We start from the raw sequence: 60948 nt of genomic DNA on the forward strand, positions 1-60948 counted from the left end.
TATTTCTAGTTGGCTAGTCAGGGTAAATCCAGCCTACGGGCCGCACAACCTTGTCATGAGGGGGTAATTCATAACATACAGATATCCACAGGGAACATTTTCAGTTATTATTATTACGTATTTACAGTTTTACAGAAATAGGGAATATACTTATGCATAATAGAAGTATTTTGAATAGTAAACTACGATACTGTAATGTTAAGCAACATGGAAAGGGGGGGTGAATTTTATTACTTATGCCGTACTTACATATTTAGTTATACATGTTTATGTGAAAACAGATCCCATGATTGCCACACACTAGTAATAGCATATTTCGTCTTACTGAGTGTTGGCTTACCCTAGTGTTGAATCATTTTTCAGGTGATCCATGTAGGCGAGCAGATCAGGCTCGCAGATAGAAGGGCTTCAGTAGTGCCCTGTCAGACAGTGAGTATATTTTTGGGGATGATTGTGTGTACCCTAGCTAGTTGAGGGTATTTTGGGAAAATAGTGATATGTGTATATTTTGGGAAACATGTAGGACTTTGGTATTGTATGGTATTGGTTTTTTATTATGTATATAATACATATGGATATGTTTATTTAGTTTCTGCTTCTTGCTGCTTAGGTTTATGGTTGGGTTTTCCCCAGTATGGTATCAGAGCATGTAGAATGTTATTTAAAAAAAAAAAAAACAGTTTATTAAGTAGGTCGTTACACGTAATATGTATGGCAATAAAAGTTTGGAAGAGGAAACATGCCTCGTGGTGATTCCAAAAAAAAATTAATTAATTAATTAATAATAATTATTAATGAAATAGTATAATATAATATAATATAATATAATAATAATAATAATATTATTATTATTATTATTATTATTATTATTATTATTATTATTATTATTATTATTATTATTATTATTATTATCCTTCTTGAAGCCTCTAGTTTCAGGAAGGAAATCAAAATTTCCTGAGACCCCCCTTCTCGCCAAACTCTCTTTGTAACGACCTGCTATTTAACTGGGGGGGGGGGGGGTTTATACTATAACATTTAAAATGCTCTGATACCATACTAGATTAAACTCAATCATCAACCTAAGCAGCGAGAAGCAGAAATCAAATAAACATAATCATATATAACTATATACAATACCATAGTGCTAAAGTGTTTCCAAAAATATACATATATGTTTGTCTTCCAGAATATCCTCAACTGGCTAGGGCTATACAAAAATAATCTAAAAGAATACTCATACTACTGTCAGGGCAATACTGAGGCCCCTCTATCTGCGAGCCTGATCTACTCGCCTACCTGGATCACCTGAAAAATGTTAAAGTAATTGGGATGAGTTGACGCTCAGTAAGACGAAATATGCTATTACTAGTGTGTGAAAAATGAGTTACAATACTGTGAAAATCTATTACCATATAATTATGTATCAATGAATCTGTAAAGTACAATACCAGTAATATAAATCTTCATCTTTTACCTGTTGCTTAACATTTCTGTACTTTAGGTTTCTACTCAAAATACTGCTAATATATATATATATATATATATATATATATATATTCTATTTCTGTAAACCTGTATAAACATAGTAATAACTGTAAACTTCCCTGTGGATAACTGTGTGTCATGATTTAATCCCTCATGATAGGGTTGTGCGGCCCATAGGTGGGATCTACCCTCACTAACCAACCAGGAATAAATCACTATACTCCATTAGTCTGATCAGCCCTCCTCAACCCATATCTGATGGGGAGCCTGTCCTCTCGTTAGCTCTATATGAATGACTGTTTTACCACATATTATTTGAATATGTGGTTGCACTCTATATACTGTATTTAGCTACGATACCGTGCTTAGTAAACTGTAACGGTCCAACAACGTCAGATACTACACAATACATCTTTATATACCATTATCTGTTTTACCATGATTCTGTAATAACTGTATTAACCATGACACTGTAGAAAACTGTACCTATATCAACTGTATTTCTATAATTAACTGTAAATTTGTATGTCATGGTACTGTAAAACTGTATAATCATGGTATTTCTATAATTGCTGTAAAATATATCCACTATCTATATATTCTGTAAAACATAACTCAGGAAAATACTGTAAAACATATTTCTGTACTATATCTATATTTTCAAGCCACATAGTAATTTTAAAACATATTAATCATACTTGATAAATTGTATAAATCTCTACTGTGAATAATACTATGGTAGAACATTTATAATTTTATACTGAAATCATACTCAAATAACCTAGCATAGCTTATTTCCCTTACCTGTTTTTTGATAAAAACCCCTAACTGAGACGGGTCCTACACCCGTAGGATTCTCCACTCAACACCCTGAAAACCATATATCCCATAACAAAACATCACTATTCCTATGTCAATAGCATTTCCTACAACTGTTGGAAAGCCAAATTTCAACAAAAGGCCTTACCCTGATTATGGGGAAAAATTCAACTTGATTCCACTAACGATTCATCCCAGCAGACTTGAAGAGAACTCTACCAGGAACGTCGTGGTGGCCTCAGATCATCAATCCGATGATTGATGGGGCCGAAATAGAAGAAAATTGGAAGGGAAACTGTAGGGGAGGAAGAGAGGGTTTCTCGGTTGAAAATTTCTGCGTAAAATCCAAGTTTAGCACTATTTATGCTGCGAAATTTTTCGACGAGTCACATCACCTCATCAATGAGTCCTGTAGAAAGTTCGTCGATAAACCTGCATCCTCGTTGATGAATTTCAGACTTCTCAAAAATCCTCTCTCGGTATCTTCTCGTCGACGAGACGGGACCTTGTTGACGAGATCCTGAAGAACCCTCGTCAACGAAACCCCTGCCTCCTTCTGTTACTGTTTCCATTTACCTCCATCTTTATTATTTGGGTCGTTACACACACTCTCTCTCTGTAACGTCCCCCTTTCGGGCATTGTCACTTTCCTTATGGGCCTTGCGCCCGTGGCAACAACGGGTACCTATTAGAGCACTCATTAAGATTGAGGCGTTACGTGTCGTTGTTCCTTAATTCAGCAAGCCCCCAGGCGGAGAGTTTTACTTCGCCACAGTCATTCATAAGGGAGAGTTCCTGGGGATCAGGGTAACTAGCCCTTTGCTTTGATACCAAATTGTAACAACCTGCTGAATTTCCATATATATTTATATAATAGAAACATAATCCACCTGAACCCGTGGGTACCAAGGATATAACAAAAATACAAAATGGAAGCCTATGCAGCACGAAACATAAAATCACAATATCATAAACACAAAACCATCTATCTTAATACCAGAGTTACTACATCCATTGTTATTATATTTACAGCCCAAAAGGAGACCTAGGATTATTCCCACAACAATCATTTGACCCTATCACAAAAATACATACCCTTCAGAAAGGGCAGGTCAACCGTATCTACCTCAACAGAGCTTTATCCGCTCTCCTATCAGGGGCTCCTGAAAAATTCATATAATTCGGGGTGAGACACCTCTCAGTAAGGGAAATAAACTAACACTAGTTTGTGACAACATGAGCATTTCTGTGGTATACATATAATCATAAACATAACCAGTAAAACTGTATATATATCATTTCTGGGAAAAACATGTATAATCAAAACATGGCAGAACATAATGGTTTCCATAGCATAATTCATCTAATATAAATAATAATACAAAAACAACTCTGGTAAGTTAGCTGGATGTTGTCATGTATTACCCCCACATGACTAGGTTGTGTGGCCCGAAGGCGAGACCTGACAATGGTTGGTCGACCACTGCCAAGTCAAAAGTATAGTCTGTAAATCCATTGGGTCTGCTAGACCTAGTCCGTACACCAGGGGCGCTCACACTTCTTAAAACCACATCGACTATCCAATCTCTCACCACTCCGTACAGCGGCGTTAACACAAATATCATGATAAATCATGAACACATAGCATCGGTACCATGTAAGTGTTAGCCTAGACCAAGCCAACTAGGTTCTGATAACATATAGCATATACTGAAACTGTGATACATTGATATTTCATACCATTAATTATTAAATCAATCATATCATTTTGCATATATACGTATATCATGAAAATCATCGGCTCGTATGCCGGTATTTCATATTTTACCATAGCTCGGCCCATATGCCAGCAAATCATATCCATAACTCAGCTTGTACGCTGGAAAATCATATTCATAGCTTGGTCCGTATGCCGACAAATCATATACATAGCACGGCCCGTACGCCGGTAAAACATATCCTTAGCTCAGCCCGTACGCTGGCAAATCATATACATAGCATGGTCCGTACATCGGCAAATCATATTCATAGCTCGGTCCGTACGCCGGCAAATCATATAAAAATCTTGGCCCGTACGCCGGTTTTTCATTATAAAAATCCATATCTTTATCATATTCCCAGAAAACAGTATTTCATTATAATTTCTACTCATGCCACACGAAATAGGTTTCATACATATTAAAACATATCATCTTTTACAGCAGTATTTCCCAAACATAACGCATATATAAATATATTTATTTTACTGAAATCAGATGTTGTAATAATGTACATACATTTTCATAAAATAACTAGCTTAGTTTATCTCCTTACCTAATCCTGAAAAGCCCCTAAAAAAATCTATCCTGCACCCGCAGGGTTCCTCGTTCAACACCCTGAAAATGACATTCCTAAGAACTAAACTTTAGTATTTCTATGCGTACGATGCTTTCTACAATTGTCAAAAAGTCAAATATTGAGTAGAAAGCCTTACCCTGAATTTGGAATAAATTCCAAACTCGTCCCACTAATGATCTGCTTCTGCAGACTTGCAGAGAACTTTCACAGGAGCGTCGTGGTGGCTTTAGATCGTCAAACTGGCAGAAAATCGGTCCGAGATCTTAGAGAGAAGGTAAGAGGGGCGTAGAGGAGAGAGAGAGAAGTGATTTGCGTAGGTTTTCCGGCTAAAAATGAAAATTTCCCCTACTTATACATTGGCCTTCGTTGATGAGCCACGTCACTTCTTCGATGAGGTCATGAAGAAGACTCGTCGATGAACCCTCTCCTCATTGACGAAATTCAAAATCCCCCAAACCCCTGCTCGGTATTTTCTCGTCAACAAAACGTACACTTGTCAACGAGCCCAATTGTAACTTCGTCAACGAGCCCAATTGTAACCCTTTCCAATTTCTATTTCCTCCCTCTCAAATATTATTTAAATATTATAATTATTCGGGTCACTACATTCTCCCATCCTTATAAAATTTCGTCCTTGAAATTTATTGTTCATACAACTCATCATTCCTTAAAACAAAGTGGTCTACTTATTTTATTACTTACCCTCACTTATGGCGGAGGAATATCGTGGTTATATTCTGAGTCCTGGGAGATTACATATACAAAAGAAAAATTCTCCCAAAACTAAAGTGCTACACTAATGAAACTATTACATGTACCTATAAAAGAAATATTACCTAACTACTTAAGCTTCTTGAAATAGTTGTGGATACTTCTGCTTCATTTACTCCTCGGACTCCCAAGAAACCTCTTCTACTGCATGATTCCTCCACAAAACTTTTACTAGAGGAATCTCTTTGTTACGTAACTCCTGCACTTTCCTATCCAGAATCTGTACTGGTACCTCCTCATACACAAGTGAATCACCGAGTTCTAATTCAGCATAGCTGATAATATGAGAAGGGTCTAGGACGTACTTCCTCAACATAGACACGTGGAATACGTCGTGAATTTTGGATAACAAAGGTGGAAAAGCTAGCATGTAGGCCACCGGCCCCACTTTCTCTAGAACCTCAAATGGAGCGATGAACCTAGGACTAAGTTTACCCTTTTTCCTGAGCCTCATAACTCCTTTCAACGGAGCTATCTTCAGAAATACATGATCATCAACATCAAACTCCAATTCCCTGCGGTGGTTATCTGCATAACTTTATTGTTGGCTTTGAGCTACACTGATTCTGTCTCTGATAAGCCGAACCTTGTCACATGCTTGCTGAACAAGCTCTGGTCCCACCACTCGCCGCTCACCCACTTCATCCTAAAATAAAGGAGAACGACATCTCCTACCATACAGTGCTTCAAATGGAGCCATGGCAATGCTGGCTTGATAACTGTTATTATACGCGAACTCTACCAGCAGTATGAACTAAGTCCAACTACCCCCAAAATCTAATACACATGCTCAGAGCATTTCTTCTAGTATCTGAATCATCCTCTCAGTTTGCCCGTCTGACTGAGGATGGAATGTCGTGCTAAACAATAGTTGAGACCCTAGAGCTTCCTACAAGCTTCTCCAGAACTGTGACATAAAATGCGGGTCTCAATCTGACACAATAGATACTGGCACTCCGTGAAAACGGACTATCTCCTTAACATAAATCTCTGCTAAATGGCTAAAGGAATACCTGATCTTGATAGGGAGGAAATGGGTTGTCTTAGTCAACCGGTCAATAATCACCCAAATCGCATTCTGGCCATGTGATGTCAACGGCAGCCCTGAGACAAAATCTATGGATATATGATCCCACTTCCACTCTTGGATAAATAGCGGTTGCAACTGGCCCGTTGGCCTATGGTGCTCAGCTTCTACCTGCTGGCACATCAAGCACTAGGCTACATACTCGGCAATCTCTCTCTTCATACCACTCCACCAATAAAACTCTCGCAGATCCCTGTACATTTTTGTACTTCCAGGGTGAACTATATACAAGGATCTGTGAGCCTTCTCCAAAGTAGTCTTCTTGATCCCAACATCAGCAGGAACACATAGTCTGAAACGGAACCATAAAACCCCGTCTTTTGAAATGCAGAATTCCTCTCCCTGACAAGTCTGCACTCTATCTATCACCTCTTCTAATTGTGGGTCTTCTTTCTGAGCAGCTTTCATCTTATCCTGTAAAGTAGACTGCACCACTAAACTAGAAATACTTACCTGAGGATCACTTTCAACTAATTTGATGTCGAGACTCTCCAGATCCATCATAATCGGATACTAGATCTCCATAGTCACCAATACTGATTCCCCAAATTTCCTACTCAACGTATCAGCTACGACGTTTGCTTTCCTCAAGTGATAGTTGATGGTACAATCAAAATCCTCAATTAGCTCTAACCACCTTCTCTGCCTCATATTCAGTTCCTTATATATGAAAAAGTATTTCAAACTCTTGTGGTCGGAAAAGATTTCACACCACTCGCCATACAGGTAATGCCTCCAAATCTTCAATGCGTGTACAACTGTAGTCAATTCAAGATCATGGGTAGGGTAGTTTTTTTCATATTCTTTTAACTGCCTAGACGCATACGCCACCACCCTGTCATGCTGCATCAATACACAGCCAAGTCCCTTCAAGGACACATCACTGTAAATGACATAACTCTCACCTCCTGATGGGATGATCAATACTGGTATTGTGACTAATCTCTGCTTCAATTCCTAGAAACTTTGCTCACAGCTATCATCCCATTCAAATCTAGCATTCTTCCTAGTCAGTCGTGTCAGAGGTCCTGATAAAGCTGAGAATCCCTCAACGAAACGACGGTAATAACCAGCTAACCCCAAGAAACTCCTGATCTCCTGAACGTTCCTCGGTCTAGCCCAATTCACTACCACCTCGATCTTACTAGGATCCACGGAAATACCATCTCTAGATATAACATGCCCTAAGAACACGACCGCCTCAAGCAAGAATTCACATTTACCGAACTTCGCGTACAACTTCTTTTCTAGTAGTGTCTGCAGAACCTGCCTCAAGTGTGTTTCATGCTCCTCAAAGCTCCTCGAATAGATCAGTACATTATCAATAAAAACAACAACAAATTGATCTAAATATGGATGAAAAATCCTATTCATCAAATCCATAAATATAGCGGGAGCATTCGTCAGACCAAATGACATAACATGGAACTCGTAATGCCCATACCTAGTCCTGAAGGTGGTTTTCGAGATGTCTTCTGCTTTCACTTTCACTTGATGATAGCCAGATCTGAGGTAAATCTTCGAATACACCCGTATACCCTGGAGCTGGTAAAACAAATCATCTATACGAGGTAAAGGATACTTGTTCTTAATTGTCACTTTATTAATCTCTCTATAATTTATACACAACCTTATAGACCCATCTTTCTTCTTCACGAATAGAACTGGAGCTCCCCATGGGGATACGCTGGGTCGTATAAAGACCTTATCAAGCAAATCTTGCAGCTAATTTTTCATTTTTGTTAATTCTGCTAGCACCATTCGATAAGGTACTTTAGAATTCGGTGCTGTACCTGGAAGTATATTAATAGGAAAATCTACCTCGCGATTAGGTGGCAAGTCGGGTAATTTGTCTGGAAAAATATCTATAAACTCCTTTACCATAGACGTGCTAGAAAGTTTCAATTCATTCTCTGACACCTCTTTTACAACAGCCACAAACCCTTGGAAACCACTCATTAGTAGTCTCCTCGCCTGAATAGCTGAAACTAGTTGAGGAGGGGATTGCACTCGTGACCCTACAAACCTAAATTATGTTCTTCCCAGAGGTCTAAATATCACTTCTCGTGAATAGCAATTTATGCTAGAAAAATTAGCTGCTAGCTAATCCATGCTGAAGATCACATCGAATCCATGCATATCTAGCACTATCATATCAGTAGACATAATTTCCCCTTGAATATCAACTGAACAACCTCGGGGCACCCTACTACACCTCACTACTGACCCAGTCGGTGTAGATACCAACAATTTCGTATCTAATAACTGTGTTTCTGCCCCACATAGTCTAGTGCACCCTAAGAACACAAACGAGTGTGCAGCTCCTAAATCAAACAATGCAATAACTTTAAAAGAAAGCATACTAACCATACCTGTCACCGCGTCGCCTGCTGTCTTAGCATCACCTAGTGTCAGAGCGAACACTCTGGCTGGAGCCGTATTCCTCTACTGGCCCCTACGTGACGCCTGATAACCTCCCTTGTATGGTTTGGGATCAGGAGCTGCATTTGGTGGTGTAGGGCAGTCTCGCACCATGTGCCCCGGTCTACCGCAGCGATAGCAGACAACCCCACTTACTGAACACTCTCCCCAGTGTCTCCTACCACACGTCTAACAGACTGGAGGACCTTGTACTACCTGAACCTCGTGTCCTCCCGTCTCCTGCCTCCGTCATCTGCCATGGTTTCCTCTCCTCCACTGACCCCGTTTAGGACCCTGCTGGTAGCCCGAAGATGCATATCCTTTTCTCTATCTATGCTCCTCTGCATCCAAACGCTCACCAATCTCTGCCAAGGTTGCTTTATCGACTAGCTCAGCAAAATCCTAGACCTATAGCACTACCACCTGCTTGAATATACTCCGCCTTAAGCCTCTTTCAAACTGCCTCGCTCTTCACCTCATTAGGGACAATATAAGGAGCGAAGTGACAAAGCTCTATAAATCGCGTCGCATACTGCTGTACTAATAACTGTCACTGCTTTAGACTCAAGAACTCCTCCACTTTAGCCTCCCAGACAGTAGCTGGAAAATATCTATTGAAGAACAACTCTTTAAACTGATCCCAAGTCATGGCTATCAGGGTAGTCCTCTACTGCTCCAAAAGCCTCACAGCAGTCCACCATCTCTCAGCCTCTCTTGTCAGTCTATAGGTGGCGAAGAGAACCCTCTGTTCCTTAGTATACTGCAACATAGCCAAGACTTTCTCGGTCTCCTACATCTAGTTCTCAATGGTTGCAGGATTGACTCCTCTTGAAAAGACCAGAGGATTCATCTTCGTAAACTTCTCGATAGTGCACAAATGGCCAACTGATGGACCACCCTACTCCCTAGAGTTCCTAGCGATCTCAGCCATAACCTACTGACCCACGCTACGTAATACCGCGTCAGAGTCAGTCCCACCTGCACCTGATGGCCCTACTCCATCATTGCCACTCGCATGAGCACTACCTCCTCCTGAATCCATCTTGAAAAACAACAAATGCAACTTAGAAATCCTATTCTTATAATTTACCCGTTTAACCCCTTTTATCTCAACATTCTCAACTCATTTCTAACCCCAGTCCTACATTCTAAAAACATAGCCTGACAATAGTTTACTATGGTTTTCCTAAAATCGTCACCCTAGGAAAAACACAGAAACCACCACGGAAGTGTTGCCTCTAGACTGTAGAACAAATCCTTAAATCATTTTCCTATACTCTGGTATTGTTTCGCTACACTCTAAAGTCTACAAAACTTAGCAACTTAGGCTCTGATACCAAACTGCAACGTCCCCCTTTCGGGCGTTGTCACTTTCCTTATGGGCCTTGCGCCCGTGGCAACAACGGGTACCTATCAGAGCACTCACTGATATTGAGGCATTAGGTATCGCCCTCCCTCAATTCAGCAAGCTCCCGGGCGGAGAGTCTTACTTCGCCATAATCATTCATAAGCAAGAGTTCCCGGGAATTGGGGTAACTAGCCCTTTGCTCTAATACCAAACTGTAACGACCTGTTGAATTTCCATATATATATATATATATATATTATAATAGAAACATAATCGACCTGAACCCGTGGGTACCAGGGATATAACAGAAATACAAAATGGAAGTCTATGCAGTAGGAAATATAAAATCATAATATCATAAACACAAAACCATCTATCTTAATACTAGAGTTACTACATCCATTGTTATTATATTTACAGCCCAAAAGGAGACCTAGGATCATTCCCACAACAATCATCAGACCCTATCACAAAAATACATACCCTTCAGAAAGGGCAAGTCAACTGTATCTACCTCAGCGGAGCTTTATCCGCTCTCCTATCAGGGGCTCCTGAAAAATTCATATAATTTGGGGTGAGACACCTCTCAGTAAAGGAAATAAACTAATACTAGTGTGTGGCAACATGAGCATTTCTATGGTATACATATAATCATAAACATAACCAGTAAAATTGTATATATATATATATATATATATATATCATTTCTGGGAAAAACATGCATAATCAAAACATGGCAGAACATAATGGTTTCCATAGCAGAATTCATCTTATATAAATAATAATACAAAAACAACCCTGGTGGGTTAGCTGGCTGTTGACATGTATAACCCTCACATAACTGGGTTGTGTGGCCCAAAGGCGGGACTTGATAATGGTTGGCTGACCACTGTTAAGTCAAAAGTACAGTCTGTAAGTTTGATGGGTCTGCCAGACTTGATCCGTATACCAGGGGCGCTCACATTTCTTAAAACCACGTCAACCATCCAATCTCACACCACTCCGTACAGCAGCGTTAACACAAATATCATGATGAATCATGAACACATAGCATCGGTACCATGCAAGTGCTAGTCTAGACCAAGCCAACCAGGCTCTGATAACATATAGCATATACTAAAACTGTGATACATGAATATTTCATACCATTAATTATCAAATCAATCATATCATTTTACATATATACGTATATCGTGATGGCTTCAGATCGTCGAACCGGCAGAAAATCGGCCCGAGATCTTAGAAAGAAGGTAAGAGGGGCGTAGAGGAGAGAGAGAGAGAGAGAAGTGATTTGTGCAGGTTTTCCAGCTAAAAATGAATTTTTACCCTTCTTATACACTGGCCTTTGTCAACGAGCCACGTCACCTCATCGATGAGTTCATGAAGAAGACTCGTCGACAAACCCTCTCCTCGTCGATGAAATTCAGAATCCCCCAAACCCCTGCTCAGTATTTTCTTGTCGACGAGGCCTACTGCCTCTTTCTTTATCCCTTCCAATTTCTATTTCCTCCCTCTCTAATATTATTTAAATATTATAATTATTCGAGTCACTAGACTCTCTCTCTCTCTCTCTCCTCACTGTCTCTCTTTCTCTCTCTTCAATTTCTCTTTATTCCTTGGTTGAATTGGATAACGAACACCATATCCGGGTCCTATTTTTGCTCCTAAGCATTTTAATTGGGGCGATTTCGTCATTTGGACGTCGTAGGCACCACTCCAAGGTCAAGGTAAGAGGAAAAGATTATTTCAGGTTTTTATTTTTAAAAATTTATTCAATTAAATTTGAGTATATGATTTTGGCAATATTGTTGGGATTAAATTAAACTGTAGAGATTTGATTAGATTGGGTTTTTGGGATTAAATTAAACTGCAGGAACTTGATTATATTGAGTTTTTGGGATATAATGGAATTAAATTGAATAGGTGAAATTAATCATACCCACGTTTTTATTTAAATTTACTGGATATATGTTTGTAAAAATTTCTTAGGTATTTTATGGAATTATAATTATTGAATAAAACGTGTGACATGGGATAAATTAAAAATAGGTTTTTAAATGGATCTATTAAACTATTACTATAAGAACCTGAGTTGTGAGATATGAAATAAACAAATAAGAAAAGGGTAAAATAGTAATTTGAGCAAGCTTCGTCGACGAAGGCCCTTCTATTGTTCGGTGACGAAATGCGGAGGTTCGTCAATGAGGAGAAGTCAAGATATTTTGGGAAATCCTGAAATCTTAGGCTCATCGACGAGGTCACCGCGACGTCGACGAATTTACTTCGCTGGCTCTTTGACGAAGGCGCCGCCTCGTCGACGAGGTTGGCTAGGTCAAAGGCTCTATAAATATCCATTTTCTTTGCTTCTTGGCTAAGGTATCAAAATTCTCTCTCTCTCTCTCTCTCTCTCTCTCTCTCTCTCTCTCTCTCTCTCTCTCTCTTTCTCTCTCTCTCTATAACTCGAAGCTTCACTCTCTCTCTCTAGATTTCTTCGTCGTTCATCATTAGAATCGACAAACCAACGTTACTGCGAGGATCAGGGAAGGAATCTCTACGTATTCTATGAAATGGATCTTTGTTTTGAGGTCTTTAGGTTTTGACCCAAAAGTCGAGGTAAGGTTCGGTTTTCATTTCTGTTTCGGTAGATCTATAGAGAATAAGATTGTAAGTAATTATCGTTGTGATTTATAGGTTTTGGGAACTCGGTTCGCTGTTTAGGAGCCGTAAAGTTCGTGTTTCAATTTTCGGGGAAAGGTAAGGGGATTCTGTTTATATCAGTCATTTTTGAAATCGGATTCGGAAGAACTATGGTTCACGATCCTATGAATGTTTTGGCTACTTATTTAGGGAAATCTAATGGGTAAAATTATGAGGTTTTCAAGCTACAGTTTTGAGAAAAAGGGGGCGTCGAGTTGCATCTCTGGTTTCTTTGGAAAATCATGGATATATTGTTGAGTATATTGTGTTATGGAGATGGTCGTGCCTTGACTTATTTTAAATTGTATTTTGAAAATTATGATTTTGTGATTACCAAATAAGTATGGAATGAACTGTTATATGAATATGCATTGAGTTGTGATTCGCTGAAATAAGACATAGGAATGCGTGTTCTGAATTGTTTCAGGTTGTGAAAGAGTGTCCAACTCTATATCCGAGGGTGTGAAACACCACTTGCTAGTAGCAAGAGTGTCTGGCTCTATATCCGAGGGCGTGAAATATAGCCTCTTACCAGTTGATCACCGAAGGGTGTGGATCCACACGATGCCATGGGACCCTGGGGCTACGCCATGTGTCGGGGACGTCGTGTAATGCGGGCCGACTTCGTGCCGAAGAGTGTGACGACACTAGGTTGATTGATTATGTGTGTGTTGAGAACTATACTAGAACGGTTTTGTGGAAATACTGGAACTGAACTGTGATATGTTTTATGTCATGATAACACTCATATGTCACACACCTATATAACCTGAATCTGCCTTACTGAGATGTGTCTCACCCCTATCGTATGTACATATTTTCAGGTCCTTCGAGTAACAGAAACTAGCATCCTAGTGTTGGGAGCATGGTGGTCAGTTTACTGTGTAGAGTACTTGTGTCAGTACTTGGACTGTAACAGGGTTGTCATTTTGGGTATTGTTGGCACCCTAAGTTATGTTTTGTAATATGAAACATAGACTCTATTTGTATAAACTCTGGTATGGTACGATGTATGTATGGAATGAACTTTTTCGTTGCGTATATGTCGTGTATGTGAATGTGTATAGGGTGTACGAGAAGCCCACGGGGTCGGACCCTCTTTCATTATAGAATCATGTGTGTTTTGTATGATACAGGGATAGGTTAGGTTACTACATCACACCCTGGGGCCTATTGCTGGGTTCCATGTGTGACAGCTTGGCATCAGAGCTAACCAGGTTGTTAGGTCTTATAGACTTGGTTAGGCGTAGCTATGTGTACATACCAGAGTATAGGATGCAGGAAACGAGTAGAATAGGTCGACAGTTGTTTTGTTGCTGGATAGGGACTCGTTGGCGGTGTTCTGTGTTTTTCCTGAGATGACAATTTCACTAAAATCACGACAAACCATTGATGGTTTTGTGTCGGTGTGATAGGATAGACCTGGACCCGTGAGATTGGTAGTTAACATGATTAGATGTCGATGATTGCGTAAACCATATGTGACGTAGGAATTCTAACCGATTCTTATTCTATTTTCAGAATGGAGCCCAAGGATAACAACTTGGGTAGTGGCTCTGAGGGGACTGCAAGTGATAAGTCTCCTTTTGTGCCTCGAGGGCTGATGAGGCAATTAAAAATAGGAGATCAGGCGGAGTATTAGGAGATGTGAACATTCTCCTAATACTGCGGGCTGTACCATCGAGATGTTCACATGTATGCACCCTTCGATGTTTTTAGAAAGAATCAATCCGATGATAACGGAGGATTGGATTGAGAAAACCTAAAAGATTTTGGAGGTCCTACACTGCATAGATAAGCAGAGAGTCCTCTACGCTACCTTCCAACTGTCTGGGAGGCTGGGCGATGGTGGACTGCGATGAGTCTGCTGGAGAAGCAGAGAGCCGGTCCAACAGAGATGACGTGGAGCCGCTTCAAGGAAGTTTTCTTTGAGAGATTCTTCCTAGCCTCCACACGCGATGCTAAGGCAGATGAGTTCTCTGTTCTGACACAGGGAGATATGACAATGCAGGGGTATGCTGCTCAGTATATAAAGTTATCCTATTTCGCGTCGTGCTTGATCTTGAACGGGTACGAGAAGACTCGGAGGTTCAAGAAGGGCCTGCGGAAAGACATCTGTAGGTTAGTGGGTATGCTACAAATTCGTTTTGGTGGATAAGGCCATTGTGATCGAGACCGGCATCCGAGAGGATGAGGTGGATCAAGAACCGAAGAAGAGGCCAGTGCCATTAGGTTCTCATCAGGGATCATGGAAGAAGAGGAACAATGGCTCAGGCTACCGCCAGAATACCGAGCATCAGGGTTCTCAAGTTGACTAGTTGCGTGATCGTTGTATCAGGTGCCGCAGATGGCATGACAGTGAGTGCCAATCATTTGGGGGTAACTGTTACAGTTGTGGCAAATCAGGTCACATGGCTCGTGACTGCCGCGCACCGAAGAGAGACACGCCTGCATCTAGTGTGAATCGAGGTGACAAATAGATACCTTGGGGAACCATCTAGGCGAACACAACTCCGACGAGGGTATATTCTCTTACTCTAGCGGATGCTGACCGTGCGGGGAATGTAGTGATAGGCACCTTGTTTGTAGTGATTCCAAAAAAATAAAAAAATAAAAAATAAAAATAAATAAATAAATAAATAAAATTAAATTTTAATTTAAAAAAATTAAATTAATTAAATAATATAATCTAATATTATATTATATATATATATATATATATATATATATGAAAGATCCTAATTCAGTTCAGAAGAGGAGCGCCACCCCCCCCCTAAATTTTATTCCAGCACGGCTAGCCACCATCCGTCTCTGTATCTGTCTCTCTCTTAATTTCTCGACGAGTTTGCAGTGGATCGGGAAAAGGAAGGTGCCGTTAGATTCCTGATTCCACTGCCGACATTTCTACTGGTGCATATTTGTCGTGGGAACGGCTTAGGCACTGCTCCTGGGGAAAGGTAACTTTTTCCCATTTTTTCAATTTCTTTTTAAATATGCTATTAAATTGATGATCAGACACCACCACGAGGTCCTAGTCACGATTGTCGTTATTTTGACGTAGGTAAACTTTCAATTGGGGTTTTCTAGACCCCACTCTAAAGTGAGAGTGGGATTTGGGAAATTGGTTAAATTTGCGGGTATAATTGTTAATTTGAAAACTATGGCCCTAGAAAATATTTAAATAATATTTTATTTAGGAATAATTTAAATGGAACTAGGGTTTTTGAATCAGGATCCGAGTAAGCGCCGCGGGCATCTGTGTGGAATTCGTGTTGGTATAGTTTGAGAATTCAGGTAAGGAAAAAAATATATATTAGACTAGAATTTTTATGAATTTAATGGAAAAATAAATTGTGTTATATGTACGTGTATATGTTTCAGTATGGGTAAAATGACAGCCATTTAAATTATATATTTTTTTAGAGTTTATGACTGTTTATTAGATATGTATATGCAAAAATGAACTGATGAAAGTGGGAAAATATTTTCAGGATAATTATGTAAGAAATGAAAGGTATTTTCAGTATATAAACATTAAATGTTGGTTGACTTATTTTACAGGCAGTGTTTGAATTTTATTGTTAAACTGTGTGGCATGAGATTCTGTGCAAATATATGTTAAATGTATGAGATGCAAGTTAAATAAGTAAAATACTATGAATGAAATATGATATGGATTATGTTGCCTGTGTATGTTAAATGCAACCATGTAAATGTAAGACAACTGAAAGATAGTCATGTTAGCAGATTGTAGCGCATTTCTATGTGGACTAACTATAGCAGATTCTAACGCATTTCTATGTGACTAACTAATGATGGATAAAGACTAGCTGTAGTACGAAGGAATGAAATGAAAATGTTATGCCATGAAATGACAATGCAATGAAATGAAATGTGAAACGTGAATGATACAAATGGGAAAGAGTTACTTAAAGTGAAATGCAATGTAATATTAAACTATGAATATGAATATATGTGTATGATTGAATAATGATAGAAAGAATGATGTATTATGAAATTAGAAGTATGTATGTACGTAGAACATGTTACGATTGGGCGAGGCGTACCTTTCGCCTGAGGGCTTGCTGAGTAAGGAGAGTGCACTAGTAGCTCCAGATGTGACGGTCGCCACATAACGTACTAGGGCGGAGGGAACCTACTTGTATGGGTAGGTAGATTTCCCTATCCTTAGTGCCTTTGCCGGTAAACTATTATTGAACTGTGGGAGTACGAGATTAATCTAACACTTGAGAGCTATTTGAGTGAGGTGAGTGCTCTGGTATGTTTTAATTGTAACCTTAGGGTTACCTAAGTATCAGAGCAAGGGGGTGCTACTTGTATGGGTGGGTAATCACCCCTATCCTTGGATAATCTCGTGGGTAAATCTCTGTATGTGATTGTTTAGGTTCAGAAAATGGTTTTAAAATGTTATGATAATGATTTGTAAACGTATTTAAAATGATATCTATATACCTCATATTAGTCACATGCTATTTTAATATATATATGTTTCTTCCCTTACTGAGATATGTCTCACCCGAATAAAAATTTATATTTTCCAGGACCTCCACGAGATCGAGCTTAGAGAGCTCGAACTGTTATAGCACTTTTGAGAAAAAGGGTATAATTTTTTATAATATTTTGGGATGTAAATATTTTATGTTTCATGTTTTATGTTTTAAGTCTTTTGAGAAACGGATGGTTGTGAACATACTGAATTGTTTTGGAGATTTGTATATTTATGGAAATGCAGGTGTTGGATGGATATTGTGAAATTTAGATAAGGTTAGTAGACTCTGGATTACGGAATTATGGTATTATGGGATTATGTTGTATGGAGATTTTGTTCATGTTTTCCGCTGCGTATATGTTGACTTATGGATTATTAGAGATTTTATTAGGTATAACACACCGAATCCAGGTTTAAGGGTTCGGGGCGTTACATTGTCATTGCTTTCAAATAGGGTTGTTGTTTTATTTGATTCGGGCGAAATCCATTCTTTTGTATCTTTGAGCTTTGTAAAATTGTGTGGGGTTGAGACCCCAGTTATGAATAAGGGTTTATCTGCAACTACACCGTCTGTGTAATAACCTAAGAAATTCTTACAGGACATCGACAAACACAAGGGTTTCGTCGACGAGGGTTCTTCAGGGTCTCGTCGACAAAGACCCGTCTCGTTGACGAAAAGATACTGAGAGAGGGTTTAAAGCAGATTGAAACTCGTCGACGAGGGTGCAGGTTCATCGACAAACTTTCTACAGGACTCGTCGACAAGGTGACGTGTCTCGTCGATGAATCCAGCCCTAAAAATAGCTGAAACCTGAATTTTTAACTTAGTTTTTAGCGTGGAAACCTCTCCTCTCCTCTCTCTCTCTCTCTCTCTCTCTCTCTCTCTCTCTCTCTCTCTACGTTTCCCTCCTCTTCTCTCTTCAATCCTAGCCCCATTTCTCACCAGATTGAAGATCTGAGGCCACCACGACGCTCCTGGCGAAGTTCTTTGCAAGTCTGCTGGAGCTGATCGTGGGGAAAGTTAGTTTGAGATTCATCCCAAATCTAGGGTAAGGTGTTTTACTTAGAATCTGCTTTCCCTACAGTTATAAGAAGTGTTGTACATAGAAAAATACTGATGTTTGGTTCTGGGGGATATTATTTTCAGGATGTTGAGCAAGGAACCCTGCGGATATAGGGCCAGAATTTAGTAGGGGCTTTTCAGATTTAAGGTAAGGGAAATATGCTATGCTAGCGATTTTTAATATGTATACAGAATATTATGAATGTTTATTTACGAGCATGCAGATCAGATTATTTTTCCAGAGAATTATGAATATTATATTTATAGCAAAATTACAGAAATTGAGCATGATATTGTGTTTACTCAAATGTGTGGCATGAGTTTATTACAGTACAATATGTAGACTTTACAGTATTACAAATATTCAGATATTTCATATTATTAGCAATGAATGAGACTTACAGTATTTCTCAGAAAAACATGATTTCTAAACCATAACACTCAGACAGTTTATTCCGATAGATTATACAGTTATAGTATCAAGATGTTACAGTAGATTATTCAGAGATTACAGATATTATATACAGAGTATACAGATATTATACATAGATATTTTATACAGATATTACAGATAGTACAGACAGAAAGCATAGATGTTACAGACAGATAATATACATATTTCAGTCAAATATCTCAGATAATACAGCTCAGATTTATAGTGTTATGGTTGGTTTTGAAATCATGTTAAAAGCAGTAAGATGATTATATATTTATATATGTATATAGTATTACACGATATCAGATCCCTATGGAAATTACAGACAGATAAATACAGCAGAGCACGGTACCTTTGCTAGTTTTAGACACGTGCAACCACATGACTTAGATAGTATGTGAATTCCGTCTAACCGTGCGATGAGAGATTGCAGTATCCCCAGTATACTGGGTTAAGGTAGCCGATTAGACGATGACAGAGGTTAGAGAAGGCCCAAAGTAATTGCAGTGGGCTAGATCTACATAGATCGATACAGATTGGCGGATGATAGAGATTGACTTGCCTGGTAGGCCAACCAGAGTAAGTCCAGCCTACGGGCCGCATAACCCTATCATGAGGCGATATATCATGATATACAGATCCCAGGGTATAGCAGAAGTTCCTATGTACAGATATATCACACAACAACAGTTTATACTATTATATTAGCAGTACCTTCAGATAGCAAACTCAGATACACAGTTATATTTTAAAGATTATATGATAGATATATATTTTGTACAGTTTATCAATTTCTCAGATTACAGTATCAGTATTACTTCAATATTTTAAATGATTAACTCAGTTGCCACACACTAGTAATAACATATTTCCACTTACCGAGCGTTGTCTCATCCCAATGACTTATTATTTTTTAGGAGATCCTGCTAGACGAGCAGATCAGGCTCATGGTTAGAGATTGTCCAGGTTGCCCTACCTGGAAGGGTAGATGCATTTTTGGGTATCATTGATTTGGGGATAGTTTCATATTTTGATGTTGTCACTGGGTATTTTGTATTGTAATTATATTTCAGAGCATTATAGTTTTCTGGTATTGTATATAGCAGTTCCTAGTCTTGTGTACCGCTGCTTAGTCATGTATGATTTACAGAGATTCCTCGATGCTCTTTTAGGTCTAAGATGTTATTATTAGTAGTTTAGATAGATGATATTATGATTTACAGATTGAAAAAAATTAAAAATTTATTAATAGCAGGTCATTACAGTTTAGTATCAGAGCCTAGGTTGCTAGGCTCTATAGACTTTAGAATGCAGCAAGAATAATACCAGAAAATAGGAAATGAATTTGAGGTTATGTTCTGTGGTCTGAATACAAGATTTTCGTGGTGGTTTCTGTGTTTTCCCTGGAGTGACGATTTCAGGAAAACCATAGTAAACTATCGACGAGTTGTGTGTTTGGGTCGCAGGATTGGATTTTGGGGCGGAAACAAGGGAAATAGTTGATAGTGAATTTGAGGTTTTAGTTGAATGAAGTAAAATTGATCTGTATAGGATTTCAAAATAGTGTTTTGTGTATTTTTAGGATGGATCCAGGTAGCAGTGGTACAGATGTAGGAGGTGATAGACCAGGACCCTCCAGTATGGGAGGTGGAGATACAGATGTCGTACTACGTAGCGTCACCCAGCAGGTGATGGCTGAGATGGCCAGGGGCGAAGGAGAGCTTGCCTACACGATCGAGAATTTTACGTGAATGATGTCTTCTTCTTTTTCTGGGAAACCTGACTCAATTATAGTTGAGAACTGGATTCAGAACGTGGAGGAGATTTTAGCAATGTTGGCTTGTACAAACGAGTAGAAAGTGACATTTGCGTCGTTTAAGTTGATGGGAGAGGCAAAGCACTGGTGGAGATCAGCACTTTTGATTGAGGAGCAGAGGTCAGATCCAGTGCCAGTATCATGGGATAGATTTAAGGAATTATTCTTCAAGCAATATTTCCCTACTATTGTTTGGAGTGCAAAGGTAGCAAAATTTCTACATCTGACTCAGGGGTTGATGATGGTGACACAGTGCTGCACAATTTCTTGAGTTGTATCGTTTTGCCCCACATTTAGCACCAAACGAAGAGAAAAAGGTCAGGAAGTTTGAAGAGGGATTGAAGTAGAGTTTATTTGAGCAAATTATCGGCTTCCGAGCTCAAGCATTTGTAGAGGTGGTGGATAAAGCTGCTGTTATTGAGAGTGGTATACAGAGGAGCGCTGCAGCTCAGGGTCAGAGGAAGAGGTCTGCGCCTCAGGATTTTCAGGTGAGCTCTAGTTGAGGGCCATGGAGAGGAGATCACTATGGAGGTGGTCAGGGACGGATGATGGGTCGTGGTGGTTTTCAGGGTGGACAGGTTGTTCCTACCTATCCCAGATGTGGCCTTAAACATCCAGGTGAATGCAGAATATGAGAGGACGTCTACTACAGATACGGGAGACTCGGGCACCGATCGTGGTCGTGTCAGGGATTGTCAGCTCAGGAACCAGCTACCAGACCATACCGGGGTGGTTATTAGGCCACCCGTGGAGGAAAGCAGAGAAAAACGGCACTGACAAGAGTGTACACGTTGATGCCAATGTAGCTCGAGATGTAGTTATAGGTACCCTTATTGCTTTCTCATATACAACTGTTGTTTTATTTAATACAAGTGCCACCTTCACTTTTGTTTCTGTGGTATATGCTAAGTTAACGGGGTATGAGGCACAGTTGTTAGATATTAGGTTGGCTATAGCTACGTCGACTAGGTCAATGGTGAGATGTAGGAGGATACTCAGGGACTTTCCAGTAACTATTCAGGGAAAAATATTTCCAGTTGATTTGGTGATATTAGATATGCAATGATTTGATATAATTTTGGGTATGGACTGACTGGCAGATAATCATGCTAGTATTGATTGTCATTTGAAAGAAGTAATTTTTTGACCTCCAGGCGAACCCAAATATAGATTTCTTAGTTCGCGGGTATGTTCTTTGCCACATCTTGTGTCAGTTGTTCAAGTGAGAAAATTGATTCAAGAAGGCTGTCAGGGATTTTGTGCTTACATTAAGGAATCGCCGAAAGAAGAACTGAAACAAATTGATGCCCCTTGTAACGCCTCGAACCCTTAAACCTGGGTCCGGCGCATCATACCTGATAAAATCCCTGATAATCCATGATCCATAATATACGCAGCGGAAAACATAAACATAATCTCCATATGATATTAAAACCATAATCAATAATATCAGAGTTTATTACCCTTATATAACATCCATACTATCCATCCAACACCTGCATTACCATACATACACAAATCTCCAAAACATTTCAGTATGTTCACAACCATTTTGTTCTCAACAGATTTAAAACATAAAAACATAAAACATAAATATTTACATTCTCCAAAGTATATCAAAATATACCCTTTCTCTTTATACAATCCTCAAAAGGCCAAAACCCTCGAGCTCTCTAAGCCTGACCTCGAGGATGTCCTGAAAAAGAAATAAGCATTTTCGGGTGAGACACATCTTTGTAAGGGAAGAAACAATATATTAAACACAGCGTGTGGCTAACATGAGGTATATAAATATCATTTTAATTACGTTTGTAAAGCATTTTTATAAACATTGAAATCATTCTCTGAATCCAAACAATCACATGCAAAGGTTTAACCCACGAGATTACCCAAGGATAGGGGTGATTACCTATCCATACAAGTAGTACCCCTCTGCTCTGATACTTAGGTAACCCAAAGGTCACTACTGAAGCATACCAGAGCACTCACCTTACTCTGCAAGCCTTCAAGTGTTAAATTGATCTCGTACTCACACCGTTCAACAATAGTTTATCGGCAAAGACCCTAAAGATAGGGAAATCTACCTGCCCATATAAGTAGATTCCCTTTGCCCTAGTACGTTATGCAGCTACTGCCACATTTGAAGCTACTAGTACACTTGCCTTTCTTAGCAAGCCCTCAGGCGAAGAGTTTGCCTCGCCCAACCATAATATGTTCTACATACATAAATATTTCTAATATCATAATATATTATTTTTCTGTCTTTATTTAATTATACATATTCATTCATGTTCATAACGTAACATTGCATTGCATTTCACTTTAAGTGACTCTTTCCAATTTACATCGTTCACATTTGTCATTTCATTTCATGGTCATTCCATTGTCATTTCATTGGATAACATTTTCATTTCATTCCTTCATACTACAACTAGTTTTTAGCCATCATTTGTTAGTCCACATAGAAATGCGCTAGAATCTGTTACAGTTAGTCCACAGAGAAATGTGCTAGAATCTGCCAACATAGATGTCTTTCAGCTATCTTACATTTACATGGTTGCATTTAACATACATAAACAACATTATACATATCATATTTTATTCTCAATACTTTACTTATTTAGCCTACATCTTAACATTTAACATATATTTGCACAAAATCTTATGTCATATAGTTTAACGATAAAATTCATATATATTCCTTACAAAATAAGCTAACTCATAATTAACATTTATACGCTGTAAATACATATAATTTCTTATTTAATTTCTCAAAAAATTCTTTTCACTTTCATTCGCTTACTTTCATATATACATAACTATATCGACAATTCTAGGCTCAGAAAACATAAATTTCATGACTGGTATTTTAAACCCACATAAAAACATATATATACATAAATAATACATAATCCTTTTTAATTCATAAAAACCTGATTTAATACATAAATTTCCCCCTTACCTGAATTCTCGAACTACATCGACAGGAATCCCACACAGATGCCCGTGGCGCTCACTCGGACTCTAATTCAAAAATCCTAGTTCCATTAAATTATTCATAAATAAAATACTATTTAAATATTTCCTAGGGTCATAATTTTCAAATTAATAGTTATACCTGCAAATATAACCAATTTATTAAAATTTTCAAATCTCACTCTCGCTTTGGAGTGGGACCTAGAAAACCCCAATTGAAAATTTACCCACGCCAACATGATGACAACCGTGACTAGGATCACGTGGTGGTGCCCGATTGTCAATTTAGTGACAGATTTAAAGGAAAATTGGGAAAATGGGGAAAAGTTACCTTTCCCCAAGAGTAGTGCCTAAGCTGTTCCCACGACAAATATGCTCCAGTAGAAATTTCAGTGGTGAAACCAGGAATCCAACAGCACCTTCTGTTTCCCAACCCACCGCAAATCCGTCGAGAAATTGAGGAGAGAAGGGACGGAGACGGAGAGCAAGGGGAGGGCACACAAAAGAATTTCAGGAGGGGTTGGCCACCTCAGTTATGAAGAAATTTAATGGATCCTGAAGGAAGCTTCAGGATCCTTTACATATATATATTATAATAATAAACTATATTATATTAATATATTATATTATATAATTCAATTAATAATAATTATTTTTACTTAATTAATTTAATTTTAAATTTAAATTTTATTTTATTTCATTATTATTATTTTTTTCATACTATTCCCTTTATCTGTCAATTTATTATTATTATTTTCCTAATTATTTCAATTATTATAATTTTCTGGGTTATTACATTCTCCCCTCCTTAAGAAATTTCATCCTCGAAATTTTACTAACTAATTAACCTTTTACCTGACTTAAATTCATTTACCAACTATCATCATAAGAATTTAACATACATATCATCATTTAAATCATGCAATCATTCTTCATTAAATTAAATCATCTCATACCTGCATCCCTGATAGCATCCTCCTTAGCCTTAAGTGTGTACAGCCGGGGTGGACCACCTCTTCCAAGCGGTACCTGCTATTTTCCCCGATCTTGGTTTTGAACAGATACCATAGGCAATGGTTCTCGGCAATCCTTCCTAATATGTCCTAGCTTACCGCACCTGAAGCAATTCAGAGTGCCAAACCAACATTCGCCCCTATGTCTCTTATTGCACCTAGGACATACAGAGCCCATTGCTTCCTTTACTTTTTTCGCTGGTCCCTGACTGGCCTCAGATTGGAAACTAGATGGTGCAGGTCTCTTCTTCTGCTCTGAAGGCTCAGCACTGCCCTGGATACTCTCGAGGCTTTATCAACTAGTTCTGAAAAACTCTGGACCTGATACCCGACCACCAGCTCGTAGATTCTACGCCTTAAGCCTTTCTCAAATTTTTTGGCCTTCCTTACTTCATTTGGGATCAGAAATGGAGAAAAACGCGACAGTTCCACAAATTTAGCTGCATATTCTGCAATTGTCATATCCCCCTAGGTCAGATTAGTAATCTCCTCAATCTTCTTCTCTCTGATAAATGAAGGAAAATACCTATCAAAGAACAGCTCTTTGAATCTTTCCTAGGTAAGAGCTATCCTTACTACCCTCTGATCCTTTAGCAGCTTCGTAGAAAGCCACCAGCGCTTCGCCTCTCCTGTCATCTTAAAAGCGGCATAACGGATCTTCTGCTCGTCTGTGCAGTCAAGTACAACCATGATTTCTTCTATCTTCTGAACTTAGTTCTCTGCAATCACATGATCAGGTCCTCAGGTAAAGGCTGGAGGGTTCATCCTCATAAATTCTTTAATATTGCAATCTTGTCCTGCATGTGGACAGTTCTGTTCCTTAGGTTCCTTCTTCATCTCTGCCCTAACCTGGCGGATTATACCCCGCAACACCTTAAAGGTATGTATGTCCACTTCTTCACTAGAAGTCACTGAATCCTCTTTTCCTTCAACCTTTACATTCTCATTTCCTGAAAATAGGACAGAAAAGAGATAAGATTTCCATATCATAACTTCAAATAACATAATCATTAAATTAAATCCAATAAAAATCCAAAATCTCCATATAAGGATCAAACTCACGACTAGGAAACATCACTGTCGATGGATTTGTCGTGGTTTTATGAAATCGTCGACTGAATCAAAAAATCACAGAAGTCCGCCAAGGGATTTTTGCCTCCAAGTTATAAGACAAAATCCTATACTTCCCTATACCATACCTACTTCTCAATGCCTAACCTACCCATCTCCTAGTTTTCATCCTAATTCATTCACATATTCTGATATAAATCATTTCCTAAGTTCTCAAAATCCCAAAATCATTGCTCTAATACCATAATGTAACGCCCTGAACCCTTAAACTCAAGTCCGACGCGTTATACCTAATAAAATCCTCGATAATCCATGATCGATAATACACACAGCGAAAAACATAAACATAATCTCCATATGATATAAAAACCATAATCAATAATACCAGAGTTTACTACCCCTATATAACATCCATACTATCCATCCAAGACCTGCATTACCATACATACACAAATCTCCAAAACATTTCAGTATGTTCACAACCATTTTGTTCTCAACAGACTTAAAACATAAAGACATAAAACATAAATATTTACATTCCCCAAAGTATGTCAAAATATACCCTTTCTCTTTATACAATCCTCAAAAGGCTAAAATCCTCGAGCTCTCTAAGCCCGACCTCGAGGATGTCCTGAAAAATAAATAATTATATTCGGGTGAGACACATCTCAGTAAGGGAAGAAACAATATATTAAACATAGCATGTGGCTAACATGAGGTATATGAATATCATTTTAATAACGTTTGTAAAGCATTTTCATAAACATTGAAATCATTCTCTGAATCTAAACAATCACATGCAAAGATTTAACCCACGAGATTACCCAAGGATAGGGGTGATTACCCGCCCATATAAGTAGTACCCCTTTACTCTGATGCTTAGGTAACCTGAAGGTCACTACTAAAGCATACCAGAGCACTCACCTTACTCAGCAAGCCCTCAAGTGTTAAATTGATCTCGTACTCACACTATTCAACAATAGTTTACTGGCAAAGGCCCTACGGATAGGGAAATCTACTCGCCCATACAAGTAGGTTCCCTCTGCCCTAGTACGTTATGCAGCTACTACCACATCTGAAGCTACTAGCGCACTTGCCTTTATCAGCAAGCCCTTAAGCGAAGAGTTTGTCTCGCTCAACCATAACATGTTCTACATACATAAATACTTCTAATATCATAATACATCATTCTTTCTGTCTTTATTTAATCATACATATCCATTCATGTTCGTAACTTAACATTGCATTACATTTCACTTTAAGTGACTTTTTCCCATTTACATCGTTCACATTTGTCATTTCATTTCATGGTCATTCCATTATCATTTCATTGCATAACATTTTTATTTCATTCCTTCATGCTACAACTAGTCTTTAGCCATCATTTGTTAGAGTTGTCTTACATTTACATGGTTGCATTTAACATACACAAACAACATTGTCCATATCATATTTTATTTTCAATACTTTACTTATTTAGCCTGCATCTCATACATTTAACATATATTTGCACAGAATCTCATGCCACACAGTTTAACAATAAAATTCATATACATTCCTTACAAAATAAGCCAACTCATAATTAACATTTATACGCTGTAAATACATTTCATTTCTTATTTAATTCCTCATAAAATTTCTTTCACTTTCATTCATTTACTTCACATATACATAACTATATCGACAATCCTAAGCTCAGAAAACATAAATTTCATGGCTAACATTTTAAACCCGCTTAAAAACATATATACATAAATAACACATAATCCTTTTTAATTCATAAAAACCTGATTTAATACATAAATTTCCCCCTTACTTGAATTCTCGAACTACACCGATAGGAATCCCACACAGATGCCCGCGGCGCTAACCCGGACCTTGATTCAAAAACCTAATTCCATTAAATTATTCCTAAATAAAATACTCTTTAAATATTTCTTAGGGCCATATTTCCAAATTAATAGTTATACCTGCAAATATAACTAATTTGTCAAATTTCCCAAATCCCACTCTCACTTTGAAGTGGGGCCTAGAAAACCCCAATTGAAAATTTACCCATGCCAACATGACGACAATTGCGACTAGGACCACGTGGTGGTGCCCGATTGTCGATTTAGCGGCAGATTTGAAGTAAAATTGGGAAAATGGAAAAAAATTACCTTTCCTCAGGAGTAGTGTCTAAGTCGTTCCCACGACAAATCTGCTCCAGTAAAAATATCGGTGCCGGAATTAGGAATCAAACGGCACCTTCCGTTTCTCGATCCGCCACAAATCCATCGAGAAATTGAGAAGAGAAGGAACGGAGACGGAGAGCAAGCGGAAGGCACGCAGAAGAATTTCAGGGGGGGTTGGTCGCCTCTGTTCTGAAGAAATTTAATAGATCCTTAAGGAAGCTTCAGGATCCTTTACATATATATATATATATATATATATATATATATATATATATATATATAACAATAATAATAACAATAATAATAATAATAATAATAATAATAATAATAATAATAATAAACTATATTATATTAATATATTATATTATATAATTTAATTAATAATAATTATTTAATTAAATATTTTTACTTAATTAATTAGTTTAATTTAATTTTAAATTTAGATTTTATTTTATTTCATTATTATTATTATTATTTTCATACTATTCCCTTTATCTGTTCATTTATTCCCTTTATCTATCCACTTATTATTTTATTTATTATTATTATTTTTCCTAATTATTTTAATCATTTTAATTTTCTAGGTCATTACATCCTTGTAGTTAGAGAATTCTCAGATGTATTTCTAGAAGAATTACCTGACTTGCCACTGGACCGTGAAGTAGAGTTTACAGTGGATCTCCTACCGGGGTCCGCACTTGTATCTAAAACTCCTTATCGGATGGCCTCAACCGAGTTAAAAGAACTGAAGGATCAATTACAAGAATTACTGGATAAGAGATTTATTAGGCCCAACGTGTCGCCCTAGGGAGCACTAGTTTTATTTGTGAAGAAGAAAGATGGAACCATGAGAATGTGTATCGAATACAGGGAGATAAATAAACTGACAATTAAGAATAAATATCCTCTTCCCAAGATCGACGATTTGTTTGATCGGCTCTAGGGGACCCCGGTTTATTCTAAAATTGACCTGCGGCCAGATTATCATCAGGTGAGAGTGAGGGCAGAGGACGTCTTGAAGACGGCATTTCGTACGAGATATGGGCATTACGAGTTCTTAGTGATGCCATTTGGGTTGACTAATGCACCATCAGTATTCATGGATTTAATGAACCGAGTGTTCCATCAGTATTGGGACCAGTTTGTAGTTGTATTTATTGATGATATACCGGTCTACTTGAGGAGTCTTGAGGAGCACGAGTATCATTTGAGGCTGGTATTGCAAACATTGAGAGAGAGAAAATTATGTGCAAAGTTCAAGAAATGTGAATTCAGGCTGAGGCAGGTTTCTTTTCTTGGTCATGTGATTTCTGAGGCAAGTGTATCTGTTGATTCGAGTAAGATAGAGGTAGTGGTAAATTGGGCAAGGCCTGGAAATGTTCAAGAGGAGTTTTCTAGGTTTAGCAGGCTATTATCGGCGCTTCGTGGATGGCTTCTCTAGGTTGTTTGGTCCGTTAACACGACTCACGAGGAAAAATATGAAGTTTGATTAGACCGACGACTGTGAGCAGAGTTTTTAGGAGTTGAAACAGAGGTTGGTTTCAGCCTCGGTGTTGGCTATCCCATCGGGAGAGGATGGGTTTTTGATATACAGTGATGCGTCCCTGAAGGGACTCGGGTGCGTACTAATGCAGCACGGCAGGGTCATTGCTTATGTTTCTAGACAGCTTAAAGAATATGAGAAGAATTACCCTGTGCATGATTTGGAGTTAGCTGCAGTGGTGTACACTTTTAAAATCTGGAGGCATTATCTGTATGGTGGAAAATGCGAGATCTTCACAGATCATAAGAGTTTGAAATATTTCTTCACCCAGAGAGAATTAAATATGAGGCAAAGAAGGTGGGTAGGACTTATTAAAGATTATGACTGCACTATTAATTACCACCCAGGGAAAGCGAATGTAGTAGCAGATACGCTAAGCATGAAATCAATAGAAACAGCATTAGCAGTTATAAAGATTTAGCACCCAATCCTGGTGGATTTGGAGAGACTCAGCATAGAGTTGGTAAAGGATAGTCCTCAAGCTTTTGTTGCCAGCCTAGTTATACAGTCTATCCTATATGAGAAAATTAAAGTAGCTCAGGGTGATGATGTAGAGTTAGCAGAGGTTATGGCTAGAATGCGAGATGATCAAGGAGAGGAGGTCAGCATCTCAGATGACGGAACCCTATGGTTTCGTACTATACTATATGTTCCTGTAGATACCAAGATCAAGAGAACTATATTGGAAGATGCTTACAGATCCCTGTACACCGTTCATCCTGGTAGTACTAAGATGTATAGGGATCTGCGAGAGTACTTTTGGTGGAGTGGAATGAAGAGGGAGATAGCCGAATTTGTTCAGTAGTGTTTGACGTGCCAGTAGGTTAAGGCTGAACACTAGAGACCAGCAGGGCAATTGCAGCCGTTGTTTATTCCAGAGTGGAAGTAGGACCACGTTTCTATGGATTTTGTTACGGGGTTACCACCAATGCAATAAGGGTTGAATGCGATTTGGGTGATTATAGATCGTCTGACGAAGATTGCCTATTTCATCCCTATTAAAGTCGGTTATCCCATGGACAGACTAGCAGAAATATATGTTCAGGAGATAGTTCGCGTCCATGGTGTACCAATATCCATAATCTCAGACCGGGATCCTTAGTTCACTTCGTGATTTTGAAAAAGTTTTCAGGAGGCTATGGGTACACAGTTAGCATTTAGCACAACATTCCATCCCCAGACAGATGGTCAGACTAAGAGGACAATCCATATATTAAAGGATATGCTTCGTGCATGCATGATAGATTTTGGAGTTAGCTGGACTCTGTTTTTACCACTAATTGAATTTGCTTATAATAACAGCTACCAGGCTAGTATTGGTATGGCACCCTATAAGGCACTGTATGCTAGGAGATATTGTTCTTCTCTTTTTTTGGGATGAGGTAGGCGAGAGGCGAGTTTTGGGTCCAGAGATTGTTCAACAAGCATATGAAAAGGTCTGACTAATTAAAGAAAGAATCAGTACCACACAAAGTCGGCAGAAAAGCTACGCAGACACTCGCCGCCGAGAGTTAGAGTTTGACGTGGGAGACCGAGTATTTTTAAAGGTAACTCCTTTGAGAGGGGTTATGAAGTTTGGAAAGAAGGGCAAGTTGAACCCTAGGTATATTGGCCCTTTTGAGATACTATAAAGAATAGGGTCAGTTGCCTACAAGCTAGCTCCGCCGCTAATTTTATCCAGAATACACGACGTGTTTCATGTGACTATGTTGAAGAAATACGTCTCAGATTCGTCTCACATAATTAGTTATGTAGAAATAGAGCTTAAGGATTCATTAGCTTATGAAGAAATACCAGTACAGATATTAGACAGAAAGACACAAGAATTACGCACAAAAGAAATTCAGTTAGTGAAAGTTTTGTGGAAGAATCACGCTATAGAGGAAGTTTCTTGGGAACTCGAGAAGCAGATCAGACAGAGATACCCGCAGTTGTTCCAAGCGGTTTAGAGGTAATCAGGTAAAGTATAATAGTTAGATAGTATTTCTTTTGCAGGTACATGTATCAATTTTAGTTAGTAGATAGTTTTTTGTTTTATATATGTAATCTCCTAGAACATAGAATGTAACCACGGTATTTCTCTGTCATAAGTGAGGGTAAGTAATCAAATAAGTAGATCATTTGCTTTTATGGGATGATAGAAGGCAATACAGATAGTAAATTTTGAGGACGAAATTTTATAAGGAGGGGAGAATGTAATAACCCAAGAAATTCTTACAAGACTTGTCGACGAACACAAGGGTTTCATTGACGAGGGTTCTTCAGGGTCTCGTCGACGAAAAGATACCGAGAGAGGGTTTAAGGGAGATTGAAACTCATCGACGAGGGTGCAGGTTCATCGACAAACTTTCTATACAACTCGTCGACAAGGTGACGTGTCTCGTCAATGAATCCAGCCCTATAAATCACCGAAACCCGGATTTTAACTCAATTTTTAGCGTAGAAACCTCTCTTCTCTCTTTCTCTCTTTCTCTCTCTCTCTCTCTCTCTCTCTCTCTCTCTCTTTACGTTTCCCTCCTCTTCTCTCTTCGATCCTGACCCCATTTCTTGCTAGATTGAAGATCTGAGACCACCACGACGCTCCTGGCGAAGTTCTTTGCAAGTCTGTCGAAGCTGGTCATGGGGAAAGTCGATTTGAAATTCATCTCAAATCTAGGGTAAGGTGTTTTACTTAAAATCTGTTTTCCCTACAGTTATAAGAAGTGTTGTATACAGAAAAATACTGATGTTTACTTCTAGGGGATATTATTTCCAAGATATTGAGTTAGGAACTCTGCGAGTATAGGGCCAGAATTTAGTAAGGGTTTTTTAGATTTAAGGTAAGGGAAATATGTTATGCTAGCGATTTTTAATATGTATACAGAATATTATAAATGTGTATTTACGAGCATGCAGATTAGATTATTTTTCAAGAGAATTATGAATATTATCTTTATAGCAGAATTACAGAAATTGAGCATGAGATTGTGTTTACTCAAATGTGTGACATAAGTTTATTACAGTATAGTATGTAGATTGTATAGTATTGCAGATATTCAGATATTTCAAATTATTAGCAATGAATAAGACTTCTCTAGTTATGCAAAGTATTATTTTTTTTATTTTAAATTTTTAAGCATTAAAAAAATTACTAATGTTTTTATTTTTTGCAATATTTGTATAAAATAAATTTTTGCCAATAAAATTTTTTGGCATTATTTGGTTGTGATAATAGTTTTACTTTTCATTTATATATTTTTACAAAAAATTACAAATGTGCACCTAGTATTCGATTTTCTAAATTAGAAAATATTTTATATTATTTTTTAGATTTTTGACTTCTTTGCATACAGAACATAGAATTCATATCTTGGATTTTGATTTGTGTACATTATGTATTGAATATATTCCAAATTCATACAAATTCAAGTCCACACCCCAAAATATATGATTTCAAATATTATTTTATAGATATTTTGAAAAAAAAATTATTTTCAAATCTATAAATAAAAAATGAATTTTTTTTTCACAACTAAAATAACTTTTTTTATTTTCTATCTTTTTAATATGAATTTTGAAAAACAAAAAAAAAAAGGCTAAAACTTTTTGTAATTTTTTTTTTAAAAAATAAATTGATTTCTACGACTAAACGGGTACAAAAAAAAAAAAAAAAGATACAAACTTTAAAAAGTTTTGAAAACTTTATGGTCTCACTAAAAATTTGATTTTAAAATGCTTCATAAGTTTTTTTTTTCTTTTAAAATTTATTGCTTCATCATTTTTTCCTCGACATACATGCGAGTAAAATTTTAGAAAAAATACACTTATACTTATGTAAACTATAATAATTCGTTAGATTTAACTATTATTTATTAACAAGAAGAGACTTTTTATAATTATAAAAATAAATTATGAGGCCTAAGTATAAACTTTAAAAAGTTTATGAAAGTATTTTTTGTAAATGATATAATTTAAGGGGCGTTTTATATTGTTGCAAATTTAACCAATTTGAAAACACTGCCAAAAGAAAAATGCACGCTGTCGTTGTGAAAGAAAATGATTTCGTAAATTCGCCTTGCAGCGGGGATGCACAGGGATAGCTTGTGAAGTGGAGGAAGGATGAAGGAGAAGAGAAAATGAGCTTGCGTTTTCCCAATTTTCACGCACGACACGCCTTGGAGGAAGCTGCAAAAGCCACCAAGCAAGTGTTTTGCCGCGCTCTGACGACCAATAACCACAAAGCTTCTTACTCAGATGACGATTTAGTCTACAGTAGCGACGAGAAGCTCCCGCCCAGCGCTGTTGATCTGGAACTTTTTGCTCAGTTGCAGCAAGATGGGTCTGCGCATAATCCTTACATCCTCAACAAGATTATATCATCTTGTGCGCAAACATCTTCTCTTTTTATGGGTATTCAGATTCATTCCGCCGTTATCAAGACGGGGTTCAGCTCTAATGTCTACATATGCAGCGCTTTAGTGGATATGTACGGCAAGTGCAGTGTGATTTCAAGTGCTCATAAATTATTCGACGAAATGCCTCAAAGAAACGCAGTCACTTGGAATGTATTGATTTCTGGCTACCTTCATTCAGAGTGCCCCAAAACTGCTGTTGGGTTGTTGTTAGAAATGCTCAAAGAAGGGATAGCTCCGACGCCATTTAGCGCGTCTGCTTTGTTGGGTAGCAGCGCTCAATTAGAAGCAGAGGAGCTGGGGGCTCAGGTGCATGGTCTCTGTTTGAAAGCTGGGTTTTACTCTAATGTTGCTGTGGGAACAGGTTTAATCGTTATGTACTCAAAATGTTCGAAAGTTGGAGATTCAAGACGGGTTTTTGACGAAATGGCTGATAGGAATGTTATTACTTGGACTTCCATGGTTACGGGCTATGCACACAACGAGAAACCTGATGAGGCGATGATTCTATTCAGAGAAACGCAACGTTTGGGCCTCAGATCAAATTATGTGACCTATAATAGTCTGCTGAGCTCATTTTGCAGTGCAGAAGATTTAGATCATTGCAAGCAAGTCCACTGCCGGATAATTTGGGAAGGTTTTGAGTCAAATGTATATTTAGCAGCCACCCTCTTGACTGTATATTCAGAATGTAGTGGCAATTTGGAGGACTTTCACAAGATTTGTTTGGGTATTACCAGATGGGATCAAGTCTCATGGAATGCCATCATTGCTGGTTTTTCTAATTTAGGAAATGGTGAGGAAGCCCTAAAATGCTTCTCTAAAATGAGGCAGGCTGGCATCCATGTGGACTCCTTCACGTTTACAAGCATATTAAAAGCGATAGGAAGTATTCCAGCCCTTCAAGAGGGAAAGCACACCCATGCTTCAGTATTCAAAACAGGGTACGCTTCTAATACATACGTTCAAAATGGACTTGTTGCAATGTATGCAAGATGCGGTGCAATTAGTGATTCGAAGAGGGTTTTCTGGTCAATGGAGAAACGTGATTTGATCTCATGGAATTCCCTTCTGTCGGGATGTGCCTACCATGGAAATGGAAGGGAGGCTGTTGAAGTGTTTGAACAAATGAGAAATTCTGGGGTAAAACCGGATAACACCAGCTTCCTTGCCGTGATTTCTGCATGTAGCCATGTTGGGTTGCTCGATAAAGGACTTGAGTACTTCAATTTGATGAGAAATTATGCGCTGTTCGAACCCCCCAAAGTAGAGCACTATGCTTGTATTGTTGATCTTTATGGTCGAGCGGGGTGTCTCCACGAAGCAGAAGCCTTTATCAATAATATGCCAATAGAGCCTGGACCATCAGTTTACAAGACTCTGCTCAGTGCTTGTCGAGTTCATGGAAATAGAGAAATTGCTGTACGTTCTGCAAAGAAGCTTTTGAATCTGTACCCTGATGATCCTGCTTCATACCTTCTACTATCAAATGTGTTGGCTGAGGGGGGTTCTTGGGATGGAGTAGCATGGGTGAGGAAGATCATGCATGTTAGCAGAGTGAAGAAAATTCCTGGTTTTAGTTGGATTTGAGTTTAGAAAGAGGGAATGACTACTTTTGTGCTCCGTGGAAGCAGTAAAGCAACCCTGAACTGGCATCATCCTAATGAAACAGGCAGCTGATACTTAGCTCGTTCCTCTGGAAAGGTAGACAGGTTGACAGAAATTTAGGGACTGCCCTTATGTTTGTGCTCCAGGGGATGAGCTGATTCAGGTGAGAGAAAATTACATGAAAGTTCCACGAAATTGTGACCCTAAATATAATCAAGTTATGGCTTTCAGGATAGAGCTTTGGAAATCTGAAGTTTTATGAGAAGTACAGGAATGAGGTTTCGCTTCTTCAAGCAGAGATGGGGCTCAATTTCATTTGGTTTCATCAATCGGCATTTTGGGGCTGAAAAAAATGTCAATCATGGAACTTATATTTCTGGTGCGCAGGAAATGCGGTTCTATCGTATTATGCATTTGCGCGGGACAGGTGGAAACTTCTACTGTTGCATCCTACTTGTGTGATGATAAATTTTTATGTAGGGTGTACTGCCTTGCATTTGCTTGAAACAGTTTCCAAAGCTGACTCCTTGCACCTGATTCATCCCCTTGAATAACAGGTTTGCCTGCAAGTCCGTCTTTGAATTTATGATTGAGGAGTGAAAACTAATGAAGACAGGTAATTGCTTAGACAGGAAGAAACAAACCAACCCACTTGTCCTGATTGAGGTGATTGAAAAAAGAAAGAAATGGCAGCCCTTTTTGTTCAGGGACATCTCCAAATCTAATGTTTAAATTCCAAATCTTAGTCAAATCCTTAATTAATATGTCACCAGAGAATCAGAGATTAATTAAATTCCAAGGGAAACTGCTTAAAAGTACAATGCCCTCAACTCCTCAAATAAGGAGACCTCAATCCCTGTGATTATGCAATTTCCGCCAAATATGGTAACAAAATTCTCAGTTCATCAAACCATTGTGCCAACCTTAAATCTCCTGACATACAAGTGTACCAATTTCCACTATTTTTGGGCAAAATAAAACAGGTCTCTCTCTCTCTCTAAACATATAGTTTTTCCAGGACTAAAGGACTAATGAAGCTAAGTTTTGTATTTATTTTATTTTATTTTGGTGGGCAGGGCATTCTTGGGGTATTGGCCTAGAAAGAGAAGAAAGTTTGCTATTTAAGGCATGAGGCTAAGGATGAGGAAGACAGTTGCAGCAGTTATAGTCAATTGCTATTTCAGAAGGCAACCATTGGTGAGCTGCAAAGTGGCAAGTAGCAGAACATAGGGCCTTATGCATTCCAACACGTGTAAAAAAGGAGCCCACGAGCTTGTTACCTCATTTTTGGTAGATGAACCGTGGCTTTAGGATAGTTTATCCATAAGAACCCCAGAAACTAGTGCGTGACCAGCCTTCATTTTCACTTAAATTTCCCTCTCTGATAAAAATGCAGGAGAGACGGCTCGAAAGGCACCCGGAAATTGCAGCAATGGCTCAACTAGATGGGACACAGAGATTCAACGAGAACCCCCAAATTTCTACCATCCCAACTATAGAACAACTTCTCCAAGGTAAATCCATTCCATTGCAATGTGGGAAATCTGAAAGACTATGGGAAACAACTTATTAATGGCGTGGGTTAGCAAAAACAGGGAACTAGAAAATGTTCCTGAGGAGAATCTCATGTTACTTTTCCTTTAGAAAATGGAATAATCGGGAACAAGCAACACCATTTTAGGGAAATGACCATGCAAAAGTTGACGCTATGATACATTATCATGATGAAATTAATGTATGAACATTCTTTTTGTATTCCGTGTTCGTTAGAATAACACAATTTTGTATATTCATATGCATTAGAATGGCACTTCCTTTTCTTTCAGAAGGTATCATAGTAATAATTATTTCATTGACATCCTTTTCCATTTAGCAAACAAACCATAATCTAATTTATGCTACCTAATTCTACTTAGAACTAGAGTTGCTAGCCATTTGGTTTTTGCAATAAATGTATCTCTGTTTGACCTCAGAACTTGTGGGGAAAACAGTGCACTGTCTTGTAACAAAGTTAAAATGTAATTAAACCAGGCGAAGACTGGAGCTGGTCAGAAAGCAACTCACCCACCTCTGGAAAGGATCACCATGAAGAAGGTCATGCACATCCTAACAAGAGATCAGTCCTTGCAAGAGTGAGGGAGAAGGCCAGAAAATGGCGACAGAGTCGGGGGAAGAAGAAGCAGAGCTATGAGGGTGCCACCATGCCCTCATGCGACGTTAGCTTGGGTGCCGAGGATGAGGAGAATGAACAAGATGCTGAATATTTTGGAGCCCCAAGTAACATCTCTAACGCCTCTCTCCACAATGCTTAATGTAGAAGTGTTCTGATTTTAATATTGTCACATTGAAATATGGTCACTTCACACCTATTTGATGAAAAAAGTCAATTTTTTACCTTCAGCACTTGGGATAAGCCAATCTATTGAGCTATTAAGAATAATTTGGATTATCTTTCAATTAGATATTAATTTTAACTTTCATAAGTCCTGGCTGCAAGAAGACTAGTACTTTTATCCCCTTTGTTCCCTTATTAGCATAAATTTTCATGATCTACACCCCCCCCCCCCCCCCCCAAATTTTTTTTTCTAGTGTATGAATCAGAGTTGGCACCAGAAGGGTACAAGGAGGCTGCAAGGCTGCATCCGAGAACAGTTCCTGTGACATCTGAGAAGCACGATTTGGATAGCAGCGGTACAAGAGACGATGCCGAACAAGGAAAAGAGACCAAAACAATAACCGAAACTGTGACTGAGAAGCTGGCACCTGCATATGCAACTGTGGCAGAAGCAACCCACACAATTGCTTCAAAAATTCAAAGCCTGACCGTAAAATCTCCAACAGCATCTTCGACCCCAGAACAAAGTAGCGGCAGTGAGCAAAAGTGGGATAAAGGGGTTTCAGTGAAGGAATATCTGATGCACAAGCTCGAACCAGGGGAAGATGAGAGAGCACTTTCTCAAGTCATTTCTGAGGCAATTAGTCCAAGGAAAGCTCCTGGTGAAATGGGTATGGTGGAGAAAGTAAAAGGTGCTGTTACTTCACTGCTTCAGGCTGAGTCACCCTCCCAATCCACAATGGCAATTTCAAACTCTTCATCTCAGATTCCCATCTCTACCAATGCTCATGAAGGTAAGTAGCATTTTCAAGTAATTGTTGCATGACTTTTCTAGTTTTAAATGTAACAAGTCATTGCTGATAAGCTTCTTTACATTGCAGCTGTTGATGAAGAAAATCATGGAAGGATACTGCAAACCAACTGAAACCAGAACATTTCTTCTACTGCAGATGAAGAATATAAATTTTTTTTTTTTGGGGGATTCACCGTTGGAGTTGTGTGTAATAATAATGGAGTAGTGAGTGTATGTGAAGATAGGTTTCTCTATCTACAAAAGCTGTGTCCTCTGTATTTATCTATATGATGTATATTAGCAGCTTAATAGCGATTGAATTGAATGAGCTTATTCAATTTTGTTGACCCACTGAAGATCCTTCCATCATTATTACTTCACGAGGATTTTAAATTTCTGTTCTCTTTTATAGCTCTTTTTATAAACAATCTTCTTTTGAAAAGATACTCTAAGACACATACATATAAACTCTATTCTCTTATATTAATTATTAAAACCAAACCCTACAGTTTTCATTCACTTTAATATGCTAATTGACTCCTTTACAAACTGCAATACACACATCGGCATAAATTGCAATAAGACAAAAAAAAAAAAAAAAAAAAAAATCATACACTGCATACCTGTTCTTCTTCAAAAAATTGGATTTTAAAATTTGCTTTAACATGTTAATAAAATAATATTTCGATAATAAACTTGCACAATTTCAAGTAATATCTCCTTACGAATCTTTGAAAAAAAAAAATCAATCGCATATAGCCCACATACTTTTCCGTTAAATTCTTTTTGGTTCAAATAAATTCATTTTTTGTTCAATATTTTCGTCTTTTAGTTTTAGGAGTTAAATTGATAATGTTAGAGCTAAGTATTTCTAAACTTCGGCAAACAATTCATTTTGTAACTCTTCTGGCATGCTTTCATCATTGAATTCATCACTACTATAACCATTAACAGATTTGGATGAGAAGCTTTCCTCATCATCCCAAGCCATATAGCAAGTATAAGCAACCTCTTGGTCACTTGATTCATTATCGGACCACGTACATTTTTGTGTTGATTCTTGTTACTTTCAGATATACTGCGTGTGTGAATTATATTTTGGGGCTTCATTGTTTGCTGCATTTATAAATTCCATTGTGCAATCCTATACTCTTTTCACAACACGCTGTCTATATGGCAACGAGTGTCTCATTATTATTTTTTTTTAAATTTAATATATATATTATTATTTTCCTTTTATTTTATTTTCTTTTATTTTCCCCCTTTCTCCCTCTCTCTCTCTCTCTCTCTCCCCTAACCCACTCTCTCTTTCTCTATCAACCTCCGACCAAGACCACCACTAACGACTGTTAAGTCCTTCTCTCTCTTTGACTCACATTTCACTCTCTTTTCCATCTCTCATTTCTTTATCTCTCTCTCCCACCTCCCTTATCTCTCATCATGTTTTTTCTCTCATTTTTCATCTCTCATTTGTTTGTTTTGCTTCATATTTTACCTCTCTCTGTCTCATTTTTCAGGTTTGGATTCCGTGAGAGCATTGAGCTCTCTACCAATAGATCACAGGGCATAATTCCAAATCACCCAAAGATAAATCCCCTTTTATCCTATCATCATTTAAACTTTTTTTTTTGCTTCAATTTGATTTATTTTGGGGGATTTCTCTAGATTTCGTGAATTTTCCTAGCATCTTTCTAGTGAACCAAACATGTAGAAACCTAGAAAATTTTAATTTATGAAAGTAATAAAAGAAAAGAAAAGAAAGAGAAAGAAAAGAAGGAAAAAGAGGGGGCATCAGCAGAGATTCGTCGACGAACCCATGGTCTTCGCCGACAAATTTCCTTCTAGGTCTAGTCGACAAAGTACACGTGTCTCATCGACGAGGAGATACCGAGAGCAGAGAATTTCAGGCTATTAAGGGTTCATTGACGAACCCATTACATTCATCGATGAACGCTCTTTTGTGGTTCGTCGACGAATACACGTGTCTCGTCGACGAATGCACGTGGCCAGTGGTTTATATATATGTTAAAATTAGATTTCAACGAGAAAATTCATTTCCTCTTCACTCTCTCACTCACTCTCTCTCTCTCTCTCTCTAGCCTTCGGTTCCTCCCCCCTTCTCTCTTCGATTGCGGCCCCATTTTAGCCCGTTTCAACGATCAGAAGCCACCACGGGGTTCGTGGGGAGATTCTCTACAATTTAACTGGAGCGGATTGTTGATTTGGAGTCCTTAGACACCACTCCAAAATCAGGGTAAATAAGGTATTTTATGATTTAAGTGTTTATTTGGAGTATATAGGGCCTAGGAAATGCAAAATGAGAAACATTCTGAGCGTTAAGTTGATTGATTTAGGGAAAATGTGAATTTTAGGGTTTTGAGATTCAAACGCCACGGGCGTAGGATTTAGGTTTTAGCGGGCCTCTCAGTAAGTGAGGTAAGAGGAATAAATTATAACAACTATTTTTGAGAAATGAATTTTTGATTTAAAGTATGTGAAAATTAAATATGATATTTTGCCTTTGGTCATTATGTTATAAATATTAGATAAAAATTGTGTGACTTGAGAAATATGAGATAACAGGTTTATATTAGGAATGTAATTGAAATTGGGGTATATGATTTGCGTTGAGAAAAATGAGATTATGAAATATATATACTGAACTGTTTTATACAGAAATGAAGTTATGGCAATTTAATTATGTTTTATATACATAATTATGATGAAATGAGATTTTTATATGGAAATGTGTGTGTGTGTGTGTGTGTGTATGTGTGTGTGTGTGTGTGTGCAATTTACTAGGAAATAATGAAATGTGGTATATTGATATGCTTTATTGAGAAATGTTGAAATACGTGAGATGAGATATACACTATTATAAGAATGGAATGTGTACAGAAAATAATGAGAATACTACTAATGTGATGGGATGAATGTGAATACTGAAATGTGAATACTGAATTGAGAATATTGAAATGTGAATATGGAAATGTGGGAATGAGTACTTAGATAGACTATTGTTGATAGAGAGCACAGTACCGTTGCTAGTGAGGTGATAGTACAACCACACGGTCTCGTGGAGAGTGTGGCGAGACAGTAAAATGGGCTTGTGAAGGGTTGTAATGCCCTCCTAGTGTCCGGACCAGGATTGGGTAGGCCATTCATACTACAGACACGTTCCCCCTTGATCTAACTAGGTAGACCAACCGTGGTTAAGTCTAGCCTTCAGGCCACACAACCTAGTCATGGGGGGAAGCATGATGATGAGATGGGAATAACCTCAGGACATCCATGAGTTATAGACACGTAGTGGATTCTATACTGGCAGAAACTTATGAGTTGGATTGTGATTACTCATTACAGACACGATAATGAACAGCCATAGGTTACAAACACGTTGTGAAATATACTATAGGATACCCATGGGCTAGAATGTGAAATGGAAATGACAAAGAAAAGCTTATGAAAGCTATTAAAATATGAATATAAGAAAGAAAAATTTATGAAAGAAAATGTGAACATGATTTTGAGAAATAAGAAAGTACGTATATGATTATGAAAATGATAAGAGAGCTCTTGAAAAATATGTTTTACACACATATATGATTATGAGTACATATCTATATATTTTCTCCCAACTGTTATATGTATTAAAATGGAATGTGATATGATGGAATTGAACTCATACTGCCACACACTGTGAACAATTTATTTTGTCTTACTGAGAGGTGTCTAGCCCAAATATTTTAATATTTCAGGGAACCGTAACAAACCAGGAGATAGAGCTCCGAGATAGAGGGGAGCTGGTACCCTGGTAGACAGGGTTAGCATTTTGTGTTAGGGAATGTGTTTGTGCAATCCCCTAGGGTATATTGTGGACTTTTGGGGATGTATATCGATGTATAGAACTTTGGTTATTTGTATTTTGGATGGTATGTAAATATGGACTTCCATTGTTAGGTATGCTCTTATATGATGGACTAATTACCCAGTATCCCACTTCGGGTCGGATCTTGATGATATATGATATTAGGGTTTTGATATGAGAAATGATGATAATTATTATTGTTTATATAAAGTATTTAAATAAATGGTCGAAAAATCAGGTCGTGACATTTTGGTATCAGAGCCTAGGATGCTAGATTTTGCAGATTTTAGTAAACAGTGGAATACAATACTAGAGTAATGGATTTTGATGAGAGAAGAGGATGGGTAGATTGGGATGTAACGACCTGCTTTTTTTTTTCATGCCATATTTTTTTTCTCCTTAATATATATAAAATATATAGCAAATCTTTCTGTATTAACTACTGAAAATATATCAGGCCCCAAAGGAGCACTGAGGAAATTTTGTCCACATTACATTCCTAAGTAGCGGTAAACATAAAATTGTATACTATATTTACAATACCAGAAATCTATAAAGTCCCAAAATATAAATTACAAAATACCCAACGACATCAATCAAAAACCCTGGGATCTATCCTAAACAACCAACACCCAAAACACACTCACCGTTCCAAAAAGGGCAGCGCAGGAACTTCTCTACCTGCGAGCCTGATCTGCTCGCCTAATCTACTCGCCTAGCTGGATTACCTGAAAAATGTTAAATCGTTGGGATGAGACAACGCTCAATAAGAAGAAATATGCTATTACTAGTGTGTGACAACTGAGTTACACATTTAATATACTATTATAATACTGAAACTGTAAAGTTGATAGTCTAGTAAACTATACAGATTACATTTATTATATTTTAAAATACAACTGTATATCTGAGTTTTCTAGTTACACATAATTCTAATATTATAATAAAACTATTGTTGCACTGTATATCTGTATATATATATATATAGAAACATTTGTGATATTACCTTGGGAACTGAATGTCATGATTTAACCCCTCATGACAGGGTTGTGCGGCCTGTAGGCGGGACTTAACTCTAGTTGGCCTACCAGGCAAGTCAATTTGAATCTCTATTAATCAACAATCTGGCCCACTACAGTCTCTCCGGATATGCTACTACTCTACCTTGTCAAATCGGTTACCTCAACCCAGCTTTCTGGGGAGACTACAATCTCTCTTGGCACGATTAGATGGAATCCACACATTATCTGAGATATGTGGTTGCACTCTGATATGAAATAGCAACGGTACCGTGCTCTACTGTCTGAATTTGATTTAATATTTCCTCAGGGTCTGATACTATTTAGTACTAATATATAATTATCTTACTGTTTTTACCATGATTTTGAAATAACCATAACATTTCAAAATTGATCTGCATAATCTGAATATCTGACTGAATAACTTGATAACTGAATAATTAAATAACTGAGTATTTGAGTGTTATGGTTCTGTAGTCATGACATTCTGAAAGAAAATACTATAAATCATATTTTCTGAAAATTGCATATCAATATTTTCTACTAGTAAACTGTAAAACATGATATTTGTAAAACTGTATAAATACTATACTAAACTGTAATAAACTCATGCCACACAATTGAGTAATTAAATCTCATGCTCTAAAGTTTGCATCTTGATATAATAATAATATTCTCGAAAACTAAATAATAATACTAATATATACATAATTTTCTGGTAAACTTTCTAAAATTCCTAGCATAACATATTTCTCTTACCTATCTGACTATGAGGCTGGCCTCCGCTCAACACTTCACTCTTGCACCTTCAGCGTACCAATCTCAAAAACCTGCATTTATATACACATATTCTCCAGTAAATTAACACACCCTTAATTCCTAAAATTGCCTATTCATAGTTCTCTTAAACCATAATTTATCTGGGTTCCCTAATAGATATTTGTTGGGGTCCTCAACCAATGACTATAGGGCCCAAAACACCCTATTCCTGAAAATATGACACCCCAAATTTATTTCATAAAACACTAGTATGTTCTTATAGTATACAAAATTTGCCCTCAAATAATATTGGGATTATTGAAAATACCTAAAAATCTACTTACCCTAATTTTAGAATGATTTCCAAACTGCTAAAATTGAATTTCCGCTCCAGTTAGATTGTAGAGAATCTCCTCAGGATCATCATGGTAGCTTTTGATTGTCGAACCGGGAGAGACGGAACCGAAGTCTTAGAGAGAAGTCAGAGAAACCGTTTTAGAGAGAGAGAGAGAGAGAGAGAGAGAGAGAGAGAGAGAGAAGAGTTATATAATGAATTTTCCCATCAAAAATTCGTTTTAGGCTATATATAAAAATGTTGTCCACGTGGCCTCGTCGATGAGCCACGTTACCTCGTTGACGAGTTCATGAAGGCAGTTCTTCGACGAATACGGTGCCCTCGTTGATGAATTTTAGGCCCTGAAAAATAGTCTCTCTGTAAATTCTCATTGACGAGACACTTGTCCACGTCGACGAGCCCAAGCAGACGATTCGTCGATGAACGCTCCCTCTTCGTCGACGAGGCCTTGCTATATTCCCTCTTAAAATTCTTTCCACTTCTCTTTTCTTTATTATTTAATTCCAATAATATTCCGGGTTATTACATGAGATATGAGTTAGTCATTGTGGAAGATAACATTGAAGTTTAGGGTTTTATCTTGCGACCTGAAGGCAGGAGTTCCGTGGTTGTTTTTGTGATTTTTCAGGGGTGACGACTTCAGGGAAACCATAGTAAATTATCATCGGTTCTTGTTTCTAAGTGGTAGGACTGAATCTTAAATTGGGATTAAGGATATTAAATGGTTATAGCAAAATATTTTATGGATCCTAATTTTTTAAGTGTGTTAGTGGTATTATGAGGATAGAATTCTAAGACTGTTTTATATCATTTTCAGGATGGAGCCTGGAAGTAGTAGTGCACATACTGGAGGTGATAATGCAGGGTCTTCTAATATGGGTGGCAGAGACCCTGATGTAGTGTTACGTAGCATCACCCAGCAGGTGATGGCAGAGATGGCTAGGAGTTCAGGAGAGCGGAGTTGCACAATTGAGCAGTTCACGCGTATAAAGCCCCCGTTGTTTTATGGAGGGGCTGACCTAGTAGTGACTGAGAATTGGGTCCAGGATATTGAGAACATGTTGGCAGTACTCCCTTATACTGAGGAACAGAAAGTGTCCTTTATTGTGTTCAAGTTAATTAGAGAGGCAAAAGGCTAGTGGAGATCAGCGAGACTATTAGAGAAGCAGAGACCTGAGCCTATAACGGTGACCTGGAGCTGCTTCAGGGAGTTATTTTTCGAGCGATACTTCCCTGCTACCATCACAAAGGCAAAGGCGGTAGAGTTTTTGTATTTGAATTAGGGACATATGATGGTACAACAGTATGCTACGAGATTTATTGAGTTGTCCTGGTTTGCCCCGTACTTAGTGCTAGACGAGGAGAAAAAGTCGAGGAAGTTTGAGGAGGGTCAGAACTAGATATTATATGAGCAGGTTGTAGGTTTCCAGGCCTAGACTTTTTCAGAGATAGTTGATAGAGCCACAATGATTAATAGTGGCCTACAGAGGGGCGCTACAGCGCAGAGTCAGGGAAAGAGATTCGCCCCCCCAGATTTTCAGGCAGGGTCCACCTAGGGGCCTTGAAGGAGATAGGATAGCAGAGGAGGTCGGAGATAGGAGATGGGAGATTGAGCGGTATAGGGCAGACTGATGCCCCCTCTTTGTCCCAGATGCTTTAGGAGACACGCAAGAAAGTGTCGAGTTAGAAAGATGGTTTGTTACCCATGTTACAGCCTGACCATATGGTGAGAGACTGCCGAGCACTGCCAGTTATTGCGCCTACTCCTAGACCATATCAAGGAGGTCACCAGGCACCCCAAGGCGGTCAGCAGAGGAATACCACCCTAGCACGAGTCTATGCGCTGACACCAGGAAATGCTGAGGCCGCAGGAGATGTCGTGACAGGTACTATTTCAATTCTATCATATACAGCTACTGCTTTGTTTGATTTAGGGGCTACTCACTCCTTTTATCGCCCAAGAGTTTTTTAAATTTTGTGGGATAGAAACTCAGTCGCTAGATATCAATTTGCACGTTTCTATGTTGACTGGGGTTGTAATGTTAGGTAAAAAGGTACTTAGGAGTTGTCTAGTCTATATTCAGGGGAGGTCTTTATTAGCTAACTTGGTGGTCTTAGATATGTTTGGGTTCAAAGTGATTCTGGGGATGGATTGGCTAGCTGCCCACTATGCCATTATTGACTGCCATCAGAGAGAGCTAGTGTTCAGACCTCTAGGGGGACAGGAGTTCAGATTTATGGGATCATGTGTGCGCGCCCCACCACAGTTGCTATCACCATTCAGGCGAGGAGATTGTTGCTGGAAGGCTGTTAGGGATATTTGACCTATGTGAAGGAGGTGTTTGAAAGGGAGTTAAGGTTAGATGATATCATGATAGTGAGGGATTTCCATATGTATTTCTCGAGGATTTGTCGAGACTACCTCTATAACGACCCGAAAATTCATACTAATTTTTTTTTACAGCTATAAACTATATTACTCTGATACCCCTAATAACATCTACTATAACATCTTAGTCCTAAAGTGGGCACCGAGGAATACCTATTCATAAAATGACACACCTATGCAGTAGAAAACATAAAATCATATAACCATAATTACAATACCAGAATTCAGTATCTTCTCAAAACACACACACACACACACGCACACACATACACACACATATATATACACACATCACTCCAGTCTTCACCACTAGATCATCTAGTATTTACACAAGAATACATCTCTCAGCATACACTTACCCTTATGATAGGGCAGTATAAATATCCCCTCTATCTCCGAGCTTGATCTGCTCGTCTAGCTGGATTACCTGAAATGTATTAAATTAATGGGATGAGACTCTCAGTAAGACAAAATATGTTATTACTAGTGTGTGACAACTGAGTTTATATGAACAATATACTTTTAATCTATTGAAGCTGAAATAGCATGCAAAATATAACACAATATAATTCACACCTATGTGGCTTAAAATACAATTGTTTCTGAACTTTCTATTTAATCATACTTTTAGTATCTATAGATATATCTGTTGTTTTCTATAAATATGTATATATATATATATATATATATATATATATATATATATATATATATATATAACTACAGAAACTTCTCTAGATGGCTGTATGTCGTTATTTAACCCCTCATGATAAAGTTGTGCGACTCATAGGCGGGACTTAACACTGGTTGGCCTACGAGGATAAGTCAACTGAAACCTTTATCATTAGATCGGCCGCCTCAACCCAAACTACTGGGGAGCCTGCAATCTCTCCCAAGGCACGGTCGACTACTTATAAAATCCACACACTATCTGTGATATGTGGTTACACTCTATATTGTAATAGCTACGGTACCGTGCTCTGTAATATGATCTGTTCCATCAGGGTCTGATACTATATAATAATGTTATATATATCTTGCTGATTTACCATGATTCTGTATAAATGTAATAACCATGATTCTGTAAAGCTGTATTAACCATAACGCTATAAAACTTATCTGTATAAACTGTAATATCAGTATGTTATGGTTTTGTAATATCTGTATATCATGGTACTGTGAAACTGTACATCTAAATAAAATTGTATATCTGAGTAAGATTGTAAATCTGCATATAACTGTATATCTAAATAAACTATAATATCTATATAAACTGTAATAAACCATAATTTTGTAAACTCTGAATAGTTGTAGCTCTGTAAATAAAACTGTATATTTTGTGTAACATAATTCTATAAACTATATAAACGTAATTCTGTAAAAGCTGGGTAGAATACTGTACTATACCAATATTTCTCATGCCACACAAGTAAATATTACTTATTAACTATAATCTGTAAAACTGTATAATTTCTTACTCTAGAAACCCATATGCAAAAACTATATTTTTGTGGTAAAAATATCTAATTTACTGGTATAGCATATTTCCCTTACCTAACTAACTGGGAGGCCTAACCTCAACTTTATCCTCACGCCCGCAGCGTACCAAACTCAAAATCCTGAAATAATGTACATTTCCTAATTCAATCAACCCAAACTCAAAATAATACTATACTTACCTTTTTCCCCAGGCTCACATATATCTTTATCCATAAAATTATAAACTGCTAGTTATGTATCAGCGTTACCTGAGTTCTTGAGAAAACACCTGTTGGGATCCTCAACCCATGCCTATGGTGTTTGAAAACCCAAACCCTGAAATTACAATACCCTAGTTTAATCAATTCAAATTTCAGTATATTTTCATCTAATACAAAATCTGGGTTCAGAAAAGCCTACTAACCATATATACCTTAAAGTAACCTACTTACCTTGATTTTGGGATGGTGCCTAAACTTCTCAAACCAAAATTATGCTCCGGTTAAGTAGTAGAGAATCTCCCTAGGATCATCATGGTAACTTCTGATCAAATTTCTAGAGAGGGAAAGTGAAGAAAGTTGATTTTCTCGCCAAAATCTATTTTTTCGCATATTTATAGATGGCTGGCCATGTGACTTCATTGACGAGACACGTGGAATCGTCGACGAACCGAAGAAGGGAGTTCGTCGATGAACCAAAGGTCTGAATATCCCCCTCTCGGTATCTCTTTGTCAACGAGGCACTAAAGCTCGTCCACAAACCGTATATGCGCGTTCGTCGACGAAACCAGGGGGTTCTTCAACAAACCTTGCTTTTATTCCTTTTGAATTTTCCTTTTATTTTCCGAGTCTCTACATTCTTCCATCCTTACAAAATTTTATCCTCGAAATTTACTATCTGTACTATACACCATCCTCTGAGAAAAATTTGCTACTTATTAAATTAATTATCCTTGTTGACACTCCAATTTTAACCAGGCTACCTTGAGGAGACCCGGTGTAATAAAAGTTGACTTCGAATCTCAGAAATTGGAGGACCCTGTTTGAAGAGCCTGATGTTTTTAATCGAGTCCCGGTATTTTAAATTGAGTCTCGTTATTTTAAATTGAGTCCCAATGTTTTTAACTGAACCCCGATGTCTTAAACCGAGTCCCGGTGTTTTAAGTTGTGTCTCGATGTTTAAAATTGAGTCCCGATATTTTTAATTGAGTCGTTTAATTTTAAATTGAGTCCTTCAATTTTTAATTGAGTATGAATTTTTAAACTGAGTCTTTCAAATTTTTGAATGAAGCTTTTAAATTGAGTCTGTGAGTTCCCGAATGGAGTCTTTTAATTTTAAATTTGGTCTTTTAATTTTAAAATTGAGTTTTTTTTATTAAGTCATTTTTATTTCCGAGTCCAAGTCTGCTGTTGCCAGGAATCGAGATTTATTTTTAAAACCCTGGACTTTCCTGGGGAAAATAAAATTGGACAATAAAAAAATAAATAAATAAGAAATTCAAAAATAAAAGGAAAGGCATGTGCATAGCTCTCCTAACGGAACCACGCGTGTAAAGGGGAGGGAATATTTCTGTTGAGATTGCTCTCCTTTCCCGCGGGTTTTATGCGCGCCATTTTGCACTGCCTGGACTCTATAAAAGGGTGCTCGCGCACACACACAGAGGTACAGAAGGGAGGTGGTTCACTATTCACTTTTGGTTTTTTTAACTATTCATTGTCATCTTCCCACGCTCTCTCTCTGCCCCCTAGCATCTCCCTTATCTTCTTCACCTCTCTCTCTCATCGCATCGTCGACCACTATCCATAACTCTTGGCATCGCCCACCTCCAGTGATCATCCTCACGGTCCTTCATCTCTGGCCACAACTCTCCTCATCTCTCTCGCCCATCGCCCATCGCCATTACCTTCGGCAGTACCACCCTTGACCGCGAGCTCCACTGCCATCATCTCGGCCATATGCAAACCCACTGTTTTTCAGCTTCACGACCATCCTCCTTGGTAGCATCCATTTTCAACCACCACATCACACACAGTTAGCTCTGCCCACGGCCACAACCACCATACGAATACCTTTCATCCACGGATCTACATCTCAACTACCCCACAGAGCAACCATCAGCTCCAAACTTCCCCCTCAGCCATGAGCTCCACCATATAGAAGCTCATTGTCTCCGACCCCCTGCACTCTAGCAACAGATCCATCTCTCCCATTCTCCCCACAACGCCACCTTCTACCCTCATGGTCGTAAACCACCAAAATAGCTGCTCTCATTCTCAGAGCTCACTCTCTAGTTCTCTCTCGATCTCCCCGCTTGCAGACTATCTCTCATATCTCTGTCTTTTCTCCGTCAAGCCCATCCAGTTCGCTCCCCATTGCCGGCAAGCCTCTCCATCTTTCTCGCCACACCTCTCAGTGCACACAACCCATTAACTCCGACGACCATCAAACTCACGCATAGCCACCTCACCGGCTTCATCCCTGTAGGTACAGTTCCGGCCACGGTTCTATACTTCTGCAGATTTCGGCCACTGGGAAAATTGTGACCACCACCACAATAGCAGCTCCAGTCACACAGCAGTCGCAGGGGACGTTGTTTAGCACGACCACAACCAACAACTCATCTTTCTGTTCTCGCCTGGGACTTCACCTGCTTCGGTCACTCTCTAGCAGAATCGCGTTTCAGGTACTCCATCTTCATCTCCCCCTCTCTCTCTCTCTAAGAGCAAACTCATTTTGTTCTCTTTGTTTTCTGTGTTTTATTTCTATTTCTGTCTTTCTTGCTTCTGTTTGTTAACTTTCGTTCTGTTTGTTCTTTTTTTTTTTCCTCTTATTTGTAGTTTTATTTGTTTGATTCCCTGGCTATTTTGGCCTTGCCGGCGACAACTCTTGCTGGGCTATTCCTTTTACGATCTGGTTGGTTTTGATATAATGGTTTTCGTTTGGGGTTTCTAACGGAGAAGTTGTTGGTAATCAATTTTATGGATGTGGGGTTTCTGTTCTATGGATCAGAGAATGGCTATGATGTTGGAAAATACGCTTTGTTCAAGTTTGGTGCTTATGGAGGGCGTCACCAGGGGTCTCCATTGTTCGCACACATGATATGTGACGATGATCCGAAAAATAATAGCATTTTAATAATTAAAAGTGAGAGAAAATAAATATAGAAACAGAAGGAGGCCATAGACTTCGTTGATGAACACAAGGTTTCGTCAACGAAGGTCTTCAAAATTTCATCGACGAACACTGGGTTTCGTCGACGAGAAAATATCGAGAGAGGGTCTGGGGCGGTCTGAAATTCGTCGATGAGAAAATACTGAGAGAGGGTCTGGGGCGGTCTGAAATTCGTTGACGAATACAGGGCTTCGTCGACGAATTTTGTGAAGGACTCGCCGACGAGGTGACGTGTCTCGTCAACAAATACGGCAGTATAAAAATGGGGAAAACCGGGATTTCGTCATTTCTCTCGCCGCTCTCTCTCTTCTACGACTCTCTCTCCTTTCTCTCTTCGTTTTCGGCCCCACCAGTCACCGGATCGACGATCCAAAGCTACCATGACGCTCTAGGCGGAGTTCTCTACGCATCTACCAGAGCGGATCGTCGGGAAAACAGAGTTGGAAATCATCCCAATTTCAAGGTAAAGTCTTTTATCCAGTTTTTGACTTCCTGGCAGTTATAGGAAATGATATAGATGGAAAAATACTGATGTTATATTCTGGCATATGTTGGTTTCAGGGTGTTTTTGTAGAATGCCCTGCGGGTGTTAGGCTTGTATTCCCCAAGGGCTTTTCAAAGTTAAGGTAAAAGAAATATGTTATGTTAGGAAAATTCTAAATATTATACAGTGTATTTATTTACGAAAATTATGTATGAAAGTATGGTGTGGCTTGTGAATATGTATGTAGTACGAGGATATGTTTCACAAATTGTAGTTTCATGATTTTTATGAATTTCAGTACCATGATTTTACGAATTTTAGTACCATGATTATACGAATCTCAGTACCATGATTATACGAATTTCAATATTACGAATATGCAGTTCTATGTTATGATTATTCAGATTTCAATATGTTATGTAGCATCATGATTATTTCAGTACTTCAGAATCATGGTAAATCAGATAGACATGTATATAGAAATATATTATACGATATCAGACCCTGTTGGACTTGCAGCTACAAAGCACGGTATCGCTGTTACAAATATTATGTTACTTTATGAGGGCAACCACTTATTCAGATAATACGTGGTACAGTCGACCACCTAGGCCCTTGAAGAGGTTAGGCTCCCCATCCAGATATGGGTTGAGGTGGGCAAGTCGACTGACGGAGTTCAGTGATTTATTCCTAGTTGGCCAGCCAGGGTAAATCCAGCCTACGGGCCGCACAACCTCGTCATGAGGGGCATGTCATGACACAGATAGTCACAGGGAACAGTTTCAGTTACTATTACTTACGTATTGATTTATAGAAACGGGGATCCTACTATATACACTAGAAGTATTTTGAATTATAACCATAATACTGATATGTCAAGCAATACGGAAAAAGGGGTGGTGTACTTTATTATTTGTGATGTACTTTTGTACTCAGTTATTCATGTTTATATGAAACAGATTTCATGATATATAGTAGCTCATTTGCCACACACTAGTAATAGCATATTTCTTCTTACTAAGCATTGGCTCATTCCAGTGTTGAAATATTTTTCAGGTGATCCAGGTAGGCGAGCAGATTGGGCTCGCAAATAGAGGGGCGTCTGTAGTGCCCTGTCAGAGAGTGAGTATCATTTTTAGGAGCATTTTTGTATATCCCAATACAGTTGAGGGAATTTTTGAAAAACAATTATATGTGTATATTTTGGGAAACACAGTAGTACTCTGGTATTGAGTGGTATTGGTTCTATATTGTGTATAATAGTTATGGTGATGTTTATATGATTCTGCTTCCTGCTGCTTAGGTTAATATCATGGTATCAAAGTATGTTATTTGCTATTATGAAAAAAAAAAAATCAATGTTAATTAAGCAGGTGGTTACAGACCTGCTATTTAACTGAGTTTTTTTTTTCTATATATATATATACTCTAACATTTAAACATCCCTGATACCATACTGGATTAAACCCAATCATAACCCTAAGCAGCAAGAAGAAGGAATCAAATAAACATAACCATACGTAGTTATATACAATACCAGAGTGCTAAAGTATTTGCCAAAATATATATATATGTCTGTTTTCCAGAATACCCTCAACTGGCTAAGGCTATACAAAAATACTCCCAAAAATACTCACACTACTGTCAGGGCAATACCGATGCCCCTTTATTTGCGAGCCTGATCTGCATGCCTACCTGGATCACCTAAAAAATGTTAAAGTAATTGGGATGAGCCAACACTCAGTAAGACAAAATATACTATTACTAGTGTATGGCAAATGAGTTACAATACTGTGAAAATCTATGACTATATAGTCATGTTTCACTGAATTTGTAAAGTACAATACCAGTAATATAATCTTCATCTTTTATCTGTTGCTTAACATTTCTGTACTTTAGGTTTCTACTCAAAATACTGCTAATATATATATATATATATATTCTGTTCCTGTAAACCTGTATAAACATAGTAATAACTGTAAACTTCCCTGTGGATAACTGTATGTCATGATTTAACCCCTCATGACAAAGTTGTGTGGCTCGTAGGCGAGATTTACCCTGGCTGGCCAACTAGGAATAAATCACTATATTTCATAGTCTGATCAGCCCTCCTCAACCCATATCTGATGGGGAGCCTGTCCACTCATGGGTTCTATGTGATCAACCTTTATACCACGTATTATCTGAATAGGTGGTTGCACTCTATATACTGTATATAGCCACGGTACCATGCTCAATAAATTGTATGGTCTAACGAGGTTTGATACTATATAATACATTTCTAGATACAATTATCTGTTTTACCATGATTCTGTAATAACTGTATAAACCATGACGCTGTAGAAAACTGTATCTATATCAACTGTGTTTATGTAATTAACTGTAAATATGTATGTCATGGTACTGTAAAATTGTATAATCATGGTATTTCTATAATTGCTGTAAAATACATTCGCTGTCTGTATATTATGTAAAACACATCTCTGAAAAATACTGTAAAACATATTTCTATACTATATTTATATTCTCAAGCCACACAGTAATTTTAAAACATATTAATCATACTTGATAAACTATATAAGTCTCTGCTATGAATGTAAAAACCCGAAAATTTAAAAAGATTAAAATAATTTAGAAAAAATAATAATAAATAAAATAACAAATAAATAAATAAAAGGAATGACATGGGAAAAATAAAAAAAATTAAATTAAAAAAAATAAAAATTAAAGAAATTAAATTAAATTAAGATAAATTAAATAATTAAATAACTAGTTGTTAAATTAAATATTATTGCATTGGATTTTAAAAAATAATAATTAAGATAAGATATATATATATATATATATATATATATATATATATGTATAAAATAAAGAGGATAAGAAGAAGAAAGAAGAAGAAGAAGAAGTCTGCAGAATAGACACGCGCCCCCCCCTCTCTCTGAAATTTTATCTGCGCAGCGCCAACCACTCCGTCTTCGTCTCTCTCCTTCTCTCAATTTCTCGGTAAATTTGCAGCGGATCGGGAAACGGAAGGTGCTGTTGGATTCCTGATTCCGCTGCTGACATTTCTACTGTAGCAGATTGATCGTGGGAACGATTTAGGCACTGCTCCTGGGGAAAGGTAATTTTTTTCAATTTTCTCAATTTCGCTGTTAGTATGTGGTTAAATCAACGAACGGACACCACCACGGGGTCCTAGTCATCGTCGTCGTCATTTTGGCATAGGTAATTTTTAAATTGGGGTTTTTTAGGCCCTATTCCAAAGCGAGAGTGGGATTTGGAAATTTGGATAAATTTAAAGGTATTATTATTTATTTAGGAATTATGGTCCTAGGAAATATTTAAATAATATTTTATTCAGAAATAATTTATTGGAATTAGGAATTTAATTTCGGGGTCCGAGTGAGCGCCACAAGTATTTTTTCGGAGTTCTTGTCGGTGTAGTTCGAGAATTAAGGTAAGGGAGAAATTTATATATTAAATAAGGTTATTAATGAATTAAAAATGAATATGTGTTATTTATGTATATATGTTTTTATGTGAGTTTAAAATGTCAGCCATGAAATTTATGTTTTCTGAGCTTAGGATTGTCGATATAGTTATGTATGTGTGAAAGTAAAAGAACAAAAGTGAAAAGAATTTTCTAAGGAATTATGTAAGAAATGAAGTGTATTTTGAACATGTAAATGTTAAATGCGGGTTGGCTTATTTTATAAGAAATATGTATGAATTTTACTGCTAAATTGTGTGACATGAGAATCTGTGCAAATTATATGTTAAATGTATGAGATGCATGCTAAGTAAATAAAGCAATGAGAATAAAATATGATATGGACAATGTTGCCTGTGTATGTAAATGCAACCATGTAAAGGTACTACAGCTGAAAGCCGGGTTAGCAGATCTAACTCATTTCTATGTGGACTAACTAATGATAGCTAAAAGGAGTTGTGTTAGATTCTAGTACATTTCTATGTAGACTAACAAATGACGGCTAAAGAGCGGCTGTTGTACAAAGGAACGAAATGAAAATGTTATGAAATGAAATGATAAGGAATGACAATGCAATGAAATGAAATGTGAAATGTGAATGATACAAATGGAAAAGAATCACTTAAAGTAAAACACAAGGAAATGTTAAGTTATGAACATGAAAGAAGTTGAATGATTGAATAATGATGGAAAGAACGATGTGTTATGATATTAGAAGTATTTATGTATGTAGAATATGTTACGTTTGGGCGGGGCGCACTCTTCGCCTGAGGGCTTGTTGAGTAATGCGAGTGCACTAGTAGCTTCAGATGTGGTAGTAGTTGCATAATGCACTAGGGCAGAGGGAACCTACTTGTATGGGCGGGTAGGATTCCCTATCCTTAGGGCCTTTGCCGGTAAATTATTGTTGAACTGTGTGAGTACGAGATTAATCTACCACTTAAGGGCTTACTGAGTAAGATGAGTGCTCTGATATGTTTTAATTGTGACCTTGGGGTTACCTAAGTATTAGAGCAAAGGGGCGCTACTTGTATGGGCGGGTAATCACCCCTATCCTTGGGTAATCTCGTGGGTTAAATATTTGCATGTGCTTGTTTAGGTTCAGAAAACGTTTCAATGTTATATGATGATTTGCAAATGAAATAAAAATGATATCTATTTATCTCATGTTGGTCACACGCTGTTTTAATATGTATGTTTCTTCCCTTACTGAGATGTGTCTCACCCGAATATGATTATTTCTTTTTAGGACATCCTCGAGGTCGGGCTTAAAGAGCTCGAGGGTTGTTAGCCTTCTGAGGATTGCATAAAGAGAAAGGGTATATTTTTATATACTTTGAGGGAATGTAAATATTTATGTTTTAAGTTTTTATGTTTTAAGCCTGTTGAGAACAGAATGGTTGTGAAAATACTGAAATGCTTTTGGAGATGTTTGTATATATGGGAATGCGGGTGTTGGATGGATACTTTGGATTATAGATAGAAATTAGTAAAGTCTGGTATTGTGTTATATGGAGATTTTGTTTATGTTTTCCGCTGCGTATGTTATGTTAATTATGAATTATCAAGAATTTTAGCAGGTATAACGCATTAGACCCGGGTTTAAGGGTTCGGGGCGCTACACTGAATAATACTCTGGTGGAACATTTATAATTTTATACTGAAATCATACTCAAATAACCTAGCATAGCATATTTCCCTTACTTGTTTCCTGCTAAAAATCTCCTACTATAACGAGTGCAACACCCGCAGGGTTCTCCACTCAACACTCTGAAACCATAAATCTCATAACAAAATATTATTATTTCTACGTCTACAACATTTTCTACAACTTCTAGAAAGCCAAATTCCGAATGAAAGACCTTACCACTGGATTTGGGATGAATTCCAACTTCGTTTCACCAACGATTTGTTCCGTCGGACTTGAAGAGAACTCCGTCAGGAACGTCGTGGTGGCTTTAGATCATCGATCCAGCAACTAATAGGGCTAGGATTGAAGAGAGAAGAGGGAGAGGCCGTAGGAGAGAGAGAGAGAGAGAGAGAGAGAGAGAGAGAGAGAGAGAGAGAGAGAGAGAGAAGAGAGTGGCGCTGTATTTCTGAATTAATCCGAAGTTTTGCACAATTTATACTGCGAGATTCGTCGATGAGCCACGTCACTTCGTCGACGAGTCCTGTAGAAAGTTCGTCGACGAATCTGCACCCTCGTCGACGAATTTCAGACTTCCCAAAATTTCTCTCTCGGTATCTTCTCGTTGACGAGACGGGACCTCGTTGACGAGGTCCTGAAGAACCCTCATCGACGAAACTCCTGTGTTCGTCGACAAGGCCTAGGGAAATTTCTTGGAATTATCACCTCCAAAATGCAATGTCATCGATGATCGCTTCGTCGGCTGCCTCCTTATGTTACTGATTCCATTTTCCTCCTTCTTTACTATTTAAATACCATTATTACTCTGGTCGTTACACGATAACACACACTAAAACACATACACAACACCATACTCACACATCTACACTACCAGCCATGACTCAGCATTTTCGCACTCTCTCTTCCCATGCCATCTCTCTCTCTCTTTCTCTATCTCTCCTTCTTCTCCTAGAATCCTGGATCTAAAACATCCCTTCACGCTTCTCACCTAGTACACAGGCGGCCACTGGGAGCACACATGGTTGTTGTGGGGAGTCTCCATTATCCCCTACACGCACAGAACTCTCGCGAGTCTCTCTCTCACTGCTCCCTCACTCTCCGTACCCTCCATCTCCAGCCATACCACACAACAGACTCACAGAGGAACCATCATTCTATTCTCATTTTCACGTTCCCATGCATTCTCATTAACCTTTACCCGCGGCTCATGGCCGCGAGCCACCTTCTCCATACGGCAAAGCCCACTTTCACGCTCTCCCGTCCCTCTCTAATACCAAGACACTCAAACGGCCCATCGTGGGTCTCGTTTCCGCTGGCAACTCGGGAACTGCTGCTCGCTGTTGCAGGTGAGGTCGTTAGGATGAGGATGAATAAGGAAGGAACTGGCTACTATGACGGCCAATAGCTTTTAGGAAAACTACTCTGGTCTCCGCTCCGCTGAGGCAGCTCCATATGATGAAGCAACAGAGCCAGGCGGCGTGGGGAGGACAGGGTAAGACAGGTGGACTTTATCAACAGCACCAAGTGGTTCCAAACAGGGCGAAGACAAATGAGTTTGCTAATAACAAAAACTCTAGGCCTCTGGGTTTGCCTCCCTCTGCGTGGCCTCCACTACAGAAGCAGAAGCAAAATCAACAGTAGTGGGTACAACCATGAGTAACCACTGTTCACGCACTTGCAAACACCGTTTCACACACCCATGCACGCACCATTCATGCACGACCTGACTCTCCCTCATTTCTAGCAGACCACGACACCAACCACTCAGTCCTCCATTGTCTCCATCACCCACCGTTGATTCTTGTCATCAACGCTCCCAGCGAGATCCCCCACCTAGCCTCCTCGTTCCGACCATCCTCCAGAATATCCAACCACCAACTCTCCACTCACCATAGCCACATAAACACCTCACTCGCTTACAGCCACCCTTACCAACTCCATCTCCGATCACCCCTACACTACTTCACGGCCTGCACGCGCCCACTCTCCCAGCGTCACCTCACGGCTTTCATGCACTCACACAGACATTAACACCTACTATTACACACCCTACTACACACACTAAAACACACACTGTTTCACGCACACACACTACTACACACACTAAAGCACACGCTGTTTCACGCAATAACCTGCACACACACTGACACACTCACCTACACACACACTATTACACACAACGAAACACACACCACTAACACACACACACACACACACCTGCACACACACTGACACACCCATCTACACTCACACTTTTACACACAAAATGAAAACACACAATCACACACCCATGCACGTGCCAAACCCTAAGCATACATGAAAAACACCCAGGCACCAACACACCCATGCAGACACATTTTTCACATTCCATGCACACACGTTTTTCACACATTCCATGCACACACTAAAACATATGCCAACTTGCGCGCCCCATAGGTACTGTGTGTTGACTTGGCCTTGACTCGGCCTAAAACGAGTCGACCCTTCCCGGTTCATTCTCAGGCCGGTTTGAGTCGTCTAAACCGGTATGAAACCGGTTTAGCCTTTTATGTTATCTTATATTTAACAATTTCAAAAAAATCACAAAAAGTCAAAAAAGGATTTATAATGTCGATTTTGCCTTAATTCTCTTTTTGTTATTTAATTACTTCGGGAAAAATATTGAAAAATCACAAAAGAATCAAAATTTCCAAAATGACTTTGCACTTAAAAAATCACAAAACATCCAAAAAGTCTTAAGAAAACCACAAATATATTTTGAGGTTTGTGTCGTCCCGAAGGAGTCTGAAAACCTCTTGGAATATTATTTTTCATACTTAGAAAATTCTATAAAGATTTTAAAACCCCACGAGTGTATTTTCGTAAACTATTTTCTTGATTTTTCATCCCGATGATTGCAACAAAGGGCATGGACTTTTCAGAGTATTGGATTGTCCTGATTTTGAGGGAATACCTATATGGTATCTATTTTGTGCATATTATTTTTCATACTTAGAAAATTCTATAAAGATTTTAAAACCCCGCGAGTGTATTTTCGTAAACTATTTTCTTGATTTTTCATCCCGATGATTGCAACAAAAGGCATGGACTTTTCAGAGTATTGGATTGTCCCGATTTTGAGGGAATACCTATATGGTATCTATTTTGTACATTTTCTTTGATTTTTGAAAGAGAGTAATTTTGAAAAGCTTGTTAAATTTATTTTGGGATAATTTTCAATTAATTTGGTATCGTTCATAAGAATGGGTGCATAGGGGATGCTAATACCTTTCCCTCGTGTAACCGTGCTCCCATGCCCAACTCTGATAACGCAGACTGATTCTACCCCTAACGGGATAGCAATCAAGTGCTCTAACCGCACTCCAAAAGGTTAGTGGCGACTCCATCACACATTGTTTTTCCATGAAAAATACTTTTTCAAAATTCACATCCATTTTTCCCAGTTTGCAGGTGCACTCGTTGCCAAAGTGGTTTCTGACAGGTCCGAGATGTTGCGACAAGGCCTCCTCCACTGTATGATTCCTCCATAAGACTTTTACTAGTAGATTTTTATTGGTGCACAACTCCTATTCTTTTCTATCTAAAATCT

General features: G+C 38.2%; 2 protein-coding genes across 5 annotated transcripts; both read left to right on the top strand.

Moving 5' to 3' along the window:
- The first annotated feature begins 33497 nt into the window (after positions 1–33497).
- LOC131147631 (uncharacterized) lies at positions 33498–39032 on the top strand. 3 transcript variants are annotated; one of them, XM_058097136.1, is made up of 6 exons: positions 33498–36549; positions 36643–36856; positions 36963–37080; positions 37598–37843; positions 38156–38695; positions 38783–39032. In XM_058097136.1, the coding sequence occupies exons 2-6, from the start codon at positions 36803–36805 to the stop codon at positions 38824–38826; spliced, it is 1002 nt and encodes a 333-aa protein (XP_057953119.1). In that variant the 5' UTR covers positions 33498–36549; positions 36643–36802; the 3' UTR covers positions 38827–39032. The 3 variants fall into 3 exon arrangements, with proteins under 3 accessions (XP_057953119.1, XP_057953117.1, XP_057953118.1); XM_058097134.1 differs by having other exon boundaries at positions 33627–36549; positions 36643–36763; XM_058097135.1 differs by having other exon boundaries at positions 35991–36123; positions 36643–36763.
- Positions 33563–36325, top strand: LOC131147630 (pentatricopeptide repeat-containing protein At4g13650-like). 2 transcript variants are annotated; one of them, XR_009134890.1, is made up of 3 exons: positions 33563–35729; positions 35838–35993; positions 36124–36325. XR_009134890.1 is itself a non-coding variant. In XM_058097132.1 (1 exon), the coding sequence occupies exon 1, from the start codon at positions 33683–33685 to the stop codon at positions 35546–35548; it is 1866 nt and encodes a 621-aa protein (XP_057953115.1). In that variant the 3' UTR covers positions 35549–35801. The 2 variants fall into 2 exon arrangements, 1 of the variants encoding a protein (XP_057953115.1); XM_058097132.1 differs by lacking the exons at positions 35838–35993; positions 36124–36325 and having other exon boundaries at positions 33683–35801.
- Positions 39033–60948: the final 21916 nt, after the last annotated feature.

The sequence above is a fragment of the Malania oleifera genome, chromosome 2 (genome assembly GCF_029873635.1).
Source record: "Malania oleifera isolate guangnan ecotype guangnan chromosome 2, ASM2987363v1, whole genome shotgun sequence".
NCBI classification, from domain to species: Eukaryota; Viridiplantae; Streptophyta; class Magnoliopsida; order Santalales; family Ximeniaceae; genus Malania; species Malania oleifera.

Bases quoted from the DNA above. Each gene is read 5' to 3' on its own strand.
- LOC131147630 (XM_058097132.1), top strand. From the start codon at position 33,683: ATGAGCTTGCGTTTTCCCAATTTTCACGCACGACACGCCTTGGAGGAA.
- LOC131147631 (XM_058097134.1), top strand. From the start codon at position 36,695: ATGAGGCTAAGGATGAGGAAGACAGTTGCAGCAGTTATAGTCAATTGC. The intron at 36,764-36,962 runs GTGAGCTGCAAA...ATAAAAATGCAG, and splicing joins ATTTCAGAAGGCAACCATTG to GAGAGACGGCTCGAAAGGCA. The intron at 37,844-38,155 runs GTAACATCTCTA...TTTTTTTTCTAG, and splicing joins TGAATATTTTGGAGCCCCAA to TGTATGAATCAGAGTTGGCA.